This window comes from Perognathus longimembris, chromosome 9 (assembly GCF_023159225.1).
Source record: "Perognathus longimembris pacificus isolate PPM17 chromosome 9, ASM2315922v1, whole genome shotgun sequence".
NCBI classification, from domain to species: Eukaryota; Metazoa; Chordata; class Mammalia; order Rodentia; family Heteromyidae; genus Perognathus; species Perognathus longimembris.
The window spans coordinates 54,568,452-54,640,540 of NC_063169.1; the positions used below are offsets into that span (position 1 = coordinate 54,568,452).

Genomic DNA, 72,089 nt, shown 5'->3' on the forward strand with positions numbered 1-72,089 from the left:
AACTTGCTGGAAAGCAATCTGTGGTTTCTCAAGAAGACTCTAGGAAGTTTTATTCTTTGACCCAGCAACTTTACTTCTAAGAATTCAACATCAGAAAGCAATTTTTCCAAAATAGGAACAAATAATGGTGTATAAATATACTCATTTCTTGTTTCTATTTCTTAAAGGACATGCCCACAACTCACCTCAGTAGTGTTTGAACATCAATGCAGGCCATCACAAGGCTTAGAACTGAACCCAAACCTAAGACAGATGGAGGCCTGATCCTTGCAGAATTTACATCTAATCTAGAGATGTAATTACATTTAATCTAAAGATATAATTATGGTAATGATGACTTTTGCTACAGGAATGTATAGCGGTGGGATATAGCCAGGGAACATAATAAGTAAACTAAAACATAAAAAAATGTATAAAATTAAGCAGAAGGGAAAGGTAGAGGAAAAGGATGGTATAGGAAGAAGAACAGTATATACAAAGTTAGGGAGAAAAAAACTATGGCCTGGGCTGGGAATATGGCCTAGTGGCAAGAGTGCTTGCCTTGTATACATGAAGCCCTGGGTTTGATTCCTCAGTACCACATATATAGAAAATGGCCAGCAGTGGCACTGTGACTCAAGTGGTAAAGTGCTATCCCTGGGCAAAAAGAAGTCAGGGACAGTGCTCAGGCCCTGAGTCCAAGGCCTACGACTGGCCAAAAAAAACTATGGCCTAAGGTAAGAATGTCAAGTTTCCAAGAGGCAGTAAGGACAATCAATAGGATAGAAGAACCTCAGCAGAGCTGCTTGCTTTCCTGGGAGAGAAGGGTGGCATTTGGGAGTGACCCACTCTCAGGGTGAAGGGACTTCCTAACTAAGAAAATGGCTTTGTGACCGTGGTGGGAGGAAGCTGAATGCTGGGTACCAGGTCTTGATTCACCAGTCAACACACAAAGCACTGGTCCCTCAGGAGGCTGGCAAGGTCATGGCCATTCCCAAGGGCAATTGCAGCCATGTTGGACTGAAGATCCAAAGCCCACATCTGTGGTATTAGTGTGCTAGACTCCAGTGTGTGTGTGTGTGTGTGTGTGTGTGTGTGTGTGTGTGTGTGTGTCTGTCTGTCTGTCTGTCTGTTTTCAAGAGGATGGTCTACCATTCCAAAGCTTCCCTAAACAACCTCAGTATGACTAGGACAGATTTATTACTTTTAAATTCCAATTTTGTTTTATGTTATTTAATCAACAACTAATAATTATGCACATTTATGGTTTATAATAGAGATATCTAATTTGAAAATTAATCTGTGATGAATATGGCAGATTAACAGATAAATGTATGTGTTATACATAAGAAAATATATCACCATTAATAAGATTATGTATAGTTTGCACTGACATATAATGATACAAAATTAAAAGAAGTTAAATGCCAAGTTATGTAAATAGTATATTCTTACCTTTGTTTAAATATGTATATCAACATGCACTGTCAACAAAAACAAAAATTCACCCCACACTGTTAATGGTAATTATCTCTCAGTGACATGATATAGGATTTGCCTACTTGCCTTCCTTCTTTTATTCCTTCCTTCCTTTTTCCTTCCTTCCTTCTTCCTTTACTCCCTTCTTCCTTCCCTCTCTCTTCCCTCTCTCTTTCCCTTCTTTAGCCTTTCTCTTCCCTTTTTTAACCTTTCTTTCCTTCTTTCTTTCCATCTTAGTTTCCTTCCCTCCCTCTCTCCTTTCCTCCTTCCTTCTCTTCTTTCCTTCCTCTCTTTCTTTCTGAATTACGTTCTTGCTATAAACCCCATATTGATCTAAACCTGGCTCTGTACCCCAGGATGGCCTCAAATTCACCATCCTTCTATTTCAGTTTCCCTAATGCTCATACTACAGATGCGTACTACCATTCCTAACTTCTTTCTTTATATTTAATGTACTCCCAAATTCTAAGATTAGCATATTTCACTTTAACAAATACTTATTACACACTTTGAGAGGTTTAGAATGCCAAGTTCTTAAGAAAATAAGCTTAGTTCAGTATCAAGCACATAGTAGCACTACATAAATAATATTCGGTCAATTAATGAAGCAACCAACGTCATTGCAAGCATGCTGTTGAAATATTCTTGACCTACAAAGCATGTACAAGCCCCACTGATTCTGACTAGTGGGCTGTCTGCCATATTTACACGCTCTTAGTTTGGAAGCCTTCTACCAGGCTACCTTGGTAATTCATTCCCCCTTTCTTTGTAAACAAAGCATTTGCAGCTTTACCATCTTCAATTCTATTGTAGTCCCACCACAGATTGTTCAGTTCTTTGGGATGGGGGTGTGCCTTTCTACTTACTTCCTTTTTAAAGTTTTCAGTCATGTGGAAAAGGAGCCAGATATACTAAGACTACTCAAACACATATCAACAACATTACCGCCACACTCCTCTTAACCTAAGAGAAAACATTTAAAAAATTAAAAGGCAGCCAGAAACAGTGGCTGTTATCTAGTTAAAACTGACAACTGTGAGATGTATGAATAGTTGTCTACAAGTTCAGAAACAGGAAGCTCCTTGCTGTACTTGCTAAAGGGCATATAAACCCAGAAAGTTGTTACCACAAAAACCAAGATCAGAGCAGCAATGAGAAGAACCTCCCAGAACAGAACACTTTGCACTGACAAGAGTTTGCTATGTGAATACAAGCCTTCTTACCAAGCTTGGGACAAGTGTGTTTTCTTCTCCCCCAAACAATGATTGTCAAAGGGCACTGTTTATTAATTGGGGAAGTATGTCTGTCACAATTAACGTATCTTACAGAGGTCGAGATGTTATCTGCTGCCAATCAGTTGATTAGGGTTCACTCACAGGAAAAGCCTGGCCGCAGCCTACCACAGGACAGCCACGTATGACGTGGAGAAGAGTCCTTGTCGCACTCCCAGTAGAAGTGATGCAGGCAAGAAAACACACCTGAGCCTATCCATGGCAACAAGGCCACTTGTTGACTAGATGATGGGCTATCCTTTGGAAGAGGCGGTACCTCTTGACAAAGGGAGTTTTGGAAGGCAGCACTTAACATGTCAACAAACAATGCCTCAGCAACAGCTGTTTGTAATTGCAGCATACAGAGAGACAGAGGGCAAGATGACAGAGATACCGATCAGATTGCTGCCTTGCAAGAAGAACAGAGAAGACATGAGTAGTGTTGAATTCTTAGCTGGGCACCAGTGGCTCGCGCCTGTAATCCTCTCAGGAGGCTGAGATCTGAGAATCCTGCTTTGAAGCAAATGGAGGCAGACAACTGCAAGAAACTCAGATCCCAGTTAACTAGCAAAAAGCTAGTTAAGTGAAGGTGTAGCTCAAGAGGCAGAGCATGCCAGCCTTGAATGAAAAAGCCAAGCAGGAGTACAAGGCCCTGAGTTCAAGCCCTAGTACTGGCTCGCGCAGGTACACACACACACACACACACACACACACACACACACACACACACACACGAGTTCTTGAGAAAAGGAAATGGATGAAATATAGGCTGATGTAAAAACTTATTGGATGAAAGGAATACCTGCCTCTAGACATCTCAGCATTTTGCTGATGTTGACATGTCAGGTCTCTGCCATTTAGACCCCTTGTAAGCAGGAGAAATTGGGGAAGTAAATAGAAGAAAACAAAATACAAATGGTAAGCAGTTGTTACTGCTGTAAATCATCCCCAGAAGGCAAGTGGCTCTCTGGCAAGCTGTGGCACAACAGGTTTCTTTTGGCCTGTGTGATGTGTTGGTGGTGTTACTTGAATGTCTTTCTCCCCTGTAGTTCCTGAGAGAATATTATACTTTCTTTTGCATCTTTGTATACCCATTGTGCCTGCCCAGGACAGTTCACCACTTCCTGGTGACAATGGTGGGTAGATAGAAAGAAGAGTGGGAAGAAGCACAGGTAGATGATGGGACATTCTGTTTCCAAGACTGAGATAGTTGTGGCAGTCCCTGGGACTGGCCAGCGTAGCCAGAGTTGGGACTTTCTCTATCAGATTCAAGAAATGCAAGAGAGCCAAGGGAGCATGAAGTCCTGAATCCATACTCTCCGGTTCCAGAAAAACAAAAACAAAGGAAAACTACACCTCTCACTGCCAACCCACTAGTCCAGTGACTCAATTGTGTGTGTGTGTGTGCATGTGTGTGTGTGTGTGTGTGTGTGTGTGTGTATACTAGGGCTTAAGCTTGGGGCCTAGGCACTGTCCCTTTACTTTTTCACTCAAGTCACAACTCCACTTCTGGTCTTTTGGTGTTAAATTGGAGATATGAGTCTCATGGACTTTCCTGCCTGGGCTGGCTTCATATTGTGATTTTCATCCTCAGCTCACTGAGAAGCTAAGATTATAGGCGTGAGCCACCAGTGTCCCGCCAAGAAGCTCCCTAAACAGCCTTCCCATTCCATTGCATTAGAATCAATGGATCACTTGAATAAAACCCACTGTCCAGAAAATCAACTTGAGTTCTCTCCATACTTGTGTGAGAGTCTTTCTTCTCCAAGGCAAATATAGTCGGTCACTCCTCTCACCTGCCCCTCCAGTAACACAGGGTTTTTAGTTTGTTTGTTTTTGGGTTGGTTTTTTTTTTTTTGTTGGTCATGGGGTTTGAACTCAGGGACTGGGCACTGTCCCTGAGCTTTTCTCAAAGCTAGTGCTCTGCCATCTTGAGCCACAGCTCCACTTCCAGTTTTCAGGTGGTTATTTGGAGATGAGAGTCTCATGGCTTTTCCTGTCTGAATGGGCTTTGAAGCTCCATCCTCAGATCTCAGCCTCCTGAATAGCTAGGATAACAGGTGTGAGCCAACAGCACCCAGCTGTAGACAACACAGTTTTGAACCTGCTCCCCAGCCCATCTGCCCCCTTTGAGAATGCTCATTGCACCAGATCCCCAAATAGCATATTTTCATATGTCACTCATATGGAATGAAAGCAAAAACTGTAAGTGCTTGCATCGTTACCATATTGAATGCTTCCTTTCCCAGAGTAGTTAAAGTAGAAAGGAACCTATTTCTGTATAACTCAACAATTTAACTCATATCTACCTGTCCTCCTTCCTCAGCACTGGAGAAAGGACACAAGGCCTCGCACCGCTCCCTGGCCAGTCTTGTCTTGGCTTTCAGACCTAAGAGGGGTAAACCATGTGATCTGCTGTATGGTGCCCTGCCCAGGGGGCCTGTTGCTTATTGTTTGATAAGGATGCTCCCTCCCCCTCTCTAAATTTGCATGCATTCGTCAGCAAATAAAACGCCCTGCACACATGCAGGCTGAATGGACTGTCAACTTCACCTGCCTCCTAGGGCCCCTCCCAAATCCTGCCTCATAACCTGTATTTCCTGAATGGCCAGGAGCCAAGCAGCTTCCCCAGAGAGGGTGGAGGAAAAGAAGCACCAAGGGCTTGAAGCATCTCAGATACACCAAAGCCAATGACGATTATCTGTCTCCATCTCAGCTCCACTGTCCCCTGGATATGACATGGCTCATAGCAAGCAGGCCCAAGATAGAGCACAAAAGGGGTTGGTGTCCAGGTAACCCTGGTAAGCTGGACCGACCACTACAGATTGCAGAACACTGCTGAGAGCCTGTCCCACACTCGCATCATCTACCTACACCTGGACGCTCAATTCTCACCTGTAACTGCTTGACAATTTACCTTACTTAACACTCTGTGCTTCATGAAGGCATTCCAGAACTTTCTTCCAAATGTCTCATCTCAAAAATGGGCATAATTATAGCATTAATACTTAGTCAAGTGATTCTCAATATTAAATGATACAGTAGACATAGGTTCTGAAAACATGGCACAAAATGCTAATGCACACTGTGATTATTATAGCACATGTGTGCATTATTATATACTGTAGTTCTATTATTATATAACATAAATAATAAAATAACAAAATATTATTTTCTACTCATCTCAGAGTCAACAAATATTTTTTTAGTGCCACATGTATGCCAATGGTTGTGATAGGTATTGGGATTTTAAAAAGTCATGCAGGTATTGGTGGTTCACGCTTATGATCTAGCTACTCAGGAGGCTGAAATCTGAGAATCATGGTTAAAGCCAGCACAGTCAGAAAACTGTGAAACTCTTATATCCAATTAACCAGCAAAAGACCAGAAGTAGAGGCATGGCTCAAGTGGTAGAAAACCATCCTTGAGCAAAGAAGCAAAGTGAAAGTGCAAGGCTCTGAGTTCAAGCCTCAGTATGGACACACACACATACACACACACACACACACACACACACACACACAAATTAATGAGACATAGCCTTTATTTATTACTAAGAAATAAAGAATCAAGGAACGCCTTGGTGATGACCCTACCCTTTGATAGGTACTTTCTCAAGACTCTACCTTTCACCTACAGTTTCCCTCACCTCCGTGGCCTTCCTCCTTACTAAGATAAGTATAAGAGTGAGGAAGCCCCTCAGCGTCTATTTTCATCTCAGAATTTCTCCTGCCACCCAGGTTGCTGCTCTATTTCCTCTTGTCTGAGGAGACGATCTGTACTCCACTCTTGACCATGCCCTTCCTGCGCGTGCCACTGGTGCCTTGGGAGGAAATCCCCTCCAGCCCCTCCTGTGAGCGTGGAGTGTGCAGCTCCCAGGTGTAAAATGGACAAGGCTCTCCTTTGTGACTAGCTGGAATTACTCAGTGATTCTCATGAACACTCTCTATGAAATTATTCATGAAAGGAAAACCATCTCATTTGAATATCTCTCGGCTGGTATTGTTCTCTGCCTTCAAGGGCTTCCATTCTAGAATCCCTTCAATGGTTGATGTGCATGGCATGTGGCTCATTCAGCCTTGTCACTCACATAGATGGCCCCAACAAAAAATTGGATGGCTTCTTTTCGTTTCTTTTTTTGTTCAACTAAGCACAAGTCTTCACATTATACTGGACATTTTAAAAGTACCTTAATTGGGCTGAGAATACGGCTCTAGTGAGAGAACATTTGCCTAACAAGCATAAGGCCCTGAGTTCAAACTGCTGTACCACTAAAAACATGTGTGTGTGTGCACATGTGCTGATACCGGTGCTTGAACTCAAGGCCTCATGCTCTTGCTTTCTTACTTAAGGCTGGCACTCTACTTGAGCCACAGCTCTACTTTGAGCCTTTTATTGCTTAATTGGAGATAAGTCTCTCTGATTTGTCTGAATAGGCTGGCTCCCAATCTGATCTCAGCCTCTTAAATACCTAGGTTTATAGACATGAGCCACCAAAACCCAAATAAAAAAGGTTTAGAAGATAAAAAAAAAAATTAATGTGGAAAATGAACTATGCAACTTGTGGGCAGAGATGGGAGGGACTAGCTAGGGGAAAGTGAAAGAAGGGGTGAAAATCCAAAAAGAAATGTACGCATAACTTGACCTACAAAACCTTAACCCCGCCTTAGGAATAATAATAAAATTATATTTAAAAAATCTTTTTAATTAAAGTACCTTCATTTCAGGTGAAGCTTGAAGTAGTAAGAAAACTTCATGGTAAAAATTAGAAGAAACACATCAAGGAAGATATTAAGAAGCAGTGTAAAGAGTAGGCATTCAACAAAATACATAAAACCAAAAGTATTTAATGTGAGGAAATTGTATGATCTCTCTATAATTTTTAAGTATTAAGCTTTCAGTGGGTAAGATCTGAAAATTCAGAGGTGTGACTACTTTTCTGTTGAGCCCACTGTACTCTCAGGAGCATTTCTTCCTTCTCCTTCCCCTTTTCATGCCCAGGCTGACCTGGCTCTATGACTCAGATGATTGACTGGTTGTGGTTTGAAGGGTGTCACTTCAGAATTCTAATCTCTTTTGTCACGGACCATCCCTGGGGATTCCAAAGTATTAGTAGCCTCAAAGGAACTCCCCTCCTCAAGGAACCACAGCTTCCAACAAGAAATGAGCAACTTCTGGTAGCAAAAAAAAAAAAAAAAGGAGGGGGACATTCTAGAAGAATTAACTAATAGTAAAACCAAGTCAAAGAAAATTCTCTGTGAAATGCCTTCCTAACCATATTAGGAAAAGACATGGCACGTGAAAGAGAGACAGAAAAGCGTCACAAGAACAGATCTAGATAATTTTTATGAAAAACTTACCCAATTTTTTGTTGTTGTTGTTGTTTTTGCCAATGAAGTATATTAGGAGGGAAGTGACAGAATAAATGATAACTCATATAAGAAACAATGACCCTATTTTTGTTTTAGATCATACACAGAGTTGTTAACAATTTGGTCTTCAACATCCCTTAACTAAATTCAAGTTTGATAAACATTGACACATACCTACTATCTGCTACTACCCCTTCTAACAAGTATTGGGAAACTGGTAAAGCAAGTTCTTTCTCTTCAAGAAGCACACTACATCCTGAACACTGGTTGCTTGTGCCTTTAATCCTAGCTCCTTGGGAGGCTGAGAATAGGAGGCTTGAGTTTTGAGGCCAGCCAGGGCAGAAAGTTGTGCAAGAGTCTATCTACACAGAAGGAAAACCCAGATGCATTGATTAGCTTGTGCCTGTAATCTCAGCAAGTCTAAAAATGGGTAGATAGCATCTCAGTCATATGCATGAGCAAAAAGCAAGACCCATAACTAGAAAAATAACCAGTGAAAAACAGGAATGGAGGTGGGGCTCAATGGTATCTTTTCAACCTAGCAAGTTCAAGACCCTGACTTCAAACCCCAGTATAGGCCCCCCAAAAAAGAAAAAAAAATCTTACTCTATTCACAAATCTTTTACTATTTATTGCTAGAGCATCTTATATCTACTAGTGCTTTGTTCTGTCCACAGTGTGAGTAGTTGAGAGGACCCACAGATGCGTGACGTTCAATAGTCTTCCTCAGTTAGACCTCCACTCACGTTTTTATCTTTATTTTTCCTAATGCATTTTAGTAGAAGCATATCTTCATTCATTAACAATGTTGGGCATACAATGTGTACAAGCTGAAAAGTACAAGATTCTCATTTTCAACCCAGAAACTTCAGCCTCATAAACAGTCTACCTACAAATGAGAATTATATTTTTCAGCCAGCAGAAGGCCAAAGTTAGAATTAATTCAAACCATTTGTGTGTGTGTGTGTGTGTGTGTGTGTGTGTGTGTGTGTGTGTATGCACGCGCGCACCAGTTATGGGACTTGAACTCAGGCCCTGGGTACTATTCCTGAGTTTATTTGGCTCAAGGCTAGTGCTCTACCACTTGACCCATAGCTCCATTTCTGGTTTTCTGGTGGTTATTGGAGATAAGAATCTCAGGAAACAAAAATAGGGTATAGTTGAAATTTCAAGTGACAATGAGAACACAGAGTGGTATGTGAGGTTTGAGGAAATTTCATATGAACAGAAAGCAACTACTTAATTACTCCAACACAGTTAGCCTTTTGTCTTGTTTTGTGATTAGAGGCATGTGATCTGCAGCACATCTTATAGATTAAAACCAGTAATTATCTTGATGGAGCCCCATCTGGACAAACACACAAGACAGGGCAGCCAGTGGGCAGAACTAACCTGGCTCCTGCCCACACCAGCACCTGACTGTGCGGCCCACCAGGTGACTCAGCACAAGGAAGCAGGCGCTAACTTCCCAGTTAAGGAACATGAACTTTCCTGCCTGAGCTTGCTTGGAAGTGTGATCCTTAGATCTCAGCCTGCTGAGTATCTAGAATTGCAGGCATGAGCCCTGGTGGCTCCGAATACTTCTTGGAAGCTGCTTTAGTGCCCTAAATACGGAGAGTAAAAATAGTACTGAGGGTTGTGCAAATGACATATAAAGTGCTTGAACATTTCGGGTTCAAAATTCCCAAGTAGAAGAAAGATTAGGGAGTTTTATAAGGGATTAAATGACTCAGGTTGACTATCTAACTTCAATCCATGAATAAAAAGCAAAGACACACATACACATAAAACCTGCCTGATTATGTACTTAGGCAATGTGCTCACATCATCTATGAAAGTTTGTACATTTAGAAATTGCATCAAGTAGTGACATGCAGAGTCTGGGACTTCATTTTCTATTTCCCTTAACTCCTTCCTCACAATGAGGATTCATTCCCATCACAAACCTCACATTGAGTGAATATGTTCAAAGAAGAGGAAGAGAGCAAGAGAAAAAGAGAGGGAGGGAAGAAAGAAGGAAGGAAGGGAGGGAGGGAGGAAAGAAGAAAATGACAGAGGGAAGGGGGAAAGAGAGAAAGGGGGAAGAAACAGAGAAGGAAAAAAGGCAGGATGGGAGAGGGAGAAAAAGAATGAAAGAAAACCTCTACTGTATAGGGTCTATGTGGCTGTGGACATGACTGTTTATAGATTTTGCCTTCTAAGTGTGGTATGAGGAAATTACAAAAAAAAAAAAAGCTTTATTTTCTAAACTTTTCTGCTTATAAGAATCATGAGGGGGCTGGGAACGTGACTTAGCGGTAGAATGCTTGCCTGGCATGCATGAAGCCCTGAGTTTGATTCCTCAGTGCCACATACACAGAAAAAGCTGGAAGTGGTGCTGTGGCTCAAGTGGTAGAGTGCTAGCCTTGAACAAAAAGAAACTCAGGGACCGAGCCCAGGCTCTGAGTTCAGGCCCCCGGACTGGCACAAAAAAGAAGGAGGAGGAAGAGAAGGGGAAGAAGGAGAGGAGGAAGAGAGGAGGAGGAGGGAAGGAGGAAGAGGGAGAGGGGGGAGGAGGAAGAGGGGAAGAAGAAGGAGGGGGAGGAGGAAGAAGAGGGATCACAAGGGACCTTTTGTTAAAGGTATTGATTGAAGTTCTAATTTGAAAAATATCCTGGCAACCTATACTGTTAACCAGTAGCCCTTGTTAATTCTTTTCATCTACCTGTCCTTTCTTCAATCTTCATTCCATGTTCTTATTTTCCCCTTCTTGGAGTCTCATGCACTCTCTCCTATGATGGAGATGTAAGTACTTGCATGAATTCTAGTCCATTCTCTCCTGTGCAGTTCTCATGTACACAGATAGCATTAGAATTCCAACAAAGGAATATATGTTCTTGAGGGGCTGGAGCTCAAATCAGGGCTTTGTATACGCTAGACAAACACTCCATCCTTGAGCAACACCCCCCAGCCCCGCAAGAACTTTTAAAATCTTGAAGAGAGGAAATGATTTCATCAAGAAAAGCTGAATCACCAAAAACACAAACAAAAACAAAAACAAGAGCTTGAGGAACTGAAAATGTCTGAGGTCTGAAGTCAGGGAATATACCAAAGGAACAAACCCCAAAGCTTTTTTCTTACTTCCTCCAGATTTACTTACAAATTATTTACACATTCCTTCTTCAAAAGAGGTTATTTCTGCTTTGACCAAGCTTATCAGATGTTGTGTGCGATGATACACGGTGGGTGACTACAGCTGTGTTAGTCAGCTGTCACTTTAATGAACTACCTGAGAAACTAAGTTATCATGAGAAAAGGCTTACTTGGGCTCTGGTTGGGGGGATTCCAGTTCATGATTGGCTAGCCCCATTGCTCTAAGCTTGTGGTTGGTTATAAACTGACCTTGCTACCCAAGAGCCAAAATTAAAAGAGACATAAAATAGCAAGAGACCCTTTACAGCATCTAAAGACCTACTAGACACCCCTCTCAAAAGTTGCCATTATGTCCCAGTGATGCTAGGTGGGGACCAAGTCATTACCAAGAGCTTTAGGGACACATTGAAGATCCAAAGTACATCCTGGCTGTGTGTGTAAAAGTGGTGCCACATGAGGAAACTCATCTATTCCTTTATTTTCATTCCTTTAAGAGTTTACTAAATGCCCACCTCATGCCATTATGCTGGCCCTTGAATTTGCTGTACAGAGACTTATATGCTGTAATCCTCATCTTTAAGCAAAGCACAATTAATTGACTTAGACATATAAGCAAATGGTTATGCAATGAGTCTATTATATTAAAATGTGAGCCGTGAGAACATAGAGAAGCATATTGTGGGAGTGGTGAAGTGTGTATGTGTGTGTGTGTGTGTGTGTGTGTGTGTGTGTGCACTGAGGATTGCCACTGGGGCCTTATGCATGTTAGGCAAGGACTCCACCCCTGAGCTACACCCACAGCACTGCTTATTTCAGTTATATAAATAAATAGAACAACACTATTTAGGAGAACATTTTTGCCACTTTTTTCCATATCCCCATCTAGACTATGACCATAAAAACAAATATATATGTATATACATATATACGTATATACATATACGTATACATATACGTATACGTATATATATGTATATACATATATATTTGTTAGAAAGTTTATGCTATAATATCTATATGGTATTTCCCAAAGGCTTGCAAATATTTGGCTGTTGAACATGGAAATATAGTGTCTTAAAAAATACAAAAATACAAAACTATTAGCTGGGCATTGATGGCTCATGCCTGTAATCCTTACTGAAATCTGAGGATCAAGGTTCAAAACCACCCCAGACAGACATCTAAGACACTCTTCTAGCCAATTACCCAGCAAAAAGCTGGAATTGAAGCTGTGGCTTAAGTGGTAGAGTGACAGGCTTGAGTGAAAAACTAAGCAAGAGCATGAAACCCTGAGGTCTCTCTCTGTCTCTCTCTGTCTCTCTCTGTCTCTCTGTCTCTCTCTCTCTCTCTCTCTCTCTCACACACACACACACACACACACACACACACACACACACTTCTCCCAATTTATTAAAAGGTTGTTAAATTTCCCCAGAATAGCCTGGTTAATACACAACTATTCAGTCATAGCTGTATGATCATAGAGCAATTGTATCCTAATTAAATAGAACAGAAAACAATAAAATGACTTGAAAATATTTTTGCCTTAGGGGATTGGTTTGCTCATTTGTGCCAGTAACTAAGGCTTTGTGTAACTCAGAGCCTAGGAGCTTTGGCTTAGCCTTTTCTGCTCTAGACTGGTGCTCAACCATTTGAGCCACACCTCCATCTCTGACTTACTTTGCTAGCTAATTAGAGAAAATAGTCTCTCAGACTTTCTTGCCCAGGTTAGCTTCAAACTGTGATCCTCAGATCGCAGCCTCCTGAGTAGGTAGGATGACAGGCCTGAGCCATTCATTGGCAGTCGGCTCTTGAAAATATTTTGGGAAAGTACTGCATATTTTCATCCTTGAAGTATGAATTTACTGGAGAGCTGGGTAATGGGGAGGTGTCAGCTCTGGTGGGAGGGCATCTCTGTTTCCCTTTGATCACATTATAGGACAAGAGCAGTTGAAGCTGAGAGCTAGTGGGAGAGAGAGGCAAGTCCAGCTCTGTTTTCTAATTTGGAGATGGATCTCCACGATGGTGGCAAAGATGAGACTGTATGGATCAAGGCTGGCATCTGGCTAAGGGAAAAGAAAGTAGCATCCTGAAAAGCAAGGCTTATACCAAGCAGCATAGAAAGAGAAAAGAGGAAGCAAATGCCTGGGACTGGTGGCGCATGCCTGTAATCCTAGCTACTTAGTAGGCTGAGATCTGAGGGTCGTGGTTCAAAGCTAGCCAGGCAGAAAAGTCTGTGAGACTCATATCTCCAGCTAACAACCAGAAAGCTGGAAGTGGTGCTGTTGTTGCATTGAGCAAAAAAGCTCAAGGAGAGTACTGAGGCCCTGAGTTCAAGGCCCATCACTGACAAAAAAGAGGGGGTGGGGAGCAAGTGATCAAGACTGACTCCCCCATCTGGTTGCTCTGCCCACCAGGGACAACATTTAGGCCACAGAAAAGGAAAGTGACTGAACCAGTGTGTGTGAATTCTGGGCCTGGAACCTGGAAACTACTGGTTGTGGAGAACAAGGGCCCAACAGCTGATCAGACAGACGGAGCCCTTCTAGCTGTTACTGTGCCAGAGCAGCATGCATGCGGGTCCCATTTCAGTGATGAATACATGGTAAGAACCTTGAGCAGAGATGGGTGATAGTGGTAAATCTGGTGTTTCAAATCCAGGTGTGTCTATAGAGAGATACTTTGGACTTGATTTTCTGAGCTGGATGTATGCAAATAAACTTCATGGAAGACCAAAGTTTTATGGGAATGAACTTAAATGCATTGCTCTGTTCCACATACTTTCTTCTTTATTGGTTTATACTTGTAATTTCCAACATTTCAGAGATTTAAGTTCCAGGACTGCCTAGGCTACATATTAAAGCCCTGCCTAAAACTTGATTGATAGGTAGATAGATAGATAGATAGATAGATATAAACATATACATCTATATCTATCTATCTATATATATATGCATATGGGTGGCATGTGTAAGCACACACCTGTAATCCCAGCTACTTGGGAGTTAGGAATAAGAACATTGCATCTTTAAGGCCAGCCCAAGCAAAAAAACCTTGCTCAAAAATAAGTTAATTAATGTCCAGGGACATAGTTCAAGTGGTAGAGTGTGGGGCTGGGGATATAGCCTAGTGGCAAGAGTGCCTGCCTCGGATACACGAGGCCCTAGGTTCGATTCCCCAGCACCACATATACAGAAAACGGCCAGAAGTGGCGCTGTGGCTCAAGTGGCAGAGTGCTAGTCTTGAGCGGGAAGAAGCCAGGGACAGTGCTCAGGCCCTGAGTCCAAGGCCCAGGACTGGCCAAAAAAAAAAAAAAAAAAAAAAAAAAGTGGTAGAGTGTGTGATCATGATGTGCAAGGCTCTGGGCTATATCACAAGTGTCACACACACACACATGCATGCACACATGAGTGCACATACCCACTGCATGTATTTTGCATATATTATGAGAATATATAATGTGCAGTCCATTAACTCTAACATAAAACAGGTGAAGTATAGAGGTAGAAAGTTAAACTGGGACTGTGTCATGGGTAGACACAAGGGTTTAGTGGGAAAATATGTCCACTGATTTGGAATTTTCAAAGTAGACTTTAATTTAAAAATATAATACTCGGGCTGGGGATATGGCCTAGTGGCAAGAGTGCTTGCTTTGTATACATAAGGCCCTGGGTTTGATTCCCCAGCACCACATATACAGAAAATGGCCAGAAATGGTGCTGTGGCTCAAGTGGCAGAGTGCTAGCCTTGAGCAAAAGGAAGCCAGGGACAGTGCTCAGGCCCTGAGTTCAAGGCCCAGGACTGGCCAAAAAAAAAAATAAAAATAAAAATAAAATACTAAATGATATGCACAAAGTTTAAATAGTAGCTTTCCTTATTAATCCTTCTAAACATTTTGTATACAGTCACCAGTTTCTGAACAGAGTCATGGCTGTTTATAACTAGTATTACAGGAACACGGTCTTAGGGGAATTATGAGACTGCCCATCTTCTCTCACACTCTGCAACTACTCACTCGCTCCTGATGCTCCTGACAAGCATTCCCGCCATGACGTGATGCAGGCGAAGGGGTCTCTCGCTAAAGCCCGCACTATGGTAATGTGACTCCCAGTCTCCCAACCTGTGAGCTAAATAAACCTCTTTTACAAAGTAGCCTGTCTTTGGTATTTTGCTCTAGTAATAAAAATGGACTAACAGGGAGTAAAAGACTGTTCTTGAACAGTGAGAAGGAGATTGACGGTCTTTCCTGAGGAGCAGGTGATCTCAGTAAGTGGAGCTGTAAGGTTGTCAGCCAGGGCCTCTCCTTTGGTTTGTCAACCTCTGAATGGGAGCTGCAAGCCAGGCGTCATGGAGGCACCCAGCATGCAAAGGTTTGAGATAATGCTTCCAGAGAGCCCCTAATCCAATCAAAGGCAAGAGGCTTGAAAACCAATTATTACAACCAAGTAGAACAGGTGCTAGGATGGGAGCACCTATGGAAGAAGGGGAGAGTGGGAGCACCTGTGGGGAGGGAGAGCAGGGTTTCTACTGGCTAAGTAGCCTCCACTCTCATAGCTCAGCAAGCTCCTTTCCTAGGCAACACCAGGGCCATTTAGTGACGGCAGTGAGTGATCAGCCTCCAGCGCTCTTTACCTTGGGATAGCACTCCTTTGGGGCAGCTACAACCATACAAGGCAACAAGATCCCCTTAGAGTGACCTTCAGATCTGGGCAGCTGCAAGACTATTTGGGCAGCAGCCATAAATCCTAGCCCACCATGATGAAGCCCCTGATCTGCATGTCCACACTGGGGTCTCTGCCTCCTAGCCTCTCCTAGCTCCAGTAGGTTATAAAGGTCACCAGACACATTAGCCTGCATTACTTCTCTCTCGTGAGAAGGGGTCTTGCCCATCCCTTTGCTGGCAATAAACCTTTCCTTTGTTGTTTGTACCTGGATGTCTGTGTGGTTTTCTGGCAAAGTCTAATTTACTCTATTAGTTTCAGAAAAGACTTCCTATGTCTCCTCCTCTGAATCCTGAAAAACATCAAGTATATAAAGATTAAGTTGGGTGGGAAGCAGGGCACTGGTGGCTCATGCCTGTAATCCTAGCTACTCAGGAGTCTGAGACCTGAGAATCACAGTTTGAAGCCTGCCCAGGCAGGAAAGTCAATGAGACTTTTATCTCCAATAAACTACTCAGAAAAAGCTGGAAGCGGCTCACATGGTAGAACATCAGCCTTGAGCACAGAGAGGCTCACGGACAGAGTCCAGACCCTGCGTCAAGCCCCAGGACCAGAAGGGAGGGAAAGATACTCAGAGAGAGCATACTATACCCAGAAGCAAGCAACAGCATGATGATAAGAAAAAAGGGGGCCAATTTGAGCAGCTACAGTATTAAGATTCAAGGCTGAAATGGGACAGTAGGAGGTGCAGGTGAGCAGGGCCCTGCTTTCTATAAAAGGAGCTCAAACTTGCATCCTACAGGTAATAGAGGTGTTAGGCAAATTTAAAACAAAGCAGTGAAAGATGAGAAGAATTTGAAATGACAAATAAGGAAGGTGAGGAGAATCTCACGTCAGAAAATGGCTATTTGGATAGGGAGAAGGAAACTGAAAGGAAGGCTCTCTGTTGGTCCCCCAAATCGAATGTGGTCACCGTCTAAACAGTAAATGAACAGGAAAGGTCCTGTCGATTCCTGATGCCCAGACAAGGGGAACTCAAAGGCGCAAGGCCCATTTCCGAGCTTAGAATCAAATGTACTGAAGGAATGGGCTTGGGGGCCACAAAAATGTTTGGAAGTTTGAAAGCAATTTGGAGGATTGAAGTAATAACCCATATATTGTGATCAAGCAGAATGAGGGTCACACTGACGCAGTTAAAAGAAGGCTTGACTCTGAGTTGGGCAGATGAGTTTCTGGAGGTTTGGGAGCCATGGAAAAAAGAAAAGGCACTGAGAGGTCAAGGGGAAATAAAGGGATAGGTTTTTATGATGCTGACACAGGGAGAGCATTTTCAACTGACCTTGAATTGTAAGACAACAGCATGATCTTCAGATGCAGGCTATAGGCCCTGGTAGACAATGCCGCCCCTGCCTCCATCTTTTTAGTTCTCTATCTAGAGATTCAGCCAACCAACTGTAGATCAAAAATATGTGGGGAAAAATTACATCTTTACTGACCAGGTAGAGATCCTTCATCTTATTTCTTGTTTTGCTTTGGTGCCTGTGGTCCTGGAGCTTGAACTCAGGGTCATGTTCTCACTTGTTTGTTCCACTCAAGTCTGGTACTCTACTACTGGAGCCACAAATCTACTTCTGGCTTTTCACTGGTTAACTGGAGAGAAGAGTTTCACATACTTTTCTGCCTGAGCTGTCTTTAAACTGCAGTCCTCAGATCACAGACTCCTGAGTAGCTAAGATTATAAGCCACCAGCACCTAGCTCCTTGTCATTATTCTTTAAACAATATAGAATAACAGCTATCTACATGGCATCTCTCTTTTACTGGGTGTTGTGACATAGAGATGACTAAAACACACAAGAAGCTGTGCACAGGTCATCTGCAATTGTTATATAATGTTTTATGTTTGTCTGTTTTGTTTGCCAGTCCTGGGGCTTGAATTCAGGGCCTAGGCACTGTCCCTGAGCTGCTTTTGCTCAAGGCTAGCATTCTACCTCTTGAGCCACAGCACCACTTCTGCCTTTTCCTGTTTATGTTGTACTGTGGAATCAAATCCAGGGCTTCATACATGCTAGGCAAGCACTCTACCACTAAGCCACATTCCAACATGAAACATCCTTAGAGTTTGTTGGTTTCAAAGGGAACCAGCTCCTGTGGATACAAAGAAACTTTTGACTGCAGTATAAGAACAGGATGTGAAGGGCCCATAGGCCTGGGTGTTGACATTGCCATGATGCCTGGCAAGAAAGGCCAAGGGACAGCTTTGAAAAAGATGGAGAGGAATCACAAAAGCCCTTGTTGTGGTCTCCAAGGCCAGGCGCCATCTGCCTCCTTTCAGCTGTCTGGGGCCCTGCCTTGCCCTGTCAGCCCAGCTGGCCTTTCTTTCAGTTCCTTGAATGCCTTGGACTCTGTTTCACCTCGAGGCCCTCACAAGCACCATTTCCTCTTCTGAGAATTTCTAAGACTCTTCAGCTTCAACTCTCGCCTCCCTACCACCAGGCACATCTCATTCTGAAAATCTCTTCCCAGGGAGACTTTCCCCTAGTCCTCAGACCCAGAAGCTCTGTTGACTTCCCATTATTACCCAGTACTTTTTTCTTTTAATTGTTTGGTGGTGCCGGATTTTGAACTCAGGACCTGGTACTTACTAGGCAGACACTCTGTTACTTGAACCACACTCCCAACCCTACCTAGTACCTCTGTGCCCTTGCCACAACTGTAACTCAATCTTTTGTAATGATTTGTTTACAACCAATCTCAATGGTAACTTTCTGAAACAAATTATATCCCTCTGCAGAATACAACTAAGACCATGGCAGAGTAGTACATTCAGCACTTTTTTTTTTGCTGGTCCTGGGGCTTGAACTCTGGGGCTGGGCACTGTCCTTGAGCTTCTTTCTGCTCAAGGCGAGCACTCTTCCATGTGAACCACAGTGCCACTTCCACTTTTTTTAATAGTTTATTAGAAAAGAGTCTCACAGAGTTTCCTGCCTGGGCTGGCTTTGAACCACAATCCTCAGATCTTAGCCTCCTGAATCGCTAGGATTACAGGCTTGATCCACCAGCACCCAGCTCATTTAGTACTTTATGGATTCTAAGTCCATAAGGCTGGAAATAGCCCCGATACAATTGTATACAATATTTTGATATAAAATACTGAAACAGTATTACATTAGACACCCTTAGCACAAAGGGTTTCCTGTTTAGCAAAACAGCTAAATTCCCAAGTTAAGGCCCTATAAGACATACATATATAGGAAGTAGTTCCTCAAAAAAGCTACCTCTACGGGGCTGGAAATGGGGCTTAGAGTACTTGCCTAGCATGCATGAAGCCCTGGGTTCCATTCCTCAGTACCACATAACTAGAAAAGGCTGCAAATGGTGCTGTGGTTCAAGTGGTAAAGCACTAGCCTTGAACACAGAGAGGCTCATGGCCAGAACCCAGGCCCTGAGTTCAAGACCCGGGACAGGCAAAATAAAGAAAAGAAAATCTGCCTCTAAGGAAAACCCTTTTGCATCATGGATCTTCCATGCTTATACTTTGCGGAAACTCCATTTTTCCCTTCCATTATGCTGGTGAAGTCCCCTGACCCACATACGGTGGTATCTGTGTTATCAAGTCCAGCCAGTCTTTCTTCTGGTCAAACAAGTTTGGTCTTTTTCACTCTTCAGTCACTGGCTACTCTCAACATCTCACCTCAGTGACATGGCCCACATAGCTTCCCTCTCGTGAAAGGCCCTTGACTTTCTCTGGAACTCAGATGGCATTGTCCTGTCCCTCAGTCAAGATGGGTTCCACTCTCACTTCCTCCACAAAGCTTGAAGACCTAGCTTCATTGTTAAATCACTGAACCCTTTCGTTGTGCTTTTGCTTTGTTTGTTCAGATGGGGTCTCACAATGTCGTCTTAAACTCACAATACTTCTCAAGTGCTGAGATGTACCCACACACCCACCTCTCATCCTTCAACTTGCTTCCCCCACCCCCACTTTTATTAGGATTTATTAGTTGTTCACAGGGATTTCACTGTGAAGTTTCCATATATGTACATAATTTCTTCCCTCTACTGGGTTCCACTGATCTTCATGTCTGGTTCTCTGCCAGTATCATGTTGACCTTGCTTACTATGGACCTATAGCATAATTTGAAGTCTGATATTGTGATGCCCCCAGCATTATTCTTTTTTTTTTTTTTTTTTTTTGGCCAGTCCTGGGCCTTGGACTCCGGGCCTGAGCACTGTCCCTGGCTTCTTGCCGCTCAAGGCTAGCACTCCGCCACTTGAGCCACAGCGCCGCTTCTGGCCGTTTTCTGTATATGTGGTGCTGGGGAATCGAACCTAGGGCCTCGTGTATCCGAGGCAGGCACTCTTGCCACTAGGCTATATCCCCAGCCCCCCAGTATTATTCTTTTTGCTCAGGATTGTCTTTTGCTACTTGAGGTCTTTATGCTTCTGTGTAGATTTTAAGATTAATTGCTCTATTTCTGCAAAGAATAGCATGGGGAGTTTTGGTGAGCATTGCATTGAATCTGCAGGTTGTTTGGGGTAGTATGACCATTTCCATATTAATTTGAACAATTCATGAACATGGATGTCTTCCTATCTTCTAGTGTCTTCTTTCTTCATTGTCTTACAGTTTTTGTTGTAGAAAGTGTGACTTTCTTCATTAGGCTCATTCCTAGGTATTTAACTTTTTTTGGCAACCACAAAATAGCATTTAATATATAACATTTGGATTGCTCAGTATAGATTCTTGAAACTTAGACCTATCCCATAACAGATGATAAATTCCCCCATGGAACCAAAAAATCAAATCCTCAAATTAGAAACAAAAATTAAATATATATTTCCTTTATATTCACCCATAATGTGATGCTAGTCAGGTGATTTACTGCATATCCTAATTCCCAGCCCCTTTAGAAATCATTTTGCCTCAAGAATTTCCTTTCGAATTTAAAATTTTTAGAAAATGTATTTTAGAACTCCCTTTCCCGTTTATTTTGCCTATTCTCATGTGAACATTATTTACTGGGTTATATTTGGATTGAACTACAAACAGAATACAAATCCTAGAATACAAAATCAGCATGTTACTTCCATAAAGATGTGTCTCAAGGCAGTTACTGAAGGCCACATGATACTTGTAAGTGGGGCTGGAGAGTGGATTGGAATTCCTGGCATTCGGTGTTTTTCTAATTGACTGTACAGGCTCTCGTAACACAGAAAGAGATGACTACAAAGCATATTTGAAGCAATCTGGGACTTTTTCTATGACTCTCATTTAACTAAATAACTATTACCAGTGACTTTCTTAGTTGTATATTCTGTCAAAATAGGTAAGCTTTGTTCTTGAGCTGTTGAATACATATTTCTCTTTTTGTATGTATACAGGTACTGTGGTTGAACTCAGGACCTGGACATAACTTTTTTTCTCAAGGCTTGTACTTTATTGCTTTTGTCACCATTCCACTTCTGGCTTTTTGCTGGTTAATTGCAGCTGAGTGTCTCACACACTTTGCTGACCAGATTAGCTTCAAACTACAGTTCTCAGATCTCAGCCTCCTGAGTAGCTAAAATTACAGGCACAAGACACCAGTGCCCATCTTCAAAGACATATTTCACATAAAGTATCAAATCAATCTCATTAATATCATTTAATAATAAATAAAAATTGTAAACCAAGATATGAGCATTAAATCCAGTTTTTAAAGAAGGAAGGAAAGAGAGAGAGAAAGAAAGAGAGAAAGAAAGAGAGAAAGAAAGAAAGAAAGAAAGAGAAAGAAGGGAAGGGAAGGAGAGAGGGAGGGAGGGAGTGAAGGGAGTGCAGAGGAGGGAAGGAGGAAAGAAAAGGAAGGAAGGGAGGGAGGGAGGAAATATTCATTATAAATGCCACTTATTTATGAATCTGTATGGTTCAGGATTTACTGACACTATGTTAATAAAAATATAAATTATGTACAAAGCTAGAACCTGAGGTATATCTATTGTCCTTTAGGAAAAAGTAATATTTAGAGGCACAATCTCTAATCAACTGGAAGGAATCTTTAAAGAATGCAGAGACTGACATTGCTTTGTTTAGCTAGTAAGGGTGGATCCTGGATCATGATCAACACGTATGGATACAGCTTTTTCATGTACCACAGAGACAATTTTATGTATCACTTCCTATCCTCTGAGGAAAGGTATCAGCACTTCTAAATCCAATGTTCCTCCTGCCAGTGGAAAAGAAAAAAAAAAAAAAACCATGAGGAAAGCAATTCTGGAATATCCAGGAAATCTGATCTCAGAAGAGAGACAGCTACCAAATATGGGCATATCCAGTGAGCTCAATTTCCCAGTGCCCGTCTGAGGTGAACAGAGTTGGGAATACCCTTGTTCAAAATTTCTTTTCCAAGTTTAACCTTAAAAGCTCTACTTAATTGTTAAAAGACAACTGATGGGAAAATATGATCGTCACGCGGTGGGGAACCACATAAAGTTTTTTGCCCACTCATAACATCCAAGTAATCAGAGGCATTAATTGCAGGCGACTTGGTTCAAGCAGCATTTCCTTCTGGTTCACAACAGGCATCTTTCAGTTTCATAGTGCCTGTGTACAGTCCCCAGATGAGGCCAGAGTGAGCACTCACAGAGAAAAAAAATCACAGAAATGTACATTCCAGCCCCACCTGCTTCTCAAAGCCATATGAGGTTGAAGAGCTGCATTTGTACAGTGAACTGTGTGACAAGGTCAAGACTCTGGCTTTAGAGGTTATGTAAAATATAAACACAAAAAGTTCTATTTCCATTGCTATCTTGTCATAACCTAGCAGTATAAAAGGATCACAGATCTCCAAGATGCTATTTATTCCCCAGGAGAACATCCTACTCTTCCCAGCATCCCACTCTCACTTGCCAAACTAATTTCATCCAGTGAACCTAATCCTGAAGTTAAATCTCCTGGTATAGCAATTTAGAACAAGGATGTTAGCTGGGGGCTGGGGGCTCTCACTTTTAATCCTAGCTACTCTGGAGGCTGAGATCTGAGGATCACAGTTCAAAGCCAGCCTGGGCAGGAAAGTCCATGAGACTGTCTCCTATTGACCACCAAAAAGCTGGAAGTAAAGCTGTGGCTTGAATGGTAGAGTGCTAGATTTGAACAACAACCCCCCCCCCCAAAAAAAAAAAGCTTAGGGACAGCATCCAGGCCCTCAGTTCAAGCCCCAGGACCAGCACACACACAAAGAAGGAGCAATGGGAATGAACTCTAGGAAATGGAAACAAGAGGGTTTTTCCTTTATTGTTGCTTGTGATTTCTTTTCTTTTTGTCTTATTTGTTAGTTTATCTGTCTTTGGGAGAGCAATGAGGGCACAGAAATAGAGGAACAAAGGGTGAACAAATCCAACAGTGGTACTCACTAGACACTCTGTGGAAAGTCAACTACACACTTTGTGAGCGGGGCTGGAAGGGCACAAACTAGAGAGAGCAAGGGAACAGTGACATTGCTCAGAAAGAAATGTACTCATTACCTGACTAATGGGACTGTAACCCCTCTGTACATCACTTCCACAATAACAATTTAAAATATATTTTTAAAAAACCCTGATGTTGCTACCTCTTTTAAGAAAGGGTGACTTTGGGCATATAATTTACCCTCTCTTACCTCATGTTACATGGTGGGGGGGTAACAGCACCTACTTTATAAAGTCATTGTGAGCATTAAATTAGTTAGTGCTTCCAAAACACTGGACCATTGCCAAGCACGCGGTAACTCCAACGTGTCAGCCCCTACCGGTGACTACATTAGTACCAACCCTGACATTGTGCTTTGCCAGCTTTCCTCCCGAGGCTTTCTGTTCCCTGCTCTGAAGACATCATCACTAAGATTCTGCTCCCCACTTTCTAGAACTGTGCTGAGTTCACAGTTCCCAAAAGCATTTTCCTCACAATTGTATGACTGGTTTACAAGCACAGTGTGATGATATGCAAGGTGTCCTGCCAGTTATTTTTCCAATGATTGGTTCTAAGTTCTAGTTATATTCTGAGGGGCTCTCGTCCTCACATTCGTCATCAATCATTGATCTAACATTGTAATTCTAACATCATCATTCCTCTCTACCCAGTGCCACATAAGATTTATATGTGTGAGATCTCATGCTAATATATATGTACATATATATGCATTATATTATACTTTGTACATAAGGAAACAGGCATTGGGAGATTAAAAGCACTGGGTACTGATGGGCTCACACCTAGAATCCTAGCTACTCAGGAGGCTGAGATCTGAGGATCCTGGTTTGAAACCAGCCTGAGGGGGGGGGGGGGGGAGTCTTATCTTCAATTAAAAGCAGCAAAAAGCCAAAAGTGGGGGGTGTGGGTCAAGTGGTAGAGTGTCAAGTTTTGGGTAAAAATGCTTAGGGAGCATACCCTGGTCCTGAGTTCAAGCTTTAGTATTGGCAGACAAACAAACAAAGCAAAGCAAAGAGACTGCAAAGCTTCGCATGTGGCCCTGCCACATATGCGAATCACATTCCAGAACACATATTCACTGAAGTCAGCAGTTCTCTGCCACCTGTCCAGGTTGGTGGTCATTTCACAAGATCTCAGGCCCTTGACTATCTACCCTCTTTGGGAAATTTTTCACCGCCTGGATATCATGAAGAACACTAAGTGTTTCTAGACTGTGGTTGGAGCTATGGCCTTTGAGCTAATTTGTTTTACACCTTATTAATTTTTTTTATTAATCTTGTTGTTCTGCAGTGTTGGGAATTAAAATCCAGGGACTCACATAAGCTAGGCAGTAACTCTACATTCCCACAGTCCCAATTTGTTTACATTTTTTAATGGCTGGGAATAAATTAATAGGAAAATAATACTTTGTGACACATGAAAATTACATAAAATTCCAGTTTTCATGTCCATAAATTAAGTTTTGTTGACCTATAGCCAGACTTGCCAGGCACTGGTGGCTCACGTCTATAATCCTAGCTACTCAGGAGCTGAGATCTGCGGGGAACATTTCAAAGCCAGCCAAGACAGGAAACTCCGTGAGACTCTAATATCCAATTGACCACAGAAAAAGCTGGAAGTGGCACTGTGACTCAAGTGGTAGAGTGGTAGTCTTGAGCAAAAGTTGCTCAGGGACAGCACTCAAGCCCAGAGTTTAAGCCCCAGGACTGGCAAAAACAACAACAAAAAGACATATAACCAGACTCAATTGGGGTTTTTGTTTTGTCTTGCTTTTGCCTGTTCTGGGGTTTAAACATGGCTTGGATGCTGTTCCTGGACTTCTTTTGCTCAGAGCTAGCACTCTACCACTTTGAGCCATAGCGCTCTTCCAGATTTTTTTTTTTGGTAGCCCAGGCTCCTTTAAACCATGATTCTCAGATCTAGCCTCCTGAGTAGCTAGGATTATAGGTGTGAGCCATCAGCACCTGACGGTTGTGGTTTTGAAACAGTCTCTAAGTTAGCTTTATATTCTCAAGTGTTGGGATTACAAGTATGCACCCCTAGGTTCAGCAACCTGATTCATTTGTGCTTCTGTATTACTGTATCATCTGTATCTGTATCATACTGTATCATCTGTTGCTTCTGTATTACTATAATGGCATAGTTGAGAAGAGGTGACAGAGACCTATGGCCCATAAAGCTCTAAATAGTTCCTATCTGGCTAACCCTTCTACAAATGCTTGCTACTCAATGTATGCTTAAGAAACCAGTGGCATCAGAACTACCTGGGAGCTATAAGCAGCATCTCAGATCCTATCTGAAAATCTGAACTATAGCATGCATTTTATCTAGGTGACACATCTGTTCGTGAAAATAGGAGAAATGCTAGTCTGGGCAGAGGACCATCTCAGGAAGGTTTGGAGAAAGAAAATAGATTCTGGGCACTCTTGTTCCAACATTTCCTACTTAGGTAACCTTAGGCAAGACATTGAACTTGATCCTTGGGATTCTTACTTGTAATATGGATCCAATAACATCTACCTTGAAGGATCAGTTGGGCTCTGCTGGGGTCACTACAGTGACAGCCACAGAACAAGTATTCAATACATTTAAACTTAGTGGTAGATTCTAAGAGAGTGAGTGAATTCCTCAGGAAGAGCCCACCATTTTGTCTCCATGGAAACTGGGGGAAACAGGAAAACATTTTCAGTATGTTTGATACAAAGTGAAGACCCAGTTATAATATAAAGCTGACAGTGATTGAGTAAAAAACCATCTTTCCTGCTTGTTCCTCATTCTCCTAATTTCCCCCTTCCTGAAGGGTGTTTGTTTGTTTTGTTTTGTTTTGTGCTAGTCCTGGGCTTGAACTCAGGGCCTGAGTGCTATCCCTGAGCTGCCTTGCTCAAGGCTATAGCACTCTACCACTTGAGCCATAGAGCCACTTTGGCTTTTTGAGTAGTTTGTTGGAGTCTCCTGGATTCTTCTGCCTGTACTGGCTTCAAACTTCAATCCTTAGGCTTCAGCCTCTTGAGTTGCTAGGATTACAGACATGAGCCAAATGCCCAGGGTGAACTTTTAACTACTATTTCAGGTTCAGACCTGCCCCAGGCTCTGAGAAACCAGGTCCTTAGTCATTGATCAGGTGACTCAACATCGTTAGCCTCTTTCAGAGGATTGCTCTCATCCCCTATCCTATATTCAGAAACTGGGTGTCAGCCTTATGCCCCACATACTCATTCAACAAACACTTCATTAAGTATCTCTATATGTCTCAAGGTAAGGGCCTCCTCTTGAAGACAGGATAGCAATGAGACAAGCAGATGTATGTTTCCTAGCAACACACTTCGCCTTTACATCCCAGGAATCCAAGTCTTTTCCTCAAGTATGTGTCTTGCTGAAACACCAATGCTCTGGTTTTTCTAAGATTAAGTTCCAGCCTGCTCTCTCTACTTCTTTTAAGGAGTGAGGTCCCCTGACACCTAGTCCAGCTGGAAGGACCCCAGGCCACCCATATCCTCCCAGCTCTGGAACTATAGGGTCTTGCTTCCCATTCAGGTAGGTACCTAAGCTTCCATCCACCTATCCCAGGCTTCTCATTGCTGGAATGATCTGTCTTCCACCAAGATGGTGTCCTTGAGGACTTTGCTGCCCGGGCTGGGGTCCTCTCCATCTTGGCCTTTGTGCAAGGCCACTTGGGGTTCCCTCACAGCACAGATTCTGGGATTGAGAAATGGGTCTCACAACTTCTTTGGCCCAGGGTTGGCCTCCATTTGCAAACCTCGTGATTTCAGTCTCCCCAATAGCTAGAATTACAGGTGTGAACACTGGAATCCAGCCAAACCCTCATTTTTTCCCATGGCAGGAAGTAAATCCAATGCTGGTGGCATCAGTAGACACTAGAAAAAGAGTTCTGGCCTTGTTCATTCACCTTTTTTTTACTCATAGGATTACCCTTACATTTTTGTGACGCATGTTGAAGTGCTCTTGCCTGGGCAAATTAATTTCTCCTGACTCATGAGTCACATGCTTCTTCCCTTGGGGAACAAGTAATTTACTGGTCCATCTCTCCTATTTGATGATGTATTTCTAAGTGAATGGATAGGTTACTGGGGAAAGGCTAAATAGAGGTGTTACACAAGTACATTTTTCATCCGACGAGGACATTAAAATATTAAGACAAGTAATTGGTCAGAGTACTCCTTGGATATTGTTGCTATAGAATTTTCAGATCCTATGAAAAATATAAAACTTGACTCCTGAAAGTAAATATATCTGAGAGATAGTTAAAGTTCCCAGGTCTTTCATTGGGCTCATTTTGAGCCCCAGAACTGAGGCCCTTAGCCAAGTTGTGGTTTGCTCAACAAAAAGCATGCATATACAAATACCTGGCATCACAAGGCTTCGGTGTCAGAGGACAGAGCCTGCTCTGACATGCAATCAAATGAGGCTTTCAGTTATTTTGCTGCTGATTTTGTCTGACTTCTTCCACACCTGCTGCAAGAAGCACATACTCCAGGGACAAGCAAATCTCCATCCATAGTTTAGATCTGTGGCTTTTCCCTTGGTCTATTTTATCAGGAAGGTGGGAAAAATATACTTACTTCACAAGATTAAATCTGATACAGCAAGTAAAAATCCCCGTCCCACGCCCCCAGCCACTACTGGTACTGGGACTTGAACTCTGAGCCTGGGCACTGTTCTTTATGGTTTTGCTCAAGCCTGGTACTCTACCACCTGAGCTACACCTCCACTTCTGGCTCTTTGCTAGTTAACTGGAAATAAGAGTTGTATAGACTTTCTTGCCCAGGTTGGCTTTGATCCACGATCCTTAGGTCTCAGCCTCTGGAATAGCTGGGATTGCAGGTGTGAGCCACTGGCTGGGCTATTGCAAGTAAAACCTTCAGCTCTATAGTGAGCCTATAGTGAGTCTGCTATAAAAGATATCAAGCATGAGATGACAATCCAGACACATTGTGAGATTAACAATCCAACAATTTAATCAAATCCCCTACTATCTGATAAGAGACAGCCTCTATCTTTTAAAAGAAAAAAGTATAGCTTTAGCTAGGCATGATGGTTGACTTCCGTAATCCTAGCTCTTGGGAGGCTGAGACAGGAGGATTGTGAGTTCAAGGCCAACCTGGGCTACACAATAAGACCCTGTTTCATAAAAGCCAAAATAAATAAAATACCTTTGAAATGAATAATGTATATATTTCTTTTATCCTAGTTGTAGTTGTCAAGAGAGATGTGAAATGTGTCAGCCATGCAGCTACCTCTTCCCGGGTGTGGACACCTCCCTTGAACTGGCAAGGCAGCCATAACTTGTTCATTTCAAATCAATAGGAATGCATCCCCATAGCCTGGTGGGACTCACAGCCACTTCACTGAGTCTATCATAGAGGTGAGTAGCACATAGGTGATTGTGGCATAAGGAAGCAAATGATTTAGACTTCAAGGGTAAATCCAAATATGAGTCATAAGCATGGAAATGTAATATTATTAAAAGACCGATTTATCTTATTGGATTAGTCACACATCTTCCAGGATATGGCAATAAGGGTGCATTTGTCATCCATTATATTTATCAAGTGTGCGTGTTATAGCCAAGGACTTCATATTGTTCTAATTTCATTCTTCCAGTAACTCTTCACAGCATCTCCTCCCGAGAACTGTATGAACAAACTTCAAAACACAGCTGAGGGCTAGGGATATGGCCTAGTGGCAAGAGTGCTTGCCTCTTATACATGAAGCCCTGGGAAGCCCTGGGTTTGATTCCCCAGTACCACTACACAGAAAATGGCCAGAAGTGGCACTGTGGCTCAAGTGGCAGAGTGCTAGCCTTGAGTAAAAAGAAGCCAGGGACAGTGCTCAGGCCCTGAGTCCAAGGCTCAGGACTGGAAAAAACAAACAAACACAAAAAACACAAAACACAGCTGAGGAGGCAGGTGCCAGTGGCTCACATCTGTGATCCTGGCTACTCAGGAGACTGAGATCTGAGGGTAGAGGTTCAAAGCCAGCCCAGGGAGGAAAGTCTGCCAGACTAGACAGGAAAGTCCATGAGACTCTTATTCCAATTAGCCACCAAAAACTTGGAAGTGGAGCTGTGGCTCAAGTGCTAGAGTGCCAGCCCTAAACAGAACCCACGTTCTGACTTCAAGCCCCAGTACCAGCAACTAACTAACTAACTAAATTGAGTGTGTGTGTGTGTACATGCGTGCATGTATATAATGTTCAGCCTCTAACTGAGGTGCCAGACTTTGAAGTCAGGCCCCATCACGTGAACCCCATTTTAGAATCGAACCCTGAGCCAATCAGATTTGTACCTGTGTTCTAATCTTGCTTGCACAGCTGATTGTTGTAACCTTGTTCTTTGCCTTTATAAGCCCTGTGTAATCACAGCTCGGGGCTTCCTCCTAACCTCCGCTGTGTCGGTGGGTAGGACGAGGCCCGAGTTGGCAGCTCGTTAAATAAAGCCTTGCCTTGCTTTTGCATTTCGGAGTGTCTGAATCTCGGTGGTCTTCTTGGGGTTGGTCTTGCAACTTGGCACAACATTTGGGGTTTCGTCCGGGATAGCCCCAGAGACCCCGAGATCCCAGACTCCGAAGGTAAGAAAACAGCGCTGTTCATTTGTCTTGTCCTGTAATTTGTCTGTTTGTCTGTTTTGCTTTTGCTTATACTTGTAGGGCGCGAGTCAGTTTGGTTTTTGGCCGGAACTGACCAGGAGGGCCTCCTAAACGAGACTCAACCCGCCCACCTTGTACTTGGGTCTGCTCCTTCTGCTTATCTGGCAGGAGGTTGTGGGCCAACTTGGGTCCACTCCTCCCGTACCCTGGCAGGAGGTTGTGGGCCAACTTGGGAGATCTCCAACTCGTAACTCGGGTCCACTCCTTCTGCACCCTTGCAGGCGGTTGTGGGCCAACTCGGGTCCACTCCTTCTTACAGGAGGTTGTGGGCCAACTCGGGTCCATTCCTTCTGCACCCTTGTAGGAGGTTGTGGGCCAGCTTGGGAGATCTCCAACTCGTAGCTTTTCTTGTTCTCAGGCCTGTGTGTTTTCCTCCTTTTTTATTGTTTTGTTTTTTGTAGCCTTTTGGACTGAACTTCTGATCAGAGCTATGGATAACGTTCTATCTTGAGGACCTCCATCTAGCCCCCTAGACTTGATCCTAGCTCACTGGAGGGAGGTTAAGGAGATAGCTCAGAACCAAGGTGTGGCCCTTAAAAAGGAAAAGTGGATCACCCTGTGCAAGTCAGAATGGTCCACCTTTGAGGAAATTGAGGGAGCTTTGACATAGGGAGGAAGCATGGAGGAGGAAATGTTTCCCGCTCCATACTCCCCATCCCAGTTAACTCTACAAGAGGAGGACTCTGAGGAAAATGTTTCAGCTGTGCCCTCCGCTCCGGAGGGTCCTGCCCAGTCAACTCGCCGTTGCCGACAGCCCAGGACACAGACGCATCAGCCCCAAGTCCAAGTCCTGACCCGCAGCCGCCGACGGGGTGGATGTAGGGCCAGCCCAAGCCACCCACAGGTGGCAGGGAGTGACCTCACCATGCTGCGTTGTCATCTCTGTGTTGTTTGTAAGTCTAACAGTCTCTTTTGTGTCAAACCTGCATAGCTCATTGGAAAGATGTACAGGCGATGGTTCACAATCAGAGTGTGAGTGTCCACAGAAAGAACTCTAGGGGGACCCCCACCCAGCCTTCTTAAGCAGAAAATTGTTTGGTGCGCTAAAATGTTTTACTAAGACTAAAAATGTTTTACTAAAACTATCAAGCCCTGGAAAATGAGGCTGGAGAATGCTAAAATCATTTGTTAAAGGTTTTTGTCTTAAAATGTACGGCCGATGCTTATTCAGCGTGCTTTAAGATCTTTTGAAAATGTGTGTGTGCATGTGTGAGTGTGAACATGTTCAAGACTGCAGTATGATGCAAAACTAAGTTTAAATTCAAAGGTCTTCATGCCATGCAGTAACTGGGACTGAAGAAAAAAAAAAAGGCTCTTTTGAAACAAGCAGCCCGTAAGCAAAGGGCGGCACCTGGTTTCAGATTGCCTGTGAGCTTCAGTTTTTCCGATGCAGATAAAAGCTAAAGTGTTGTGTTAGTGTTAAAAAGGCTTTGGAAATCAAGAATACATTTCTAGATAAGAAATTTGGAAGTAAAATTGTCCTAAATAATTATTGCAAAGTGAGAAAAGGAGAATTATGGCTACCAAAATGTTTAATTGCCATTCCAGCTTCTTTGTAGGTTTTTTGTAACAGTTTCCAGCAGGCCCACAGAGAAGCACAGGTAATTCCTACAAGTTTGTCAAGATCTAATACTCACCCTTAATAAGTTCCAGGTAAGAGAGCATGCTTAAAAACTACTGTGTGGACCACCTTGTTGCTTCTAATTGGAGTAAAGTGGCCTTTTGTAAGACTCACTGATCTGAAATCTGCGGTTCGAAGCCAGCCCAGGCAAAGAAAGGTCCCTGTGAGAGACTTGTCTCTAATCAGCCAGCAGAGTGCTGGGAACGGAGTGGTGTGGAGCTCAAAAGTGGTACGGTGCTAGTCTTGAGCTGGAGAGCTGAGGACAGCACTCAGGCCCTGAGTCCAAGTTGAAAGTCACTCCTCCTGGGACAAAAGTGATGGAGCATCCAGAGGCAGTAAGCCACTGCTTGGATGGCAGAGATGGTGTCAGATCCTAGAGCCACTACTGTTGGCCTTTCAAAAGCTAAAGCCGGGAAGTCCTAGAAGAATAGTTCATGAGCATGCCTTTCCAGTGCCCATGTCTGTCTACTGGGCAGGAATTTGCCAGTCATATGTGATAGTGGTTGGTAAGGGTAAGTTTGTTAAATGAGAGGATAGATTAAAATCTCACCCCCTGCATTTACTCAAAGCTCTGACTGGCAGTGAGAATTTTAAGCTGATACATCTGTTTAGGAAAGAAAGCTTGTAGACCTGAGATTGTGTTGTGTCCTTATTGAGATCTATTAAAGGCCTGTCAGCTTGCCAATGCCCTCAATCAACAGATTAACCACGGTGGAAGGGACCCTAGACGGCATCGCCACTTGGGTTCATTGCTTCCACGCCAGGCCAGCTGACCCCTTTGCCCTGGATGACAACTACCGTGATGGAACATGGGAGGTCTCCAAGCACCCAACTCAGCCGCTTTGCCTTTGCCTCAAGAAAAGAAAGTTAGACTGAGACTAAGGTTATAGGTTCCTGGCTAGGTAAGGTCTACGCCCCTGAGTCAGCCTGAAGAAGTTACAGAAGATGGATGATCTTCACCCATCAGCCCCCCTTTAAAATCAAGGGACCAGAGTTGTTTTTGTGAAGATGAGGCAGGATAAACTAGAGGCATGCAAAACAGAGGTACAGAGACTATTCTTGTAAGAAATGGTGACAGGCCCTTTGGTTAGTACATTGGGCCCTACTGGCCCATGCCTTACCTCTATATCATCCCCTAGACATGCAAGCCATTGAAATGGACAGAATGGAGCCATGATTGGCTCCCAAGGTACCAAAAAGAAAAAGGGAGAAATGAGGTGCCAGACTTTGAAGTCAGGCCCCATCACGTGAACCCCATTTTAGAATCGAACCCTGAGCCAATCAGATTTGTACCTGTGTTCTAATCTTGCTTGCACAGCTGATTGTTGTAACCTTGTTCTTTGCCTTTATAAGCCCTGTGTAATCACAGCTCGGGGCTTCCTCCTAACCTCCGCTGTGTCGGTGGGTAGGACGAGGCCCGAGTTGGCAGCTCGTTAAATAAAACTTTGCCTTGCTTTTGCATTTCGGAGTGTCTGAATCTCGGTGGTCTTCTTGGGGTTGGTCTTGCAACTTGGCACAACATAACAACAGTAAACTACAATAGATGTCCCATTCATTCATGGAAACAGGGTTCTCCCATCCTCTTGGTCAGAGTGGAAAGAGGCAACCATAATGGAAAGTTGGCAGCACCCACCCCACTTTCACATACAGAAGATCATTTTATCTTGCAACCCTGCCTACCTGACTTCTAAGCATATTTGTGTGCGTAAAAGGACCCATCCATGTTGCAGTACCAGCTCTCACAGAGCAAAAGACTAGAAGACAGGAATAGGAGGATTGTGTTGCCAGCCTGAGCTACATAATGAGACCTTATCTCAAATCAAATAGATAAATAAGACAAAATAACAAGACAAAATGCGACTGTGCAGGTTGACATGGCCTTTTACGAGCTATTTGAAGTAAGAAACAAAAACAACCACCAACTACATACATTGGAGGGAAGAAGCTTTCAATGCAGCAAGTAAAGCCTTTGCTTGTAAGGGCCACTGGCCACTGCTTCTGAGCGCTGTGAATGACGTTGTGTGCAGCATGGTGAAGGTCAGAAGATTTCATGTGCTCTTTGACTATAGATCCAGTGGTTCTTTGTATTTTGAGGGGTTTTTTTGGGGGGGGGGGTGCGCGCACGCGCGCGTGCACTGGTACTAAAGCTTGAACTCAGGACTTGGGCATTGTCCCTTAGTTTTTTTGTTTTTTCCCTAAGTAACTAGGATTCTAGGTGTGAGTGCAGCCTATATGGATTTTTTTTTTTTTTAAGGAGTAACACGAGCAACTCCAAGCTGCTGCTGATTCAATTACAGTGGAGTCATGGGAAAATTATTAACATTTTCCCTTCCGATCTATCAGAGGCATTTAGAAAGGACCAGCAGGGTAAGCATAGCTTCTTGCTTCTTTTTCGGGTCACTGGAACCAGCTTGAAGTCAGAGAATCAAGAATTGGAAAATATGCAAATTGGCTCCCTTCATCCTCCATTCCTTGGAAATCATTTTATACCCTGGAAAAATAAATAAATAAATAAAACCTTTTTCCATTCTGAATGGGGCTGGGGTGGGGGGGACCGTCTAAAGCCCTGGAAGGGCATGTGGCAACATTGCAACTCAGTTCACCAAAGGAAATGAAGGCAGAGTTCTTATCTAATTAAAACAACTTGGGGAAAGAAAGGTGGGCAAAGGGTAATTACAGTACCTCACTTGGCATTCTGCCCAGAAAAGAAAGGTTAGTATTTCTTTGGGGACAAAAATCTGTCAGGAAACCTCAAATTATAATCGTTGCTTTAGAGCTGCAGGGAATTTTTCATTCCTGAATCCTGTGTAGTTGACATGCATAAATTATGTGGCCTTTGGAAGGCTTCCTAGAAAAAGCAATTATTCACTTTTCCTTGGATGGAAAGGTGAAACGAGATTAAGGTTCTAAAGAACTGAAAAACAGTATAAATATACCCAATTGCTGGTTTCTTAACTAATCTCTCCGTGTTTGTTTTCTGCCTGGGTTAAGATGAAGAAATTCCACACTGCAAAAGCTCATTGGTATTTCCTAGAGATACTGGGGGTGAGGGGGTGAGAGTTGTTGTTTTGTTTTTATTTAAATCTGTTTGAAAGTTCCCTTGATAGCTGGGTAGAATGTGGTCTTCAAGGTTAGGAAATTTAGCCTGCTGTTTATCTGTTACTTGTTCTTTTGCATATCAGAGTTACTGAATCAAGAAGAAAAAAGAGCTAGTGGCTCAAGCCTACAATCCTAGCTATGTGGGAGTGTGAGGACACAGTTCAAAGCCAGCCTAGGCAGAAAAGCCCTTGAGACTCTTCCCTCCACTCAGAGACAGTCTCAAATAAAAAGATGGATTTATTGGGGAAGTAAAAAGCATACTGACCGGTCAGGGTCACAGCCCAGACTCGGGAGCTAGGACCGCATGCCCTGGGCCATGGCTCGGGGTCGGGCTATAAAGGCAAACACCACATGATCAAGCTTGCCACACTCAGGTGGCCAATGAGGTTACAACACTTACAGAGCATGCCAGGTCACATGCAGGTGGCCAATGGAGTTACAATCTGCCTCATAGCAACTGTTTGAACCAACCTATCATTTTAGTTAGACTTGGCACATGGATTTGATGGGGCTCACATGATGCAGGCAGATACACCTACTCACGGGAGGCACAGGTTTAACCTTGAGCGTTCCACTACTCAGGTGGTCAAGCAGTTTACACAATCTTATCACAGAAAGGGGAACTTCCCTGGATAGGGCGGGGGAGATCTTAGTGAAGATGGAGTAGGCTTCTGCTCTCTTTAACTAATTTGAGATGGAGTCAATCTGACACCCCTAAACAGCCAATGATGGCACTGGCCAGATCTGACCTCCATATTACAGTAGACTGTAACTGAAAAATCATCTGAATCATCTGTCTCGGTAGCTTCTCACCAAATTGGAACATTCTATCACTCTGTGGCTCTGCACTTATAACAATAAATGCCCAAAGTCATTTTTGAGCTCCCTTGCAAAATAAAACACCCTTCCTCCAAATATGGAGACAATCATGGAATGGTTTGTAGTCTTTTGTTTGAAAAGGGGTAGAAGCAGTGCTCATGTAGTAGAATTCTAGATGGCTTAACAAGTATGAAGCCCTGAGTTCAAACTCCAATAATAATAATACTACATATTTCTCACCTTCTGCCCAAATTCTTCCTCTGTGCAAAGCTAAAACTCATGTCTTTACCCCAGAGATGAGCTGAAAAGTACCTGTTTTCCTGGGCTGGGAATGTGGCTTAGTGGTAGAGTGATTGCTTGGCATGCATGAAGCCCTGGGTTTGATTCCTCAGCACAACATGGACAGAAAAAGCCGGAAGTGGTTCTGTAGTGGCAGAGTGCTAACCTTAAGCAAAAGGAAGCTCAAAAACAGTGTCCAGACCCTGAGTTCAGGCCCCAGGGCTGGGAAAAACAAAACAACAACAACAAAGAAAACACACACACAAAACCCTGCTCTCCCTCCTTTCCTTCTTCCCATGAGAATCTCCTTTCTCTGATGTTCATCTCTACCACTCTCTCTCTGATTGGACTACCAAGGCAATTAGCAGGGGTTCTGATATCTCAAACCCCTGGATTTGAGCTTCTGGCCTAAGGCCTTTGATTACATAGTGAGTTAAGGAAGGATTGTGCATTTAATCCGATGAGGATGTTCCCACCCTTCCCCATGTCACTATATCCGTAGTGTGTCTCATAGCTGTGGACTCTCCATCATGGAAATAGAGTAGCTTCTTCTCCAGACTGCTAAGGAGCTAAGGTACTTGGAATTTCCATCACTAAGCTTAGAAATACTTTTTTTTCCCTTCGCTCCTCTCCTCCCTCCCTCCCTCCTTCCTTCCCTCCCGCCCTTCCTTCTTTCCTTCCTTTTGGTGCTAGTACTGGGGCTTAAACTCAAGGTTTAACTTGAGCTCCCATAGCTCTTTCTGCTCAAGGCTAGTGCTCAACCACTTGGGCTACTTCCTGCCTTTGTGTTGGCCAATTGGAGGTAAACATCTCACTGACTTTTCTGTATAGAGGCTGACTTGAACCTGTAATCCTAAAATCTCAGCCTGCTGAATAGCTAGGATTACAAGTGTGAGCCACTGGTGCCTAGCAAAGTTCTGCTTTCTATAGGAATGTTTGCTTAAGAAATATAACATAGTCGTAATGTATTCTGCTAGAGAAAAATAATTATGAATTATTAGCAATCCCCCCAAAAATGCTTCAGGGAATGAAGAATGAAAATTCCTTTTTGTTATAGAGGGGACGAGAAGCAGGATTAAGCATAGGATTAGGTGAACTCAAATCAGACTAATGAAATCATGAGAACATATAAAGAAAAGGGATAGCATTAAAGACCAATTTGCACCACGGCTCACACTATTACAAATAACAGGATCTGATTTGTCTCAGATAACATCCAGCCCATTGGGAAGGCCAACATAGCAAAGCAGTGGTTTCCTAAGAGCACTCATCTCTCAGCCTTCGGTCATCATTCCTATTTATTCATTAATAGCAGGCTCCACAGAAACAGAAATGAAACCAAGAACTGAATATCTGTCTTCATGATGTAAAATAAAATGACTTTGCATCTGGTCAAGTGTTGACAGGAACTTAGACTGGAATTCACAGGAGTAAATTTTCTGACAAATTTTGGGTTTTGGCATCCCGTTTCCAGTCTGAGTGGCACAAGAGGAGCTATTGTTGCCCCACACCACTGGAGGGTCCTGTTCCTGGTGCTGGTGACTCACCGGGTGCCTTTGGCTTCCCTCCTGTAGTGGGTCTTGGGTTGCTCCATTCTGCTCTGATAATACTTGTAAAGGAGCCAGGCGCCCCAGATAAAAGGTGACACTTCAATAGCAGGTGGGACTGGAGGGATGATGTAATATATGACATCACTAGCCTAGTTCTCATTGCGGCTGCAGTCCACAGAGAGAATGTGTGTCTCTAGGGCCCCTCAAGAGCAAACATTAGTATATGTGCTGCCGAAGCGAGCACAAGAGCAAACATTAGCCAAGAGGTACTCACATTTGAAGCAGGATTCAAAGCTTCCTACAATAACCCAATTGCCATACTCCTACCAGGCTGTTTCACACTTGGTTTAAGCTGGATCTGCATTTTTCTAGAGAATGTCATGCTGGGGAAAAGGAGGGGATAATTCTCAGTAAACACACACACACACACACACACACACACACACACACACTCAATTTTACTGTGATCTGTCATGTTCATGTCCTGGAATTCCTTCCTCTCTCAGATACCACATTGATTCCTGATTAAGCAGGGGGCCAGTGGTTCATACCTGTATCCCTAGATAATCAGGAGGCTAAATTATGGAAGACCATGGTTCAAAGCCAGTAGGGACCAAAAAGTCTACTCCATCTTCAATTAATCAGCCAAAAGCTGGCCTCAATGTGGGGCTGAAGTAGTAGAACACCAGCTGATCAAGCAAGCAAGCCAAGCAAGCTAAACAAGCCTTGTCAAATAATCCAGTTTCTTCTGCTGTCCACTATCTTGGGACCACGTATTTCTTGATGGTGTGGTACAAGCCTTCAAGCTGCACGCAAGGCCTCATAATCATGTTAATTCCTAGAAATCAGGATGCACTTAATAACACACAAACACTGGTACTCCAGTGAAATGGCACATAACCCAGAAATCCCTGAAATGTTTTACATATCCAGATTCTTCTCTCTCCCACGTGTGCACCAGATGATAATAAGTAGCCCTTCCTCTTTGCAGAGCTCTGTCCAGCTTGGTAATACCTGCAGCAGAAGTCTCTTTTCAATTTTTGGAGAGTCTCTTTGGTTTCAATTCATTCATCACTTCTTCTGGTTCCTTCCTTCCATCCATCCTTCCTTCCTTCCTTTCTTCCTTCCATCCTTTCATCTTTCCATCTGTCCTTCTTGCCTGCCTGCCTGCCATTTTTTGTGCCAATACTGGGGGATTGAATTCAGTGCCCTCACTCTCATTTGGCTTGCTTGCTCACGACTGGCACTGTACTTTGAGACATACCTATAGCTGGCATTTGCTAGCTAACTGGAGATTGGGTCTGGCAGACTTTCCAGCCTAGGCTGTCTTCAAACTTAGATCCTCTGGATCTCAGCCTCCTGGTTATAGGGTGTGAGCCACCAGTGCATGGCTAAATCATCTCAATAGTAGAGTAGGAGGCCTGTATATAGACCTCTCCTGCATCTGATTGCTGCTACCTTCTCACAAATCCTGGTAAATCAGCTCCATCAGGGAAATCATCAGAAGTGGCAGTTAACAACATGGCCTTCCAGGCTTGTTGCTTGACCATATTGCATTCTTAGCTCAACAAATGAGGAAGCAAGCAGGAGCCAGGAAGGGGCCTCTGGAGCTTCAGGAAGAGCTGAGGAGCTGAGGAGAAATGGCAGAGAGCAGGCATGTTCCGTTCACAAAGGAGAGTGCTTTGAGGGTTAAGAGTCTATGTAAAGGATTTCCTTCTCATTTCAATGTGGCCCAGAGTTGTTGTTTTGTTCTGTTTTTGTTTTGGCCAAGTGATGTGAGCTGATTTTATTGTAAGGTTCACCCCTGGGATGGTTCCATGCAGATGCCCCCCACCTGTTTAAGTCTGTGCCCAGTACCTGTGTTAACTAGGTAACTGGTACACCTGGAGGCAGTTACCTCCCCCTTCTCTGAGGTCACATCCAACCCACCTGGCCATGCCTCCTGCCTTTCCCTATATAACCCAGCCCAGCATGAGTCTCTGCTCTCTTTCCTTGCTTGCTCTTTTTTCTCTTCTTCTTCCCCCCCTCCCCCCGCCTTCCCCCATGCCTCCATCTTGTGTGGGCTGGAAGTTTGCTCTCCCTCAAACTCTTCTCTGCCTAAACCATGTGGTGGGGTTCCTTTCCCACAAACCTTACATTTATGAGGCTGGGGGCCACAGTCCCAATCTCTGAGACTTTGTGTGTGTCAGTACTAGAGCTTAACTCAGGGCTTGGGTACTATCCTTTAGTTTCTTTGTTCAATGCTGATACTCCACCATTTGAACCACACCTCTACCTCCAGCTTTTTGGTGGGTATTGTAAGGAGCAGAGCTGACTCCATCTTGATTAGGGAAACATGGTAGGAAATGTTGGGGGGAATAGAGCTGACCCCAAAATTCTGCTTCTGTAAATAGCTTAATTTGCTCTACCCCATGTCAACTTCCTACATCTGTGCCACGCTTGCTTTGTTGCGTGCTCTGCCCCCTGCATCAACCTCCTATATCTATGAACTTATTGCCTACTCTACCCCGTGCATCAAGCCCCTACATCTGTGCTGCGATTAAACCTTTATAAACCCCAATTTGAGGACTGCTCGGGGTCACGGTGGCAGCCCCCGAGTCTACACTGTGTTCCTGGCTGGTCGGCCCACTTTTCACTATCACAGTTCAGCTCCCAAGTCTGTGCTGTGTCCCTGGCCGATCAGTTTGCTTTTTGTTTCCCCAATAAACCCATCTTTTTGCTGTGGACTCTTGGAGGGATGAGGAATCCCCTCCCTCAAACCCCTAATATTTCTTACCCTGTAACAGTGGGTAATTGGAGATAAGAGTGTCCCCCACTTTCCTGCCCTGACTGGCTTCAGGAAATGTGATCCTTAGATCTCAGCCTCTTGAGTAGTTGTGATTATAAAAGGAAGTGAGCCACCACAGCTGGCTACCTCAGATTATAGGCTCAAGACTATAATTCTACCTACTCAGGAGGCTGAGATCTGAGGATGACAGTTCAAAGCCAGCCTGAACAGGAAAGTCTATGAGACACTTACAGCCAATAACTTGCCAAAGAGCCAGAAGTAGAGTTGTGACTCTGGTGATAGAGTACTAGCCTTGAGCAAAAGCAGCTCAGGTACAGCACCCAGACCCTGAATTCAAGCTCCAGGACAACACACACCCCTACCTCAGCTACCTAAGTAGGACCTTGTACCCAGGACAGCCCAGGCTAAAAAAGAAAACATGAGACTATGAAAAATAATAAAACTAAAAGGGCTGGAGGTGTGGCTCAAGTGGTAGAGTACCTAACTAGCAAGGTTAGTGCAACCCTCATACCTTAAAATGCAAGTGTAAGGCCCACCCCTGGGAGGGCTCCATGCAGGTGCCCCTTACCTGTTTAAGTCTGTGCCCAGTATCTGAGTTAACTAGGTAACTGGCACACCTGGAAGCAGTTACCTCCCCCTTCTCTGGGGGTCACATCCAACCCACCTGGCCATACCTCCTGCCTTTCCCTATATAATCCAGCTCAATACAAATCCCCATTCTTGTTTTGTTTTGTTGGCCAGTCCTGGGCTTGGGACTCAGGCCTGAGCACTGTCCCTGGCTTCTTTTTGCTCAAGGCTACCACTTGAGCCACTGCACCACTTCTGGCTTTTTCAATTTATGTGGTACTGAGGAATTGAACCCAGGGCTTCATGCATGCTAGGCAAGCACTCTTCCACTAAGCCACATTCTCAGCCAGAGTCCCCACTTTCTTTCCTTTTCTCTCTTGCTCTCTTCATCCTACCCCCGTCTCCCCACATCTCCACCTTGTGTGTGCTAGCAGTTTGCTCTCCCCCCAATAAACTCCTCTCTGCCTGAACCATGTGGTGGGTTTCCTTTCCCTTGAACCTTACAGCAAGCACATCCTTTTATGTTACTGATTTGATAGTCCATTGCTTTGAACGTTTGACAACTGAAACCATTTTCTTGTTATTTGGGCTTGAACTCATGGTCTGCACCCTGTTAGCTTTTTCACTCAGGGCTGGCATTCTACCACAGCTCTACCTCTAGCTTTGGGGTAACTAATTGGAAATAAGTCTCATGACTTGTCCTGCCTGGGCTGGCTTTGAACTGCAGCCCAACTGAACACATTTGTGACCTACAAGAAGACACACACTACTGGGCTTGGAGTTGCAAAAATATTTTCAGCCATGGTCTGAAAAAGACCTGGTAACAGTGCCAAATATTCCAATCTGGATTTAGCCATTCTAGGAATATGGGGGGGGGAGGGGACACACTATTTGGAGGCTGCATCAGGGCAGTAAATCCTCCTAGCCCTCTCCTCCCCACCCCCCTCCTGCCTACGTCTGGAAGTCTGGTACCTCACCTTCCCCCACCCCAGCAGCAAGTGGGGGGGGGGGCGGGGGAGATACCAAGTGTTATCAATCATAGGCAGCTGGGGGGTAACCAGCTCTCCGGACATGTGAGCCACAACCTACCAAGACCTTAGGCGGACCAGGCAAAGCCAGGAATGGACGGGAGGTGATTCGGACACTGCAATGCTCCCTCAAATGTGACTCCATCCCCACTCCACCCTCCACAAACGGGGAGAACTGAGCGAGGGTGGATTGGCTCGTTCTGATCTCTGGCTTGAGATGCTGCAGGCCCCCAGGTCAGGTGACCCCGAGAGCCCTGCACCCCACCCCGCCTTGGGGCCCGTGAGGATGGGGCCTCTTTTTTTGAGTCTCCACGGGGACCCCCGTGGGGCTCTGTCCCGGGCGCTCACCCACCACCCACGTGCACCTCTCGGCCTTGGCAAGTCCTGCCCCGGCCAGGCCGTGGCGGTCGGGGGCGCTGGGGTGCTTTTGCGGGTTTTCTTATTTCCCTTCTCCGCCGTTGATTTTTCTCCAGAAAAAGGAGCCTTAAAATTTTTTTTCTTGTTGTTGTTACGAACCTATTTCATTTCCAGTTCCCATCACCGCGATTTCCACATGGACGTGACGCGGAGGGGCCGGCTTCCGACATGCCGGATGACTCACGCGGGGACACCCCGGGGCGGGGCGCGGGCGTGTGCTCGGGGCGGGGCGGCCGTCAGCGCCCCCTGGCGGCCGTCGGCGGCGCTCGGGCTGGGCTCCGGCCCGACGGCCCGGCGGCGTCACGTGACTGGAAATTCCCTGCCTGGGTGGAAATCCCCGGTTGGAGGCCACGGATACAACTGAAAGGCAAAAAGGGAACTGGCCAGACTGCAGCCTGGCGGCAGGAGGAGCGGAAGGCAGGAGACTGGGGAGAGAGAGAAACAGAGGGAGAGGGAGCGCAGGGTGCTCCGAGCTCGTGGGGGCGGAGCGGAACCGCAGGCCGCCTGCAATCATCCACACCGCCGGCCCAGCCAGTCCGCCCCGGCGCGGGCGTCCATGGGGCACCGCCGCGGCCCGACCCGGATCGCGACCCCCGCCGGCCGCGCGCTTCGCTCCTGACCGGGACGTGGGACTTGGCGAGAGCGAGGGCACCGCCCGAGAGGTGAGCGCCGTGCGCGGGGTGCGCGGTGCGCAGTGCGCGGGGGGTGGGCGGGGGGCGCGGCCCACCGGGCGCCCCCCGCCCGCACGAGGCACCGGCGGGCCGGGAGGGGAGCCCCGTGGCCGGCCGGCCCATGCTGGATTGTGCAGTGCCCGGAGTTGCAGTCGCCGCCCCAAATGTTAGCCTCGATCCAGCTGTTCCTTTCCCATGGTGCAGAAGATGAACCTAAGCAGCAAGTGCCCGGGAGGGGAAAGGGTCGCCCCCCCCCCCGCCCCGCCGACCCCAGGGTCGGGTGATGGTGGTTATGCTCTTGCTCTGCTTGCTCCTTTTTCTTCGGAGTTTGGAATAAGAACTGCTCGCTGCACGCTCCGGACCACCTTGGCAGACCTTGCAAAAAACGCTGAAGTGTTTTTTAAATTTTATTTTCCAAGATTGTGCAGAAGCAGCCCGCTGGGCACGGGTGTGCCAGCCTGCACGGGATCCGTGAAGGGCACAGGGTTGGGGGTCGGAACAGGGCGATCCCAATTTCTGCAAGGTCTGTGAAGTTTGCATGTGGAAGTGAGTCTCCGGACGCCTTTTGCTGGACTCCACTCCTTGCATCTCCCCAAGACCCCACACTGTCAGCTGGGGTCGTCCCGTATCCTGCTGTATCCTGCCACCTGGCCTCTCAGGAAAGCAGTGGCATTAAGTAAGGAAGGAGGCTCCGCGCATTTTAGCCTGCTTTGCTTTCCTTGGCCTCTGATGTTTCCTTGGAAAGCCAGTCTGGTCAAGTGTCTCAAAGTAGCATTTTTGGGAAACTGAGGCTGGGCAAAGCCCCCAAATGAATTATTGAGCAGTCTGTTCCTGGCCCATTCTCAGGATCTGGGGTACTTGATGGATTTGCTTGCTTGCTTTCCTTCTCTCTCTCTCTCTCTCTCTCTCTCTCTCTCTCTCTCTCTCTCTCTCTCTCTCTCTCTCTCTCTCTCTCTCTCACTCACTCTCTCTCTCTCTCTCTTTCTCTCTCGGCAATTCTTTGCACAACTTTTGGAGGGATACTTCCAAGCAATTGGCTGAGATATTTGTGGATAAAGAATATATATGTGTGTATATATAGAGATATATATATCCACATCCCAGACAAACGTGTCTGCAAGGATGAGGGAAAACTTTGAGTAACTTCTGCAGAATCTTATTGAATCTACTACAGAAATGGGCGAAATTAAAAAGGCAGAGAGGGAACAAGTGTGAAAAGAACGGTTAAGGGAAATACATCGTGGTTTTTTTGTTTTGTTTTTGTTTTTCACTTAGAATAATATGTCCTCAAAATTATTCTTTAATTTTAAATGCTGCAAAGTCTCAGAACTGGAACTTGGGCAATGGGTTTTTGGAGTTTTAAGGAGGCAACTTTGCAGGTTATACAAGGCCAAGTCCTTGAATGAGATCTCACAGGCTACGGAGGCTACTGAATACCAGTATTTGCTTGTCTAGCTGATAGTTAATAGCTCTCCCCATTTGCTGTTAGGTCTTTGGATTCTAAAGAAAAATGTGAAAGAAGCAGAAAGAAGCACACTATTTTGTTCTAATGGTCTACCACCTGTATGTGTCCATTGGAGATTTGCAAACCCTGTACCCACAAGTGTGGTGTTTTGGACTAGCAAGGGACAGGTGTAAGGAAGACCTGGCTTCTAGACAGAAGTCTGCCCCTGCAAGGCTGGGGATTTGTGGAATCTCTCTACCTCCACTCCCTTAGCATCAGACCAAGTGGTTGTGTGGTTTTAATAATGAACATTAAGTCATCTTTGATTTTAGCCCTTTGATTTTAGCACCAGGCTTGTCCCTCAGGAGGTGGTCTGGCAACACATGTTGGGTGGATTTATGGATGGATGGATGGATGAATAAATGTGTGGATGAATAGATTATGAAAGAGACTTTTTGCTGCATCACAAAAGTGTGTATGTGCGCACACATGCGTGCATGTGTGCACATGCCTTATTGTGATGTCTATTCTATTGCTGTGGTTTTGCACAAGAACATTTGACATCAGAGAGACCCAAGCATGATATTTCCTTGGCTCATTCATCACTCACCTTAAGAATCCCATTTCAAATGCTTACCAGCACCTTCAAGGCCCCAGTAGTTCAGTAGTTCCCAGCACTCTTTTTCACAAGTGCCACAGGAATTTAGACCACATTGTCAGTGACTTGAGAGCCTGTACCCGCTTGGGAGTGATGTCCTTACCGTCTTAAGTCCAACCTTTCCTGCTTGCATAGGTCTAACATCTCTTTTACTCAGAGGGTTGCTATGACCAATCATGAAATGCAGGATCAGGATTTACCATTGCTGTGAAGGTCCTAGGAAATAGCTTTGTCTCTGAAAGCTTTGTCCTTTGGAAGCCAGGGCATGTGATGAGGCCCCCTGCAGAGGACTGTACACCAGTTCCCATCATCCCACACTTGCATGGGTCACAGGTGCTGGCCTTTGTCCCCACTCTTCTTTCATTTGTCCTGAGTGGCCTTGTAGCTGAAGCTTTTATGTTGTCTGCTTCCAGAATCTCATTTTCTCCACCTGTTGATTATATGTGAGGATTGTTCCAGGATGAAAGACCAGGGGAAACAACACTGGCGTAATGGTACTTGCAGACCAGTGAGAGAATCTGGTTGACAGTTGGATTGAAATCATTGCATCCTATTGGACAATTTATTTTTCTTGGAGGCGTACAATTTATTATTTTGTTATTTCTTGGCTTGTTGTAAAGCCCAGGGGCAAGGATCTGAGAGAAATCTAACCGTTGGTGTCTTGTGATTGCAAAGCATCTTGCTGGAAGTAGGTTTTTTTCCGTGGGCTCCAAAGCCATTTGGTTTTAATCCTTTATAAATAGTGTAAAAACACTTCATACTTTCCTCTAGGACTGAAGGGGAAGCACCTGGCAGCAGGGGACAGCAACCTAAGTGACACATCAGCTTGTAGGATTCTCTGTAAAATGCATCCGCTGAAGTGGAATGTTGGAAAGAGGGCAATCAAGGCCTTGCCTTGAAAGCAGGAAGAGTCTGACAGTGGTCTTGGGGGAGGAGCTAGATGCACCAGGTCTCCCGTAGGTATAATCCTCAGGATGTGCACACAATGCCCCTAAAACTCAGTGCCACGCAAACTCAGAATAGAGGGGGGAACTTAGATCACTTTGTGCACAGGTTTGGGGGAGCAGTACCTATCGCTGACAGGCTTGGCGCTCTGACAAATGTTACTGTGAACACGGGTTATTCCCCTCCTCCTCAATACCCACTCTCCGCCTTCCTTCTCTTGTTTAGACTAATCTTTAAAAGGTGATGTAACTCAGAACAGTCCAGTGTGAGTTAATCTGCAGGGCGGGCTAGTACCCTGGGAGTTGAGGTGACTAAGATCTTTTTGCCTACAGATTAGGGTAATGACAAGATCCAGCCCCTGGGGTTTCCTGCAGGCAGGTAGATGGGAGGAGAGTCACAGTCAGGCTAACGGAACAGAATGGAACCGGCTTTTCCTTCTCCTCTCCAGGGCTTGTGGAGCACCATGGCTGAGCACCTCCTTCCTCAGGCCTTGTATCTCAGCAATATGCGGAAAGCTGTGAAGATTAGAGAGCGAACTCCAGAAGACATTTTCAAGCCCACCAATGGGATCATCCATCATTTTAAAACCATGCACCGCTACACGCTGGAAATGTTCAGAACCTGCCAGTTCTGTCCACAGTTTCGGGAGATCATTCACAAAGCTCTGATTGACAGAAGCATCCAGGCTTCCCTAGAAAGCCAGAAGAAGCTCAACTGGTGTCGTGAAGTGAGGAAGCTCGTGGCGCTGAAGACCAATGGTAAGCTCTCTGCTGCTGTGCTTCTGTGGTCCAGCGACCTGGCTCCCCGTGGGCTGGGGCTATATTGGTGATGTGCTCATACACCGGCCTTAGAGACCTTAGTATAGAAACTGAAGAATGACGTGGCCATCGCAAGCTTGCTCTGTGAATTTTTGTCTTGTGTTTGAGACAGGGTTTTGCTGGGTAGCCCAGGCTGGTCTAGAATTCATAATCCTCTGGCTTCAGTCTACTCAGTTCTGGGATTATAGGCATGTGCCATCATGCCTGGCATAGTGAATATTTTTTATTAGGGATATTTTCTAAGTTAGAATTCCTAAATAAAAATGCTAAGGGTTCAGGGCAACAGACTCTAAATGCTATGTCTCAGTGAGGTGGTGAATGTTTCTAATTCTTGAAACTGCTTATTTTTTTTTAAGTTTAAATTCAGAAGGAAAGTTTGGCGTGAAAATGGTATTTCTGTTGATCACACTATTGGTAGAAAATGCTTGTGATATCCTTACACTTCTTGAGTTTGTGGGATTTTATGGGTTAACTATTGCAAAGTTGCTTTTGTCTCCTCTGTCCTTAGCCTGTTTCTATTCAGAAAGACACCTGCAGCTAGCCCTTGTCTACACTGCTGTGATGTTCAGTCATAGATAGTTATGTGAAGTTGTCATCCAGGGACTTTTATACCTATAGTATCAGATGGATTTTTGAGATTTTTTTTTTTGAGCCCAGGTCTTAGACCTCTGCTTCCTGAGCTTCTTCCAGTCTTTGCCTTCTATATAATGTGCTGTCGACACAGACAGCTAGTTCCTATTCCAAGTTTGCTGGGATTTTTTGTTTGTTTTTGTGTTTTTGTTTTCAGTCATTTCCTTTGAGCATGAGTATGTACATTGACCAATATCCAAGCATACTAATAGTTTCATGCAGGTGTAAACTTCTCCTTTGTGTGTGTACACTTAAGTAAATGGACTTACAGGATCAATGAAATGCCAATAGCATAACTAACAGCAGCAATCTCTGGTTCTTACCTCAGTGGAGAAATTATCCTATCATAATAAGACATCCAAGAATAGAAAATCCTTGACGATGATAAGAACATTAACTTAATATCTTAATTGGGCTGTTTGAGTAACTCAAAAGGATCAATGAAGTATGCTTTTGATCTTGGGGACTCTTGTATATCACTTCAACCTTTTTTTTACCTGTATTTATGAAGCTTAGGCTCTTAGAAATATGATAGAGAGAAAATTGGTGGTGGCGATTGTCAACATTGTTTTTGGCATTAAATCAAATGATACAAGAGGAAGGTATCATGTCAAGTTGTCATCAAAAGGCTTATTTATATACCAGACAATTTGTGGTTTCACCTGTATCCCATTTTGTTAGGGGGGGGAAAAAAAGAGATGGAGCCAACTTTGAGAGAAATAGAAATGGCATAGAGAGGAGAATATCTTAGCATTATCAGAATTAACAGACATTGTGTACTATTTTTTAAGAAAGGAATATACTTATGTTTGCAAAAAGAATGTAAGTGTGAAACATTTGTTTTACCCTCATATACCATCTTCCTCAACAAAGATCTTCACTACAAATCAAGCTACAAAAGCAAATTATCTTGGTAACATAATCTAGCAAGCAGAGAATTTTTTTCCCCTGGCTTCTCTACCTTGATACAATTTCTTAAAAATATGCAAAAAGGAAGAAAAGAGATTTCAGGGAGGGGAAAACAAATGGCTTTTCTTGTCTGATTTTTACTAGTACCTTTAAAAAAAAAAAACACCTTTCCTCTATAGGAAGATTTCTTCAAAGTCCTTGTTCTGTTTGGGGAGGGGGTGATTCACAGTTTACATTTGAGGATATGAGATTGCGGTGGATGAGGAAGGGAGTAGGTGGCATAAGACTGAAACTTCATGTGAAAATTCCAGCGTCTATTGGCTGTGGAGATTTCACTTGTATAATGAGTAGCCCTATTCCAGCTCACTCTGACCACACCCACTTGGAAAGTCCGGGGTGCAGTTCGCAGTTTAAATGTCTACACACCAGAACAAAACGTACAATGGCTGTTGCTCAATTGCTAGTCAAATATCTTAGTACTGGGGAATTCCAGATGTTACTTAGGGAATTTTATACTGGTGCATCTCAATAAAGAACTGAAAGTCAGCTCAAGAAGAAAAAAAAAGCCTTATCTTTGCTCTAGATTTTGCAAAGGGGAAATTTCAACAGAATGCAATCATTGCCACACTTCAGCCTAGACACAGGCTTGAAGGGATCTTTTTGTTCATTTGTTCAGTTAGGCTGTTTTTGTTTTGGGTTTTTTTTTAAGTATATAAATTGAAGGAATATTGATTGGATTTGTATTTGACATTTTTGTAAGGTTTGACTGTACTTAAAAGTAGATAAAATTTCAAATAGCTTTACTGTCTTACATATAGAATAATGTAAGAATGCAGCATAACTTCTGAAATAATAGAAGCGCTTTGCACTTGTCAAAGGATCATAGGGAGTTAACTTGGTTTGTAGTAAACATTCTCCCACAGGTTTATTGTTTAGGGGTTGAAATGAATGCAGTGGAGGTGTAGCTCAGTAGTAGAGCTCCTGCCTAGCATGCTTGATCCTCAGCACTGCCAAAAGTAAACAAACAAACAAGAATGAGGTCTGTTACATTGTGATTGTTTTAATCTGGAAAAGTCTTGAATTAATGCAAGAAAATTAGACGACTTTTTTTCTGAAAATGCCACTCCTCAAACCCATTTATTTGTGTGTGTGTGTGTGTGTGTGTGTGTGTGTGTGTGTGTGTGTGTGTCTTGGTATGACATTGGAACTTGAATTCTGGGCCTCGAGCTTTTGCTAAGCTTTCTTTGCGCGAGGCTAGTATATGACCATTTGAGCCATACCTCCATCCCCAGCTTTTTGCTGGTTAACTGGAGTCTCTGAGATTTGTCTGCCTAGCTGACGTCAAACCTTGATCCTCAAATCTCAACCCCCTGAGTGGCTAAGATTATAGATGTGAGCCATTACCATCTGGCCAACACTGACTTATTTTTGGAACTTGGCATCTTGTTGCTTTTTGACTTTGAATAAGAACTTTACTATAGCTCACAAGCAGGTCCACATATGGATCAGGGAATTGGGGCCAGCAAGGTGCAGGAAATCTGGTGCTGTCAACCCCCCTTTACAGACTGGAAGAGGAAACTTTCAGGTCCCCAACACTCAAGTGGAATGGCCAAGACACTTACCACTGAGTCATAGCAGCCTGTCCCTGTCTAGTAAAATACCTGCTTCCTGGTGTGTGCATGCTGCCCTGGCTGTTAATACCTTCCTTAGAGCTAGAGAGCAGTGGAGCTGCGCCGTGTCCAGCCAACTAAGGAACGATAGATAAGACTGGGCTGGAAGGGTGGCTCAAGTGATAGAGCCCTTGCTTAGCAAGTCCTAACATCAAAACCCAGAAAACAAAGGACTGCAAAAGTCCTGGCTCACAGTTGTCACTCCACAAAGCGAAAGGTATGCAGAGACCCTAAGGACTTGCCCCCAAGGTCATCTAAACTAGTTAGGAGTCCCTCTGGTTCCTCTGCCCTGAGAGTACCAATCTCACAAAGAATCACGAATAGGATGATGTTTGACTAAGAACTCAAATTATTCAGCCTCCGACGACAACAATGGAATAGGTTGATTCTGGAAAAAACAGAAGCCAAAATCAAGAAGCTTTGCAGGGCAGGGTCTTCCATGCAGATGACTTGACTTTGGTCCTTTTGGCTCTGCTGCCCTAAGGTGATGGAAACTGCCTCATGCACGCTGCCTGTCAGTACATGTGGGGCATTCAGGACACAGACTTGGTCCTGAGGAAGGCCCTGCACAGCACGCTCAAGGAGACGGACACGCGCAACTTCAAGTTCCGCTGGCAGCTGGAGTCTCTGAAGTCTCAGGAATTTGTGGAAACGGGACTGTGCTATGACACTCGGGTATGTTTTGTTCCTCTATGACAGATGGCTGCAGGGTACCTGGGCCCGTGTGCTTCCCCTCAGAAGCATATGACTGGCTAGTCACAAGTGGGGCTAAGCAAAGCACACTCAATGGAAAACACCACAGGCCTGTAGGATAGTGAGCCTGAGGCTTTTGCCACTGCTTAAAATGGATGATCAGTGACTACCCACCCAAGTATAGGCCCTTCGTGTTGGCCAGTATTCCTATTACGGTATTCTTCTGGCATTTCTGGCAATTTCCTTCTGGCAGGCAGTGGAGGCTAGGCCTCATCATTCTAGGCCCCAGGCCTGGAATTTTTTTTTTTTTTTTTTTTTGGCCATTCCTGGGGCTTGGACTCCAGGCCTGAGCACTGTCCCTGGCTAGCACTCTGCCACTTGAGCCACAGCGCCACTTCTGGCTGTTTGCTATTTATGTGGTGCTGGGGAATTGAACCCAGGGCTTCATGTATACAAGGCAAGTGCTCTTGCCACTAGGCCATATCCCCAGCCCGGAATTTTTATATACATTTGGGTTAAGGAGTTCAATGTTATGCCTCATGACAATTTGTTCTTAAGAGAAAAGCAGATGCTCTATAATCCTCCATTTTTGTTTTGTTTTGTTTTGTTTTGTTTTCTGGGTCTGTCACAGGGTTTGGATTCCAGGGCTTGAGTGCTGTCCCTGAACTCCTTTGCTCAAGACTAGCACTCTATCACTCTGAGCCACCACACCACTTTCGGTTTTCTGGTGGTTAATTGGAGATGAGAGTCTTACAGACTGTCCTGCCTGAGATAGCTTTGAACCATCATCCTCAGATCTCAGTCTCCTGAGTAGCTAGGAATTATAAGCATGAGCCACCAGTGCCTGGATATCTTTCCCCATTTTTGAGTTTGCTTTGTAGTGGAAAAAAGAATAGGAAGACAACGAAAAGGGGTAGGGGGCGCTTTTCAGTAGAATGATGATTTCAAAAAAAAGAGGGAAGAAAAATCAACTGAATTGTATTTGTGAATAATTGCAGCGTAATGTCAGAATGACTTGGATGCAGCGTGCATCAGTCTTGGCTTCTCTCCTTGACTCTTCCTGTCCCTTTAGAATTGGAATGACGAGTGGGACACTCTTATCAAGATGGCATCCACAGACACCCCAGTAGCGCAGAGTGGACTTAAGTATAATTCACTAGAAGAGATTCACATATTTGTCCTTAGCAATATCCTCAGGAGACCCATCATTGTCATTTCAGGTGAGATGTCTGCATGTTTGGTTTTTTTTTGGGGGGGGGGGTGGCTTTTCAGGTGTGATGCTTGGAGGGTTGGAATCCCACACTCTCAAAGTTCTGGATAGTAGTCTCTGAGTGAAATTTCATACAAGTCACCTGAGGGCCTTGTTTCTCTCTTTCCTTAAACAGACAAAATGCTAAGAAGTTTGGAATCGGGTTCCAATTTTGCCCCTTTGAAAGTAGGTGGAATTTACCTGCCTCTGCACTGGCCTGCCCAGGAGTGCTACAGATACCCCATCATTCTCGGCTATGACAGCCACCATTTTGTACCCCTGGTGACGCTGAAGGACAGTGGGCCTGGTAAGAAGGCAACATTGGCTCTCGTAGCTCTGTGAGACACTGAAATATCTGGGTCAGCTCTCTCTCTCTCTGTCTCTCTCTCTTTCTCTTTCTCTCTCTCAATTGAAAGTCTGATTTGAGTATATTACTTTTACTTGAATATATTGTTTTGCCATTTGTTTAGTTAGTGCAGTTGAGTATGCTTTGTCTGAAATTTGTAGCTTTGTCTGAAATTTGTAGGTTTGAGATTTTCATGTTAAAGTCCTCAGACCTCTAGCAACAATTCAGTACTAATAAGCATAGCCATCCTTCCCCATATCATTTTGTGACCATGGTGGGTGGGGGGAAGTATTTTCAGCCTGCTAATATCAAATAGAAGGTTTATGTATATATACAGAGTCTTACTGCTGTTGGCGGTTAACACATGACCAAAGCCAGGGGCTCAGGGCCCTCAGTGCCATGCCTGCTGGGATAGGCAGATGCCCATCAGGTCACTGTTATTATAGTGGCTTCATGGGGGGGGGGGGAGTTGGTGCTGTGCTAAGTATTTTCCATACCTTAGAGGTGGCTGAAGCTGAGAGAGGTTAAAAAAAACCTGACAAATGTTATACAGTGTGATGTTGGTGAAGTCAGGATCTGAACTCGGTCAGTCCAACTTTGAAGCGTGGGAAATTAACAGTTAAGCTCCCCTGCCCCAAAGCTGATTAATATTCTGTGAACTCCCTGGAAACAATGAATTTTATATTAGAGTAGAAGGCATTTTGTTTTCCCATTTGTATCCAACTGAGTTACTTTACATAAGACTGTTCAATTCTTTAAATTATATGTGGTCCATATTTTTACAACCAAACCTATATATATGGAGATTTCCTTACATGTAAGGCCATATTTAGTAGAGTGGTATTTTACTTACATGCTTAATTTTCTTCCCCTCAGAAATCCGAGCTGTTCCGCTTGTTAACAGAGATCGAGGGAGATTTGAAGACTTAAAAATTCACTTTTTGACAGATCCTGAAAATGAGATGAAGGAAAAGCTATTAAAGGAGTACTTGGTGGTGATAGAAATCCCAGTCCAAGGCTGGGACCACGGCACAACGCACATGATTAACGCTGCCAAGTAAGTATTTCCTTCTTCCTCTCTCCTTTTTTCCTTCTCCCTCCTTCCTTCTCTCTCTCTCTGCCCCTGCCCCCACCCTCTCTTTCTCTATCACCTGGAACCGCCTTGCAAGCTGTTGCCTCCCCTGGAACTCAGCAATACCATTAATTACAGCCAGTTTCTGGCAAATAGGAAACAAGCTCAGCAACTTGGGCATGTGTCAGAAAGGAACGATCATTTCAGGCAATAGCAACTTCAATGGAAACAAGGGATGTATCCACAGTGACTTCCTGGATAGCTGGATGATGAGACTCAAGAACTGTAGATTTTAGAAATGCTTCGTACCATACCTATATTGTTGTAAATTTCCCTGGTACATATTTAAAAGACTAGCAAGCGAAAACAACTAGAAACAAAGTCTTTTCTGGTTGCCTTCTTGGTAAAGGCAGACACCCACAAGGTTGGCGAATGTGCTTATGAGACCGACATGTGGAGAAGTGGGAGGGAGACTCAGGAGACTTGCAGTCGCTAAACACTGGCTTTGTGCTAGAAAGAGAGAGAGAGAGAGAGGCTTGTCTTGGAAAATGTGGAGTGCCCAGGATGATGGTAAGGACCAAAGAGAATCAGGTTATCAAAGTGGAGATAGGCCAATTAGAGGGTGAGACACAAATAGTGCCCACGGGTCTGTCTCCCTCTTACATCACTCCTGGCAGTGACCTTGTAGTAGTTGACTCCATACAGATCTGAAATTAGTAACAGTAAAATGCAGAACACATAGTTTCAAATAGTTAGTGCTAAAGACAGCCCCAAATGAATATCCCGAGTAATGTTGTGCTAGAAATTTGATTTCTGAGAATTTAGAAAGTAAAAGTCACTTTTAGAAGGAACAATAGATTGAGCTGTCATTATAGGGGATCTCTCTCATTTTCTTTTTGTCATGTTTTTGTGTATGTGCACGCTAGTACTGGGGTTGAACTCAGGGTCTTAGGCTCTTGCTTGACTTTTTCATTCAAGGCAAGTACTCTTCCACCTGAGCTATACTGCCACTTCTTGCTTTTGCTGGTTAATTGGAAATCAGAGTCCCCTGAACTTTTCTGTCCCAGCTGGCTTTAAGCCACGATCCTCAGATCTCACCTCCTGAGTAGCTAAAATTACAGTGTGAGCCACCAGCTCTGGCTTTTATTTCCTCCAGTACTAGGAATCAAATTCAAAGCTTCTCTGCCCCTCTAACCCCTCCCCTCCAGGATTTCTTTCTTTAGAATTATCTGTAACCTGCTGGAAGTGAGGATCAGAAAGCAGTGTGCTTGTCTAGGAAGTATCTGGCCTTGAATAACCTCCCCCCAAATTACTTATAATTATCAATGTGTGCACCCAAACTGATTATATAAAACTGATTGTACAAGAAATGAAGCCTTCCTAGCAGACTAACTGGCCTTGTGTTTGACTAGAGAACCTGTTACGAGCATTTAGAACCTTGACTGCATTAGTGGTTTCAATTAGGAACTTATGCCCTGACCCATACTCTGAAAGTCTGTTCTGGGAACTAATTAAGATCAAGTTATGTGTGCTGCATGGCACTGCTCATACGTTATCTGGTTTGCTTTTCAGGTTGGATGAAGCTAACTTGCCCAGAGAAATAAACCTGGTGGATGATTACTTTGAACTTGTCCAGCATGAGTATAAGAAATGGCAGGAAAACAATGAGCAGGGCTGGAGAGGGTCCCATGCACAGAACCCTCTGGCACCTTCCACGCCCCAGCTCTCCCTGATGGATATAAAATGTGAAACTCCCAACTGTCCTTTCTTCATGTCTGTGAACACCCAGCCTTTGTGCCACGAATGCTCAGAGAGGCACCAGAAGAACCAAAACAGACTCCCAAAGCTAACCCCCAAGCCTGGCCCTGAGGACCTCCCTGGCCTGGTACTTGGGGCATCTCGAGGAGAGGCATTTGACCCCTCAGCCTGGAGCCCCAAGGAGCCGTCTGGGGGGCCTCACTCAGCCCCACCAACAGCACCCAGCCTTTTCCTGTTCAGTGAGACCACCGCCATGAAGTGCAAGAGTCCCGGCTGCCCCTTCACACTGAACGTGCTACACAACGGATTTTGCGAGCGTTGCCACAATGCCCGACAGCTCAACGCCAGCCACACCGCAGACCCCACACAGCATTTAGATCCTGGGAAGTGCCGGACCTGCCTCCAGGATGTCACCAGGACGTTTAATGGGATCTGCAGTACTTGCTTCAAAAGGACTACGACGGAGTCCTCTCCCAGCCTCACCTCCAGCATCCCTTCTTCCTGTCACCAGCGTTCCAAGTCTGACCCCTCACAGCTCATCCAGAGTCTCAACCCACACTCCTGCCACCGGGCTGGAAAAGAAGCCCCCTCTGCGTGCCTTTCCCAGGCAGCCCGGACTCCCGGGGACAGGTCTGGAACCAGCAAGTGCAGGAAAGCTGGCTGCATGTATTTTGGGACTCCAGAAAACCAGGGCTTTTGCACGCTGTGTTTCATCGAGTACAGAGAAAACAAACGTGAGTGAAGGAAGGGCTCCTGCAGTAGCTGATGGATTTCTCCATGTAGTTGCTATAGTCTAGAAGGGGGCAGGTTCCTGAGCTTCAAGGAAAGATGCCTGTCTGAGCAGTTGGATAGAATGGTCAGGTTGCAATGTGCTTTCCATCTGTTTGCCCTTGGGGACGGTCTTGGAGGCTCTGCCAGCCAAGTGCACATGGAATCAGTGCACACTGTAACCACAGCAGCTTAGGTGACCATATGCTGCCCAGCACCAGTGGCTCATGATTATAATAATCCTAGCCACTCAGGAGGCTGAGACCTAAGGATCACAGTTCGAAGCCAGTCTGGGCAAGAAAACCTGTGAGACTCTTTATCTCCAATTAATCAACAAAAAATTCGAAAGTGGAAAAATGCTAGCCTTATATGAAATAGCACATAGGCATTGAATTGACACCCCGGGACCCAATGCACAAAATAAATGAATAAATAAATTATTACCTCAAGCCAAAACCAAAATGTGCCCGGTAGATAGAATTCCTAGGATTGGTTTTCATGATGCATCCAATTGCCTACCAATTTATATGGTAGAGTTAAGCTAGACTTTGGCAGTTGCAATGGAATAGAGAAACTCCAAGTGTGAGCAGTAGTAGCAGGAGAGAATAAGTGTCTAGGCACATAGGAAAATGCTTGTGCTTTGGGAGAAGTGTGAGTACTTAGTGTGTGCCAGTTGTTCTGTCTCTTGACTACTATTCCATGTTCAAAACAACAGCTCTGCAAAGACAAGGATGTTTCCATAACAATATTATTCCTCGGCTGACTTGTTAGTCTGGGCTGCAGTACATAGTTCAAGATTGTCAGTGTCTCTGCACCTGTGTGGTGACTCTGACATGGTACTGAGTAACATCAACTCTCTTGTAGATTTTGTTGCTGCCTCTGGGAAATCTGGCTCTACTACCTCCAGATTCCAGAACACTGTTCCATGTCTGGGGAGGGAATGTGGCACGCTCGGAAGCACCATGTTTGAAGGCTACTGTCAGAAGTGTTTCATTGAAGCTCAGAACCAGAGATTTCATGACGCTAAAAGGACTGAAGAGCAACTGGTAAGGGGTTTTGAGGGGCCTTTCCCTCTATGTGTCAGGCTTCCCCCCTGCCAGGTCTTAGGACAAACAACTGTTTAGGAAAGTCCATTGAAGAACCTGAGTAAAACATCCCAGGTGCAGTACACCTGTGGCTCCCCACTGCAAGGGCCAGTGGCAGCTTACATACATGACCTGAATATGCTTTAGAATTCATTTTGAAAAGCCAAGGAAACCAGTTCTTCAGGCATCCAGGAAGGCCACTGGTGGTCAGGGTCATCTATGATTTTCAGTAGAAGCACAGACATCTACAAAGTAGACTTGTGTGTCCGTAACTGTACGCCTGTCCTGGGGCTTGAACTCAGGGCCTGAACACTGTCCCTGAGCTTTTGTACTCAAGGCTAGTGCTCTACCACTTGAGCCACAGCTCTGCTTCAGGCCTTTTTGGTGTTCAATTGGAGATTAGAGTCTCATGACCTTTCCTGCCTCAGCTGACTTCCAATCCAGATCCTCAGATCTCAGCTTCCTGAGTAGCTAAGGATTACTGTTGTGAGTCATTGGCACCTGGCCCAGAGTAGACTTTTTAAATAATCCTTTGTCACGAACACAGAGGAAACCGAACATTCTAGATACTTATCAGTAAAAGACTGTTACTATCCAGTGTGTTGAGTACAGAGGGACAGGGAAAGATTAATCTCAATGGAAGAGTGCTGGACCCAGTGTTCAGGAGGAGGAGTGGCTCCCCTTGGCCTCGCTAGGCCCAGTCTAACATGGGTGGGGAGACACCGCTTATCAACAGTAAATGCATGGTGCAGTCTTCCTCCCACAGACAGAGAAAACCCTTTGTCAAGAAAGATCTCCCTGGGCTGGGAATATGGCCTAGTGGCAAGAGTGCTTGCTTTGCATACATGAAGCCCTGGGTTCAATTCCCCAGCACCACATACATAGAAAATTCTATGTACGGCCAGAAATGATGCTGTGGCTCAAGTGGCAGATTGCTAGCCTTGAGCAAAAAGAAGCCAGGGACAGTGATCAGGCCCTGAGTCCAAGGCCCAGGACTGGCAAAAAAAAAAAAAGAAAAAGAAAAAGCAAGATCTCCCTGTTGCCCCTGGCTGGTATGCTAGCACTTCTGTGCTTTCCTGCAGTGAAAATACTCCTCTCCCTTCTTTCCCTCAGAGATCAAGCCAGCGCAGCCCTCGAGCCACACACGGTGCCTCAAGGCCCAAGTGCGCCCGGGCCTCCTGCAAAAATATCCTGGCCTGCCGCAGCGAGGAACTCTGCATGGAGTGCCAGCACCTCAGCCAGCGGGTGGGCCTTGCACCCCACCGGATTGAGCCTGCTCCTGAAGAGCCCCCCAAGCAGCTCTGCCGGGCCCCTGCCTGCGATCATTTTGGCAATGCCAAATGTCATGGCTACTGTAACGAGTGCTTTCAGTTCAAGCAGATGTACGGCTAAGCAGAAATGGGTAGGCCAGCCCTGGCAAGAGGGGCCTCGAGCTGCCAGCCAGCATGGTGCTACACTCCACACCCCTGGATGCCACAGCAGGTGGGAGCCCCCAGGGCACAGTGGTCTGGAGGGTGTCTTTGGGCAGGGAAGGGCAGATGAGCTCTTCATTCATCCTGCCTGTGATGCTCAGGTTTGCTAACTGGGAATCTCAAGTGGTGTTAGAACAAAGCTTGTGACTGGTAGTGCGTGATGTTAGTTCCAGCCCAGAACTGCTCTCTTAAAAAGCAAAGAGCTGGGAAAGTCTTTGGACTTGGAATGTGTGCTGAGACAGGGAGCAGACTCTGAACCTCTCCTCCTGCCAGGACTGCTTCATCCTGTTTGCAAGAAACAGAAGGACATAGGCAGGCCGGTGGGGAGCAGGGCGCTACCCCTCTGCCTGCCGTTAGCATCTCTCACAGTCCCCCACTGCTGAAGCTCATGGGAGCCCAGGAAAAAGGACATATCTCAAGGGCGTCCGTGGTCAGTGGTTTTCCCCCACCGTGCCTGGGCTGTGATTGAGGTTGCTGAGTCTGAACTTGAACTTGTACACGTGGGGAGAGAAACAAGCTGCTCATGACAGTACACACTCTTTACAATCAGAGGATGTTTGTGAGAAGACAAGTAACTTTGGGTTCTTACTGTCTTCATATCTAAAGAGCTTAGCCTGAATCAAGGTGTGTGTAAAAGTGTGTACTTAAATAATATACCCCTTATATTATGTATGAGGGATTTTTTTTTAATGACAAAATGCTGCCCTCGAGAGACAAGTAAGAAGCATAGGTAATGATGACCTGTTTTCTGGTTGTTGTTGGGCATCCTCTCTGTGCACAGCTTATTACATGAACTCATCGGGCTCCCTTCTGAGAGGGAACCCTTGAGTCGTCCTGTTGTTAATTCACTTTATTTATTACAAACGTCCCAGTCCCAGTTATTTAAATAAAGATATTTCTTCTGCTCTGGGGAGAATGCTGCAGTGTATTCTTAGAGTAACATATTCTGCTTTTGGTCGTGTTCTGGAACCTGGCAAGCTCCTGACCACATTGGGAGAGGCATGTCTCTTAGATGGGCTTGCTTTTTGTCTCCTTAGGAAAGATGGACTTGCTTCCGGGGTAAATCCAGAAGAATCTCATGCTTCGTTCTTTGCTACTCCCACCGGACCACAAAAGTGCTCAGCCCATGCTGTTGCCTGTCCTACCTCCTTGGAGAGAGGATAGAGAATGGTTGTGGGCCAGATTGGGGAGGAGCACAGGGTAACCCCGCCTTCCATGATGCCTTCACTTGCTGTGTTAATGCCCTGGCCTGGGGTGCTGAACAGGGGCGAGGAGGGCCTGTGTCTAGTGATACCCCAACCTTGGGACATCAAAACCCAGTAATGGTGAAAATGAGGACATTTCTTTCCGTGGGTCTGCAGTTTCTCTGCTTTGTGTTCATGTCATTGGAGCCCTTGAGGAAAAGGAGGGAAATGCATGTCCCCCATGGTTAAAGGCTACCATTTGGAGGATCTAAATGCAGGACCTGAAAGATATTTGTTTGTGATCCATAACTCTACGTAGCCCTTCTTTTTCTTTCTTTCTGATGTGTCTTTCTCATGGTATTCCAAAGATGTCGAATAAATGCCAGTGTTTCCATCTAGTTCTTTCAAACTTGGTAACTTAATATTTTGTTATCTATCAATAGTTTTCATTCATAATGTGAAGAAATAGAATTATTTATGCTTATAGAAAAAGAATATTTGAAATTTGCACTCAGAATGCTTTCTACTTTTTGGATTCCTTCAAGTTGTCCTAAAGAAATGTAACTTTACACAAAAGGCAATATTAAAAAAAATAAATTATTTAAGAGCATATGTCAATGTTTTCCATTGATGACTGCTGGAAGAAGACAGGCTTGAATCCACAGGCTGCTTCCCACTCCACTTTGTCTATCTGAGCCAACAGACCTCTCCCCCATGGAGAGTGAGAAAACATTGAAAATAATCATCAATGCACGAAAGTGAGGCTGGGCACTCTAGCACAGGCTTTCTGTATTCACAGTGGGGACACTGAGGTACCCACACTGCAGGGGTCTCTCTTCTCTAGATCTCTCTGAAGTCGATAAAGAACAAGAAAGGAAGAGAAGGAGGGAAGAAATTATCTAGGAGGAAGACTGGTGTAAGACTTCCCGGATCAGGACGAAAGAATTGGCCTGGTTACGATGGCCACCAGAACTAGGAAAGTTGTAGACTCACTGAGTGTCTAGAGGTGAGGGGGGGAGAGAGGGATAGTTTTTGTTTCTGCTCTGCTCTGCTCTGTTCTCACACCGCAACAGCACAAATCTCTGTGATCCCTAGATGTATGAAAACTTTATCCTCATCACCAAGCAAACAACTCATATTGCCAATAATAGCAGCTAGATGTGTGCTTCCATTCCATTCCATCCTGACACTCTCGGATAGGAGATGCCATCACGTTCCACAGGGTGAGGACTCCGTTCCCAAGACTGGCTTCCTTTAGAAGTCAGTTTCAATCCCCTGGTTATTTTTTTTCCCCTGTATTCCCCCAAATACCAGATGTAATGGGAGTTTCCATAACCTCTTCCTCAGGTTCAATGACTTTTGCTTGAGAGGCTCACAGAACTGAGGAAACACTTGTGCTGATTTATTCTAAAGGATATTACAAAAATGAAGGCATCCAAAGTGTCAGGGAATGTGGAGCTTCTGTGCATTCTCTGGATATGGCACCCACTAGGAACTGCCTGTGCATCTAGCTACCTACAAGCAACTGGAACCTTGTTCTGTAGGATTTTGTGAGACTTCAAGGCACAGACATGATTGTAGCAAATGGACAGTCATGGAGGCCTATGATTGGACATAAAGGATCTGACCTAATTGCAACAGACTAGGGGACAGAGAGGGAGACCCGCAAGGCCTGTGTATGTCCAGATTGATCTTAGCCTTTCTGTACAGTATTCCTCTCTCACATCTTTCTGAAATCGAGTCTTTTGTTCTATTAGCAGAAAGGGTAGTTCAGAGAACTTCTTTATGGATGGAGACATTCTTAGTTTCTATGTCTTGCATTGGGAAAGAAAAATGCTTGTTTCCTTGGCCTGTTTGGGGAAGAAGGTGTAATCCAGAAACTTTGGACAAGTTCTCTTTTCACTTTTCATGCTATCAGTTTGTTAGAGCAATTTTACATTTGTTCTGCAGACTATCATATATTCAAGGTCTGACTTGTTGCTTTCCTGTGGTGCCACTGAACTTGTTCTTTGATGTTAGCATCCGGCTTAATGACGGTTCTGTGTATCCAGGTGTACCCCAGCCATCCTATCTTAGGTATATGAATACCTTCCCAGAAGAATCACTGAATCTCATAACGGACCATCTCCCTTCCTCATTCTACCATCTCTCACCAGGCACACAAAGTACAATTATTCAAGCAGCATGACGAACATAAACATTTGACCATAAGTCATCAGGAGTTCTAAAATGAGAAGTGACTTATAATTAGTAAATTACCTCTGATTCAGAATAATGGCACACAAACAGGGGCACCGAATGGGTTTAGAAGGCACTGGAAGAGCCCAGTAGAGCAGGGCTCTCATCTGGAGCCCCACGGGGGCCTGTTGGCTCATGATTTCATGTTGGGTGTGTTCAATATTTTCCTTTTCCAAATTGGCCCAGGGCTTTCTCCAGAGTCTTAAAGAAATGACTTTTCAAGGAGACACCCAGTCTCAGTGTCAGCAGGCTGACAACGTTTAGGAAGGTCTGGTTTTGCTTCCATTTTCCAGGAGTTCAATCCCACCTGCACACCACACAGGGGTGATATTCATGATGATATCCAAGGTGGAACTTGTGCTACTGTATGTCTACTTTCCATGCTCAGGCCAGTTGATAATCTTCCTAGTCACCCCTAGAATTTCTCCCCTAGCTTCTGTAAAGTGGGTCTCCAAAAACATCTCTCAAATCCTTCTTCGCTCTGTACTTTTTCTAGCCCCAGCTGGGGCCTGAGCCTCTTGCTTCTTGCTTTCTGCCGGTCTTTGCTGCCACTCTATCACCTTACCATTATGTAGACCTGGCCATGCCTTTCCCGAACTCAGACTACCCAGTGGCTTGTTGTTGTACCCAAAGTCCAAATCAAGGTGAGTGGTACCCACAAGAAAACAGATTTCTGAGTTTTTAATCTTAAAAAGTATGATAAAAAAAAACCTTCTAATGTCTGACTAGTATCTTCCCTTCGTTAGCATCAATGAGTCACTGTCTTCTCAGGCTGGTTTCAAACCAGGATCCTCAGATCTCAGGCTCCTGAGTAGCAAGGATTACAGGTATGAGCCACCAGCACCCAGATTTGCTTCTGTGTTAATGAGAACTCTTAATTACCAAAAAGGTACAAATATTTCACCCTTAGGGACACACTCTTGGGGCACCCTTATTATCAGGAGCCTGGAATCAGATGAAGGACAGTTGTGACAGATTCCATGTAACTGACACATCTTCCTGCAGAACGGGATATGCCCTTCTCCGGATTCCCCATAGGTTGAGTCTTACTACTTATTTAGCAAAATTCCTTTCAGGTACTGTGGCTCATACCATGCTGGGAGAGGTCTGAATACTTGCCTTTGAGACTCTACCTGCTCTTAGTGTCATCACCTGTTGGGGACTCAGTTTTGGCCTTGGTGGGAGAAGGGTGCCAAGAGCAAGACGCTGCCCTTCCCCCAGCCCTGGGACAGTGTGGGAGGGAGCCCCTCCCACCTTCCAGCCTCAACCGGAAAAGAAGCCCCCCCTCTCCCCCCGCCCATGATAGGGTTGTCCAGCCCACAAAGGAAGTTTCATGACATCACCTGATGGGCAGCTCGGCTTAGCCAATGGCCCAAGTCCTTTCCTTTCCTGCCATTACCGCTATATAAGCCCCCCTCCCAAATTAAATCCTTTGAGACTCATTCAACCATCACAGCGTCTCCCTGATGCCTTCTTCCGCCCCTGCTCCTGGTAACATGTGAGGGGATGGGGGGGGTTGAGGGGAGGCTTCAGCAACCTTTCCTCAACTTAGCATATTTCCATAAGAGTACGCCTTGGCCTTCTGCCGGCGGAAGGCAAGGCCAAGTGCTCTTTCATAGATTTTGGGGTTCAAGCATTTTCCCCGGAGGGTCAGGGAGAAAGGGATTCATCAGAACCCGACAATCACCCAATACTCTGAGTGGCCTACTTTCCTCCAATCCTGTCAATGCCTGCAAGAAAGCCACATTCTGTCTCTTCTAGTGACTTTAGACATTTCTGAGCCAGTTTGTTATTTAACTCCTAGAAGGAAATCTGGTTTCTAGGCTACTTTCTTTTCTAGTTGTCATCGAAATGCTTGATTTAAAATCAGTAATTTGGAAAATTTGGAGAGTTTATTAAAATCGGTTTCAACATATATTGCTTTGAGTATTATTGAAATACATTAATATATTAAGGACACTCAGCTACTGTCAGACAACATAGGAATCAAATCAAGATGGGTGCACACAGTGCTGCATACTTGTAATCCTAGCTACTTGGGAAGAGGAGCTGAGAGAAAAGACGCTTGAGGCTAGCCTGGGCAAAAGCAAGATCCTCTATCTGAAAACAAACTATGAATTAATAATAAATTTAATGGACTGGAACAATTGTCTAGCAAAACTCAAGACTCTGAGTTCAACTTCCAGTACTGCCAAAAAGAAGAAAGAGGAGGGAGAGGAGGAGGAAGAGGAAGGGAGGAGAGAGAGGGAGAGACAGAGACAGAGGCAGAGACAGAGAGAAATAGGATAAATATCTATTAGATTGTCAGCTCACAACATTAAAAGAGAATGTGTCTATATATCTGAGTATTTTGAATATTTTCCATTAGTTTGAGTCACTGAAATTCTGCTCAGGTTCAAGCGAGCCAGACCTCACTCAAGGGCTTGCCCCTGAAGTTCTCCATGACCAGGGTATTCCACATCCCCTCCCACCAATAGTTATATCAAGGTGAAACCAATTAGCATGCTAGTTGAATATTAAACCAGTTTCACAAATATTTATTTTCTGTAAACTCCAGCTTCATAGATTTTCCAGTCACAAAACAGGAAGTAGCTAGCCCTTCAACTTCTCGTGATTATTTTTGCAGAACAAACTTTAAGAAGAAAAAAAAACCTGGCACCTTAAATTCTTACACTTAAGCAGAAAAGATTTACACATAAACCACTAGATAGCCACCAGAGATGATATTACATATGAGGATGTAAAGATAGAAACAAGTATAAGGTTTTCAAAGAAGATATTTTAGATTAAAAACAGTTGTCCCTTGACTAGCTGTCCATTCCGTAGTTTCCAATTCTAATATTTTCTACCATATCTTTGCAGTTACTTTTTAGTTAATATACTCTCCACTTGCAAAGTGGACAATGATTTCAAAATAAGAGACTGACACTATTATTTGAGACTGAGACCTCCAGCTTCCCAATAGCCACAAACCGACTAGAAGGTATTAAAATACTAATATAGCAATTATCATAAATTTAGTAACTAAGTATTAAAGATAGACTATTTTCACAGTGAAAACAAAACTAAAATCCCACAATAAATAAAAGTAGTTTCTAAGAGGGAAGAGGAAATTGTTGACCCAAGACTTATAGCTTTATCAAAGGGTCAGTCCCAATGGCATAGCCTTCAGAGGAACTTGTAACCTGGAGCTGAAAGTGTCCTATAATTAACCACTAAGATTAGAAACGTCGTGTTTAAAACAACTCGGTGATTCATTTTACTCTCCAGGTAGGACTTTTTTCCCCCCATCATGGGGCTTGAACTCAGGGCCTAACACTGTCCTTAAGCTCTTTTTCTTCAAGGCTAACACTCTACCACTTGAGCCACAGGGCCACTTCTGGCTTTCTCTGTTTATGTGGTACTGAAGAATTGAACCCAGGGCTTCGTGCATGTTAGGCAAACACTCTACCACTAAGCCACATTCCCAGCCCTCCAAAGGACTTTTCACAGATTCTCAAGTAGGCCCAAAGTATTTTGTGTGGCCCAGGGTGCTCTGCCATTCTGTGCATCACCCAGAAACATTCACTGCCATAATACCCCAACTCAAACGCTACACCTGCCATCCTTAGTCACCCGCACCACCCTAATTCTCTAGCCCACTCCTTAGCCCAGGCTCCCTTAATCTCATAATCTCAAGTCAGATTTAGCTGTTTTCCCTAGGTACTCCCATTTAGTACTGGGTACAGATTTGTGTGGTGTTTTTTTGTTTAAAGTTTTTTTTTATCATAAATGTGAATTTCTTAAAGTACAAAAATAACATTTTTTTCTTCTGGGTCCAAAATGCATAACCCAATATCAGATACAATTTGGACTTTCTCTAGAAGTAAATATTTACGACCAGGTTTGAGATGGCAAATGCTGATTCATGAGTAAAAGTTCAAGTAGAGAGGGTTGGCTCCAACTATGGACTTTGTATATAAATATATATACAAACACATATACAAATATATATATGTATGTGTGTATATATATATGTATATACAGAGAAAGAGACAGAGAGACAGAGAAAAAGTTTCTCCTGTGATCACTACTAATGAACTCAACTATAAGGTATGACACAATTGAAGCATTCCCATGCTAATTTTGTGATTTTTTTTTACAAGATTCACTTTTATTGTAATCAAGTTTTCTTGGTATAGAATTTCTTAAGGCAGTGTTATAACAACTCACCAACTGACTCATATAAAACAAGTCTAAGGTTAAAGAATAACATTGACCAATTTCCTTTTCCTATGGCTCAGCAAATAAATTTCTTTTGCTCCAAAACACCTCCCCTTCATCCACCCAGATTTATTCTTTTTAAACCCTTTAAACAATATTTCTTAAGTGCCTGATTCAATTCAGGCACTAGGGACACAAGTTGAATGAGACATAGTCACATGTTGCAGAGCTTCCAGCCAGAGAATGAAACTGACGAACCACACGCTGCCATGGGAAAAGAGTGGCAATCTCAAAAATTTACCAGGAAGAAATATGCCACATTAGAAACCATGAGTGGAAAAAGATTGAATATGGGACCTGTGATGCTAAAAATAGCTGGTAGAATTGCTGAGGAAAGCATCTCAGGAAAATTTTCTATTAACTTTCAAAAAGTATGAAAATAGAAGAATTGTGTTTCTTTTCTGTCTATAGCTACAGCTTATAGTTGCCACCAGAGGATAATGGCTTCTTTTCCTAAGCTTTTCAACTGCTTACTGAGTTCCCCTATGACAAGAACCCTGCTAGAAAGATAGCCATTGAAATACATTGCTGGTGGCTCATGCTTGCAATCCTAGCTTCTTAGGAAGCTGAGATCTGAAGATCACAGCTCAAAGTTAGCCTGAACAGAAAGCCCATGAGACACCTGTCTATAGTCTTCTCTCACTTCAAAAATGGGAGGCAGAGCTGTGGCTCAAGTGGAATAGAAAAAAGCAAGCAAGAAAGTAAGGCCCTGAATTCAAGACCCAGAACTGGGACAAAAATGAAGGAAGGAAGGAAAGAAAGATGGAAGGGAGAGAGAGAGGAAGGAAAAGAAGAAAGAAGAATTGAAGAATGATTTGATGGCCTAGCCTTCAGATCCAACATAGTAGAGAGCTGGATCTCATGGATGGTACCAACTAATGCTCTTTATATTTTATATATGATATTATTATATACTATATTATATAATATATAATATATATTATATTATATAGTATATATATTATATTATATAGTATATATAGTATATTATATATATCATATAGTATATTATTATATATTATATAGTATTATATAGTATTATATGTGGAAGGATATATCACATGTAAATATAATATTACATAGATGTATATGAAAAACTCTAGAATAGCCATCCACATAGGTCAGCAGCAATGCTGTGCAGAGCTTGCCTTTGACAGATAGGCACCTAGCTGAGAACCATGTTCTCATGGGCATCTGGCTTTGTTACAAGAAACCCAACTCAAAAAGCTATGTATGTATGTCCTTATAAGACTACTGTCGACATATTGTCTAATGTCGACACTACATTTAAAGTCCTAGGCGAATTTTCTTTGGCGTAGACCACGTGGCTACTGTATATGTTCTTGGTACATTGGGTATTGTATATATGTCTGCCTGACCTAGGGAAGGGAAAGAAAAACAGGGTGTAAGATATCACAAGAAATGTACACACTGCCCTACTATGTAACTGTACCCTTTTTGCGCAACACCTTATCAAAAAATTTTTGTTTAATTAATAAATAAATTTTTTAAAAAAGAAGCCCAACTCAAAAAGAAAATAAACCAAACTCAAAGGTCCTTCACGTTTGCTGGTTTTGACTCTACTAACTACACAGCTTTCACACACACACACACACACACACACACACACACACACACACACATTGTTTCAATGGTTATTTGGGGATTATAGTATTATTCTCAATTATTCTCAATTATTATCAATTCGTCACACGAGAATATTGCTTGCTTTCTGAAATAAATTGTAAGATCTATTCCAAATGGAAGTTATCTACCTTTTAGCTCCCATCATATAGAAAGAGCACTAAAATAAGAGATGTGCTCTCAGTTCAAGTCCTAATGAGGCCATTCATTAACTATGCAAACTTTAGTTATTTATCTCCTATGCAAACTTCAGTTAGTCATTAGACTTAATAAAACCAATTTCCTCTGTAGTGAAACAGAAATTAGTAAGCTAGTACTCCACAGAGTTAAAAATCAATACTAGTATGAGAGAAAAAATACACATTTTTGTGAGCTATAAAAGATGTAAAAGTAAGATCCCAATAAAGTTGATCTGAACAGTTTGCTAGGATGACAGACTCTTGGCAAAAGGGACTGAGGATAGGACAGAGGGAGCAGCATGAATGAGAGAATAACCTGGTTTAGAACTGAGGCCTAAGATAGAAAGTTCAATATTCAAGTTACAGTAGCAAAATGATCCATTAAGGTTGATCTGGTATCAACATCTCATAGATACAATTTGGGCCGAATAGACTGTACAGATGGAGGTAGCTGTGAGAATTAGGAGCCCTGACTAGGATCCATTTGGGATTAAAGGAAATGGTCAAAGGCCCAGCAGAAGCATCCTTCCCACCATAGCTGGGCACAAGGGTAGGTAACCAAAATGATTTTTTAAATTCATTTGACCTACAAACAGAATTGAATAGATTAATTTGATGGGCATAAATAAATAATAAATATCTAGCGATAACAATTCACACCCAGGCCCCAGAGAAGTTTAATTCCTGGCCTGGCTCCAAGCTTCTTTGGGGATTTTCAGTGTTGATTAAGAGCAGCTTTCCAGTTACTCAAGGTAGGCCAAGAGAAGAGAAAGGATGCAGCTCAGTAGGCCTGAAGATGCTGGAAGCCATCCCAGACACCATAGCTTTGGATTCAACATAGGTTCATGATTGTATATGATTGACTGGGGCATCTGGTGGTTCCCAAGGCTCGGTCATCTCCTGCTGGGTCAGGACCAGGACTAAGAAAGAAAGTAACAGGTGCACAAAGCTTATAGGAAATGAAAAACAGACATTAATCTATCACCGTACTGAGATTTTAAATCCTAACCATCCACCAGATAAAATGAAACAATTTACCCAAAAGGAATTTAGTATGGATTTATTTCAACAAATATGCTGCTGCTAGGAATATATAATGACATGAGAATGGTGATGAAGTAATGAAAGAGTAGTAAAATAATATACATTGCTATGATCATAGTTCTGTATGTATGCATATGTGGGTATATATATATATATATACACACACACACACATATATATATACAAATAAGGAGTAAATCGGACACAACTTGCTGAACCTGAAAAAAAGTTCTAGAAGTTCTAGAAATATACTAAATTACATTCAATAATACTTTCCCTATGATAGTGCCATAAATAATTCTTACTTTTTTCTTTATGATATTGGCTATCTTGATAACTTTTGGCAATGTGTATGTATTGCTTTTATAGTCTTTATGAAGAAACCTTTTCTTTGTTATATCCTTAATGTGATTCTGACAATTTATAGAGAAAGAAGAAAGCACCTCATAGCTCATTTTATAAATTCAGTATGAACTTACTATTAAAATAAGAAAGCTGTGAGTGTAACTTAGTGGTAAAGCATGCACAAGTCCCTGGGTTTGATCCCAAGTACTAGAAAATGATAGATAGATAGAGATACATACATACATACATACATACATACATACATACATACATACATACATAGACAGATAGAAAGACAGGCAGGCAGATAGAAAAAAACTTAGCCCTAGACAAAAATTAAATGAGGAATGCAAATTATAGGCCTAATTCACCAACAATGTAGGTATACAAATAAGAAATAAACTATTACAAATCTAACCATGTCTACACAGTCTACAGAGACTGAGCTGGCCTAATCATAGAATAAATTGATAGAAAATAATACAACTTGGCATTGTCCTAGAAATGGAGAATTTTCATTGAAACACAACAGAGAGCTCAATTAAATGATTGTAAAATGATACCTCAGTACCCTAACTTGGAGTTTTTGTAGGAAATTTATCACATGGTGGGAATGACATAGCTAAGCAGAAGGAAAAGAAGGAATCATTAAATGCAATTGGAAAACTAATTATAATTAGATAAAAATATTGGCTTGGAGACCTAGCTCACACCACACTCAAAACAATTTTAGGCTGCATAAGGAATTTCTATATCAAAAATAGAAACTCAAACCCTCAAGAACAAAGTATCAGCCAGGCACCAATGGCTCACTCCTGTAATCTTAGCTATTCAAGTGGCTGACATCCTGTGTTGAAAATGAACTATACAACTTGTCAGGGAGGGTGTTTGGTAGGGAAAAATTGGGAGAAAATGAAGGAAGAGGTGACACTATTAAAAAAAAATGTACTCATTACCTGAACTATGTAACCGTAAGTCCTTTGTAAATCACCTTTACAATAACAATAAACTTTTTTAAAAGAGGCTGAGATCTAATCTGATCATGGTTCAAAGGAAGCCTGAGCAGAAAAGTCAAAGAGATTTTTATCTCCAGTAAACTACCCCCCCCCCCACAGCTCAAGCTGTAGAACACTAGCCATAAGTAGGCTCTGTGTTCAAGCCCCAAAACTGGCAGGCACACAGACACATACACACACACTACACACACACACACACACACACACACACACTTAGTGAAAATTTTTCTGACTTAAGGATAGAAAAAAATTTCTTAAGATCAAATACAATAGCCCAAAACACTGATAAGTTTAATCAACTGCACTTTAGCCTTGCATTGCAAAATCCCCAACCAGTCCTCATATCTTTTCAACAAGATCAAACCACCTTCTGTTATCAAAATACACTCTATAAAAGGCTTTGAAACAAATAACAAAGTTCAGTATTATCTATTTTTAAATAAGTATGAAATTACAAGAACTATTTGTCCAAGTTCCCAAGAAGGCTATGTGTGAATCAAATGTACCAAAGTTAAATCTCACTGTTTTCTTCTCAGAGAAAATGTTAGCATTGTTAAGCAAAGGTCAGAGGGAAAAAATAATTAACAGTGGGAATGTCTTGTAACTGAAAAAGAATTTGGAGTCTACTACATCACATTAAACTTCTGTGCAGTACCCAAGGTCTAACGTATGAGACTGTAACCTCTCTGTACATCACTTTGACAATAAATAAGAAAAAAAAGGGCTGGGGATATAGCCTAGTGGCAAGAGTGCCTGCCTCGGATACACGAGGCCCTAGGTTCGATTCCCCAGCACCACATATACAGAAAACGGCCAGAAGCGGCGCTGTGGCTCAAGTGGCAGAGTGCTAGCCTTGAGCGGGAAGAAGCCAGGGACAGTGCTCAGGCCCTGAGTCCAAGGCCCAGGACTGGCCAAAAAAAAAGAAAAAAAACTTCTGTGCAATGCTGTGGTCATATTGGTTTCTCATGGCACGGTATAATGCAAAAGAGGCAAGGAGGCAAAATGAGCCTTCTGGGTGGTTGAGCTGTCCTCCTTAGAAGACTTCTGTCCAAATGCCCTTCAGCCTCCCACTCTCAACTGAAGTTCTTTATTCTTTTGATTTTTTTTTTTGGCCAGTCCTGGGCCTTGGACTCAGGGCCTGAGCACTGTCCCTGGCTTCTTCCTGCTCAAGGCTAGCACTCTGCCACTTGAGCCACAGCGCCTTCTGGCCGTTTTCTGTATATGTGGTGCTGGGGAATCGAACCTAGGGCCTCGTGTATCCGAGGCAGGCACTCTTGCCACTAGGCTATATCCCGAGCCCTTCTTTTGATTCTTTGTTTTTGTTCTTTGCCAGTCCTGGGGCTTGAACTCAGGGCCTGAGCACTGTCCCTGAGCTTCTTTTTGCTCAAGACTAGCACTCTACCTCTTGAGCCATGGTGCCACTTCCAGCCTTTTGTGTTTATGTGGTACTGAGGAATGGAACCCAGGGCTTCATGCATGCTAGGCAAGCACTCTACCATTAAGCCACATTCCCCAACCCTTTTTATTATTTTGTGAATGAGCATCTTGGGGCACTTTCTAGAATGCCTTAGCACGTTCTAGAGAATGATAATCATGAGATTAAAAGAGACTAGCACTTTGAAGATCCTCCGACTCTCTACGGGGGTAGATCATTAGCCCAGGCAGATGCTTTTACAGTTGTGTGGTTGGTTTAATGGTTCACTCATCCACTTTTAGTAAGGGAGACCTGTGAGGTTTTAGCAAGAATGTTGCTTTGACTCTGGTGGTCTAGAGGAGTCATAACTGCCTGCCTACATCACATTAAACTTCTGTGCA

At 43.8% G+C, this 72,089-nt stretch overlaps 1 protein-coding gene across 2 annotated transcripts; it reads left to right on the top strand.

Moving 5' to 3' along the window:
* Positions 1–42,586: 42,586 nt before the first annotated feature.
* Tnfaip3 (TNF alpha induced protein 3) lies at positions 42,587–60,143 on the top strand. Of its 2 annotated transcripts, none has more exons than XM_048354170.1 (9): positions 42,587–42,835; positions 46,340–46,649; positions 50,403–50,593; positions 51,684–51,831; positions 51,997–52,167; positions 53,083–53,263; positions 54,851–55,770; positions 56,669–56,850; positions 58,003–60,143. In XM_048354170.1, the coding sequence occupies exons 2-9, from the start codon at positions 46,355–46,357 to the stop codon at positions 58,279–58,281; spliced, it is 2,367 nt and encodes a 788-aa protein (XP_048210127.1). In that variant the 5' UTR covers positions 42,587–42,835; positions 46,340–46,354; the 3' UTR covers positions 58,282–60,143. The 2 variants fall into 2 exon arrangements, with proteins under 2 accessions (XP_048210127.1, XP_048210129.1); XM_048354172.1 differs by lacking the exon at positions 42,587–42,835 and adding an exon at positions 46,208–46,229.
* Positions 60,144–72,089: the final 11,946 nt, after the last annotated feature.

Excerpts from the sequence above, each read along its gene's own strand:
- Tnfaip3 (XM_048354170.1), top strand. The coding sequence starts at position 46,355 with ATGGCTGAGCACCTCCTTCCTCAGGCCTTGTATCTCAGCAATATGCGG. Across the intron at positions 50,594-51,683 it reads GACTGTGCTATGACACTCGG|AATTGGAATGACGAGTGGGA; the intron begins GTATGTTTTGTT and ends CTGTCCCTTTAG. Across the intron at positions 55,771-56,668 it reads CGAGTACAGAGAAAACAAAC|ATTTTGTTGCTGCCTCTGGG; the intron begins GTGAGTGAAGGA and ends ACTCTCTTGTAG.